At 46.7% G+C, this 72,089-nt stretch overlaps 3 non-coding genes across 3 annotated transcripts; all 3 read right to left on the bottom strand.

The window, feature by feature from the left end:
* Positions 1 to 13,713: 13,713 nt before the first annotated feature.
* trnat-cgu (transfer RNA threonine (anticodon CGU)) lies at positions 13,714 to 13,785 on the bottom strand. The gene has a single exon. It is a non-coding gene; the product is annotated as a tRNA-Thr (tRNA).
* A 33,301-nt stretch (positions 13,786 to 47,086) lies between these two features.
* On the bottom strand, positions 47,087 to 47,169 carry trnal-caa (transfer RNA leucine (anticodon CAA)). Its single transcript has one exon. It is a non-coding gene; the product is annotated as a tRNA-Leu (tRNA).
* A 3,743-nt stretch (positions 47,170 to 50,912) lies between these two features.
* trnal-uaa (transfer RNA leucine (anticodon UAA)) lies at positions 50,913 to 50,995 on the bottom strand. The gene has a single exon. It is a non-coding gene; the product is annotated as a tRNA-Leu (tRNA).
* Positions 50,996 to 72,089: the final 21,094 nt, after the last annotated feature.

Raw genomic sequence — 72,089 nt, 5'->3', positions numbered from 1 at the left:
CTGACTTCCGGAGCTGGAGCTGGAGTGCGCAGGACACTTCGCTGCTCTCGGTCTCCCGGAGCTGGGGTGCACTGAGCATCTCCTTGGGTTCCATGCTTTTGGTTTGGGGTGCGCTGGGCGTGTCACAGCTTCCAGTGCCCCGGAGCTGGGGGGCTTTATCTTCCAGCTCCTTTGAGTTCTGCTGCTTCTTTTGGAGGTGCCATCATTCCGGCCCTTCCTCGTCCAGTGAGGAGGAGCTGCTGTAGTCTGTCTCAGACGGTAGCCTCCTCTTGCCACTGGTTTGGGTGGTGACCTGTTCTTTTTTTGGAGGTTTTTTCTTTGTGGTCTTCCTTTGTACCACCTGCCACTGACCTGTTTGTCCATCTGCTGCCTCCTCCTCCATTAATTCTGTCTGTAGAGGAGGAGTTTCCAGGCACGGAGTATGTGATGGGTCTCCGGTTGCAGCTGCTTCCCCTTTCTTCTCTTTCTCAGATAGACTTTCATCGCTGTGGGGAGGATTGCTTGTTTCCCTCCCAGCACCAGACGTGTTCACCGTTCCTTAACCCGGTCTTTCCTTGGTCCTTGCTGCCTGTGCATAACTGAGGCAGCGTTTGGGGCAGGTTTTGTAGAGGTGGCCTGCCCCACCTCACAGGTTGCAGTACTTACAATGATTACAGTCCTTGGTCTGATGGCCTTCCTTCTTGCAGTTCTTGCAGACGACTGTGCTGCAGTTAGCTTCCACGTGACCAGATTTGCCGCAGGTACGACAAACTCTGGGCTTCTCCGCGTAGACCATGAAGCCTCGACTTCCCCCGAAAGTGAAGCTGGAGGGAGGATGGATGATGGCTCCGTTGGCATTGACATTCAAGGTCACCTTGACCTGACGCTTGCTGGTCCAAATCCAAATGGGTCCTTGACATCAGTGCTGCCGCCGGCCACCTCGACGTACCTGGTGAGGAAGGTGAGTACATCCACGACAGGAACATGGAGGTTGTAGAGGTGGATTCTCACCACCCGGTCACGTTGCGATGGCAGTGTGAAGAGCGGCTCCACAGTGAGGATCGACAACGGCGCCTGGTTTCCCTTCTCCTTAAACACCTTCAGGAACTTGATGCATCCGCCACGTTCTTGAACATCACGTCAAAATATCCACAGCTGGGGAAGTCCTGCAGGCAGAAGATGTTTACAGCTTGGAATCCACAGCAATCAATAAGGATTTTCTTAATGAAGAAGGTACTATCAACCGGTGCATCTCCATCATTATCCTTCACTACCACCCGAACGGTGTTACACACTCCCTGCCCTGAAGTTGCAGAACTGGTTACAGCCATTTTACTCAAAAACCTACCTGAGACAGGATCATGGTCTCTCCCCTGCTCCTCTTCCAGACATTTCCACAATCTCACAAATACTTTCACAAAGAGTAAGGAATTCCTCCCGCACTTCCCTGCTTTTCCTTCTGGAGGAATGCAGTCCGGCGAATTCTGATTGGTTACTGTCTGCTGAATCTCATTGGCTGGTTCATGTCACCAATCAGGTAGCTGCTATTTTGCCGATCATCAAAGGGCAATGAGAAAATAGGGCGGAGATTGGCAGCGGCAAATTGTCAGAGCTGAAACCCATTCACAAATTTGAAAAGCCCGCAAAAATATTTGTGAAACAAGGAACAGCTGAAATATAATAAATAATATCGTCTAAAGAGTAAAATGTATTTCACTCTCTCCTCATATTGTGTTTCTCCTCATTGTCCGTCACAGATACCAGACTTACTTTCCTTCCGGGAGCGGAGCAGAGAGGAGTGGACCTGTGGGGAGAACGCCGAGAGCAGAACCAATAAATTGAGCCCAAGGATCGCGGCCCAGTCACTCACCTTCCGGGAGAGGTCTGGACCTGTGGGGATAACACCGACAGTGGAGCCGATACATTGAGCCTGAGGATCGCGGCCCAGTCATTCACCTTCCGGGAGAAGAGCGGACCTGTGGGGAGAACATCGAGAGTGGAGCCGATAAATTGAGCCTGAGGATCGCGGCCTAGTCACTCACCTTCCGGGAGAGGAGCGGAGAGCAGTCCAGGCACGCCGGAGTTTGAAATCAAAGTGAGCAGTGATGTCACAGGAAGGCGGCAAGATGATTGGTTGGTGAGTATCTGCTGTTAGGGAGTTACTCTAAATAGCTGGGTAAGTAACTAAAAGTAAAGGGAAAGGTCTACAGTTTTTTCAATAAAGGAGGTCGTGTTTTTTGGGGGAGAATCAAGGTCCCACGTGAAAATAATTTAATTTTTGGGTAATTTAAGGGGATAAATTAAGGGTAAGTCATGGCAGGGCAGCTCAGCAATGTGGAGTGATCCTCCTGTGCAATGTGGGAAGTCAGGGACACTTCCAGTGACCAGTGCGAACACGTGTGCAGGAAGTATCTCCAGCTGCAGCTACTCGAAATCCACGTTTCGGATCTGGAGCGGGTGCTGGAGATACTGTGGAGCATCCGCGAGGCTGAGATCATCGTGGATAGCACGTATAGGGAGGTGGTCACACCGCAGGTAAAGACTGCTCTGGTAGAAAGGGAATGGGTGACCACCAGGCAGAGTAGAAGAACTAGGCAGGTAGTGAAGGAGTCCCCTGGATCCATCTCGCTTTCTAACAGATTTTCCACTTTGAATACTGTTGGGGGAAATAGCTTCTCAGGGGAATGCAGCAAGAACCAAGTCTGTGGCACCACAGGTGGATCAGCTGCACAAGATGGGAGGAAAAGGAGTAGAAGAGCTATAGTGATAGGGGATTCTATCGTAAGAGGTACAGATGGGCATTTCTGTGGCTGCAAACGTGACTCCAGGATGGTATGTTGCCTCCCTGGTGCTAGGGTCAAGGATGTCACAGAGTGGCTGCAGGACAAGGGGGAGGGTGAACAGTCAGAGGTCATGGTACACATTGGCACCAATGACATAGGTAGAAAGAGGGATGAGGTCCTGCAACCAGAATTTAGGGAGCTAGATAGCAGATTAAAAAGCAGGACCTCAAAGGTTGTAATCTCTGGATTACTCCCAATGCCACATGCTAATGAGTATAGGAGTAAGAGGGGAGAGCAGATGAATGCTTGGCTTAGGATATGGTGCAGGAGGGAGGGCCTTAGTTTCCTCGACCACTGGGTCTGTTTCTGGCAAAGGTGGGACCTACCTGTCCAAGTTGGACGGGTTGCACCTGAACTGGAACGGGACCAACATACTTGCTGAGAGGTTTGCCAGTGCTGTTTTGGGGGGGAGGGGGGTTTTAAATTAATTTGGCAGGGGGGTCGGATACAGAGTGGAGGTACAGTAGGGGGTTAAACACAGTCAAATTTAAAAGAGAAACTGAGTCAGTCTGGAAGGCAGAGCAAATATAGACCTGTTCTGGCACAAGTGAAAAATGCAAGGCTGGATAGCATCTATTTTAATGCAAGGAGTCTTACTAATAAGGCAGATGAATTGAGGGCGATGATTAGCACATGGGATTATGATCTTATTCCTATCACAGAGACATGGTTGAGGGAGGGGCTGGACTGGCAGCTCAGTATTCCAGGGTACAGAATCTACAGGCAAGACAGGTGAGGGAGTAAAAGAGGAGGTGGCATTGCACTGTTGATCAAGGAGTCAATTACTGCAGTAAGGAAGGATGATATCTTAGAAATTCCTCAAATCAGGCCATATGGGAAGAACTTAAAAACAAAAAGGGGACAATCACTTGGCTGGGAGTGTACTACAGGCCTCTAAACAGACAGGAAGGGATAGAGGAGAAAATATGTAGGCAAATCTCAGAGAGGCGTAAGAATCTTCTTTGGCCTCCTTGTCTCGAGAGACAATGGGTAAGCACCTGGAGGTGGTCAGTGGTTTGTGAAGCAGCGCCTGGAGTGGCTATAAAGGCCAATTCTAGAGTGATAGACTCTTCCACAGGTGCTGCAGATAAAATTGGTTGTCAGGGCTGTTACACAGTTGGCTCTCCCCTTGCGCTTCTGTCTTTTTTCCTGCCAACTGCGAAGTCTCTTCGACTCGCCACACTTTAGCCCCACCTTTATGGCTGCCCGCCAGCTCTGGCGATCACTGGCAACTGACTCCCACGACTTGTGATCAATGTCGCAGGACTTCATATCGCGTTTGCAGACATCTTTTAAGCGGAGACATGGACGGCTGGTGGGTCTGATACCAGTGATGAGCTCGCTGTACAATGTGTCCTTGGGGATCCTGCCATCTTCCATGTGGCTCACATGGCCAAGCCATCTCAAGTGCCACTGGCTCACTAGGGTGTATATGCTGGGGATGTGTTGGAGATACGGTCCTGCCACCTGATGCCAAGGATTCTCCGGAGGCTGCGAAGATGGAATGAATTGAGACGTCGCTCTTGGCTGACATACGTTGTCCAGGCCTCGCAGCCGTAGAGCAAGGTACTGAGGACACAGGCTTGATACATTTGGACTTTTGTGTTCCGTGTCAGTGCGCCATTTTCCCACACTCTCTTGGCCAGTCTGGACATAGCAGTGGAAGCCTTTCCCATGCACTTGTTGATTTCTGCATCGAGAGACAGGTTACTGGTGATCGTTGAGCCTAGGTAGGTGAACTCTTGAACCACTTCCAGAGCGTGGTCGCCGATATTGATGGATGGAGCATTTCTGACGTCCTGTCCCATGATGTTCTTTTTCTTGAGGCTGATGGTTAGACCATATTCGTTGCAGGCAGCCGCAAACCTGTCGATGAGACTCTGCAGCCACTCTTCAGTGTGAGATATTAATGCAGCATCGTCAGCAAAGAGGAGTTCCCTGATGAGGACTTTCCGTACTTTGGTCTTCGCTCTTGGACGGGCAACCTGCCACCTGATCTTGTGTGGAGGAAAATTCCTTCTTTTGAAGGGTTGAACGTATGTGAGAGCAGCAGGGAGAAGAAGATCCCAAACAATGTAGGTGCGAGAACACAGCCCTGTTTCATGCCACTCAGGATAGGAAAGGGGTCTGATGAGGTGCCGTTATGCTAAATTGTGCCTTTCATATTGTCATGGAATGAGGTGATGATACTTAGTAGCTTTGGTGGACATCCAATCTTTTCTAGTAGTCTGAAGAGATCACGTCTGCTGACGAGGTCAAAGGCTTTGGTGAGATCTATGAAAGCAACGTTGAGGGGCATCTGTTGTTCACGGCATTTCTCCTGTAGCTGGTAAAGGGAGAACAGCATGTCAATGTTGGATCTCTCTGCTCGAAAGCTACACTGTGCCTCAGGGTAGACACGCTCAGCCAGCTTCTGTGAGCCCGTTCAAAGCGACTCGAGTGAAGACTTTCCCCACTATCCTGAACAGGGAGATTCCACGGTAATTGTTGCAGTCACCACGGTCACCCTTGTTCTTATAGAGGGTGATGATATTGCCATCGCGCATGTCCTGTGGTACTGCTCCCTCGTCCCAGCACAGGCAAAGCAGTTCGTAGAGTGCTGGAAGTATAGCAGGCTTGGTACTCTTGATTATTTCAGGGTAATGCTGTGCTTCCCAGGTGCTTTTCTGCTGGCTAGAGAATGAATGGCATCACTGAGTTCCGATTTTGTTGGCTGTACGTCCAGCTCATCCATGACTGGCAGAGACTGGGCTGCATTGAGGGCGGTCTCAGTGACAACATTTTCCCTGGAGTACAGTTCTAGGTAGTGCTCCACCCAGCAGTCCATTTACTTCCGTTGGTCAGTGATTGTGTCCCCTGATTTAGATTTGAGGGGCGCGATCTTCTTGATGTTTGGCCCAAAAGCTCTCTTAATGCCATCATACATTCCTCGGATGTTTCCGGTGTCAGAGGCCAGCTGAATATGACTGTATAGGTGTTGCCAGTAGTCATTTGCACAGTGCCTGGCTGTTCTTTGTGCAGCGCTTCTGGCTGCTTTAAGAGCTACGGATGTTAACTCACTGGGGGCTTTCTTGTAGTTCAACAGTGCAATGTGCTTAGCGGCTATGACAGGTTCCAGCTCTTCAAAGTGTGATTGAAACCAGTCTGCATTCTGCTTCACACGTTTGCCATAGGTGATCATAGCTGAGTCATAGATGGCAACTCTGATGTGGGCCCACTTGGTCTCTGCATCCCCTGTCGGAGTGTTTTGAAGGACTTTATCAAGTGAATTTAGAAACGTACGTAACAGCTGTGGATAAGAAATTCTGCTCGTGTTGATGCCCTTCCGCTGGGAGTGATGCAGCTTCTTTGGTTTGAGTCTAACCTTGCTGCATACCACACACTGCACACCACACACATCCTTGTCCACTCAACACAGTATTAGACTGGCAGGAAAGTAAGCTTGTCTGCAGCTTGCTGTGAAATGGCATGAGACTGCCATCTCTTGGTGTGAAATAGAACTGCAAGAGGGAAATTGATTGATAATAAAAAGCTCGGTGGGAATGTAAGCTGTGAGGGGGATACAAAGGGCCGGATTTTATTTGGTTCACTCCCCCCGAGATTCCGGCCCTGCTCCAATTCTGGTCTTTTGAGCATCGCTGATTTTTAGCGCTCCACCGCTGGCAGCTGTGCCATCAGCTGTCCAGGCCCGAAGCCTGAGATTTCCCTCCCTGAACTCTCCGCCTCTCGACCTCTCTTCCCTCCTTTAAAACACTCATGGAAGCCTACTTCTGTGACCATGCTTTTGGCCATCTGCTCTAATACGGTCTTGTGTGGCTTGGGGTCCAATTTTGCTTTCCGACACTCCTGTGAAGTGCCATGGGACGCTGTATTACGTTAAAGGTGCTCTATAAATTTACACACATGTTGTTGTTGTTTTTGGTCTGGAATGTATTGCCTGAGAGAATGGTGGAAGGAGACTCATTCGTGAGGTTGAAAAGGGAATTTCGATAAATAGTTGAAAGGAAATGAAAGAGCTGCCACAGGCACGATGGGCCGCCCTGGTTGTGGATGTCGTCGTCATCCTTCCTTCTACGTGAGATGATGGACGTGCAGCAAATCCATTGATGATGGGATTGTTTCCCATGGTGCACTTTGTCCGATAGCTGAAGAGGTCAATCTGTGAGAGGCAGGTTCTTCCACAAGTGACACATATGAGGTGGGATTATCAGGTGTCGCTGTTTTCCATGTTGGCACCTGCTGTCAAGCTGCTATAGTCACTGATTGTCATGGTGACGCACACACCAGTCCAGGGGTAATATCACCATTTCCCTCTGTTGTTGGCCAGTGTCTCCCATGTGTGAAAATCGATGTTTCGGGCCTTCATGTCCTGCTTGCAGGCATCCTTGAAGTGAGGCTTTGGGCATCCAACTGGTCTTCTGTCTCCGGCGACCTCCGCATACAGAATACCCTTGGGAATGTGTCATCTTCCATCCTGCGAACGTGCCTGAGCCAGCAAAGTCACCTCTGCTTGACGAGTGTGAGCATACTCGGGAGATTTGCTTTTGAAAGCATTGTTACATTTGTGATGTTGTCCAGTGTTTATTTGCGCAGTGTCTCACTGTCTTTTGAACAACTGCCTTGGCTAATTTCAAGTCATATAATGTTCTGGCTGCTGGTTTCATGTTGTGCATCAGGTCGGTTCTGCTTTTTGCTTCAATAACAGATGTCATCTCTGCTGAGTAGGTGGGGAAGAGACAGTTGCCCACCTCCTTCTGGAATGTGTCTTTGCAAAGCAGGTGTGGAAAGAGATGCAGCGGTTTTTGTTGAGGTTCATCCCAAGCAGCTCTGTAACACAGGAGTCTGTGCTCGACGGGCTGTTCCCAGGGATGCACACCGAGATAAACATCAACTGCTGCTGGAGGACCATCAATTCGGTGAAAGACACTCTTTGGTCTGCCCTAAACTTGCTGGTCTTCCAGCGCAAAAAAGTTGTCCACGACCGAGTGTTGCAGACTGGCACATTCCAAGGTCCAGGACTACGTGCTGAGGGACACACTAAAGCTTGGGGTAGCCGCTGCAAAGGCTCAATGGGGAAAGACCATTGTGTAAGTTCCTCCCGCCATAGAGAACTAAGGAACTGGACCCATGGGAAACCCCTCAGGCTGTATACACCAAATATGGTTTTGCTGCAAAATGTACATGGCAGGTAAAATGGAATGGATGGGTTGTGAGGCAACTCACTCCTCTATGAAAGAAAACTGATTTCTTTCACACTTTTTGAAATGTCATAGAGTCATGGAGAGAAACAGCACTAAAACAGGCCCTTTGGCCCACCGAGTCTGTGCTGACCACCAACCACCCATTCACACTAATCCTACATTAATCCCATATTCCCTGCCACATCCCCACCTTCCCTCAATTCTGCAACCACCTACCTACACTCGGGGCAATGTACAATGGCCAATTTACCTATCAACCTGCAAGTCTTTGGCTGTGGGAGGAAACCAGAGCACCCGGCGGAAACCCACGAGGTCACAGGGAGAACTTGCAAACTCCACACAGGCAGTACCCAGAACTGAACCCAGGTCGCTGGAGCTGTGAGGCTGCAGTGTTTTTTTCCAGATTTTTATGAATAAAGTATATTTTGGAAAAACAAAATTCTTAATGAAGTCGGTGCAGTCGATGGGTGCACCTCCTTCACTATCTTTCACCGCCACCCTAACGGTGTTACGCACCCCCTGGCCTGGATCTCTGGTGTTGGTTGCAGCCATTTTTACTTGACGTTTTCCTGGGACAAGTACTAAATCCTCAACTGACAGGGAAACCACCACCACGGTAGATCTCCAATCCCAAAGGGCGAAATGCCCTAAATACGGTGCTGACACCACCTCCCACCCCCCAAAAAACACAAAAACAGCACCTGCATTATCAAACGCCACTGATCACGGTCTCTCCCCTGCCAGCTAAGTCCAAGCATTGAGGTGGAGAAGTGCATACTTGGAGCTGCGAAGAAACGAGCACGAGTGTTTATAGCAAAAAATAATTGGGAGCTGAAACACTGTCCAGCAACAGCTAGTAAATTCTATTTTTGATTCATATAATCAGTGGTGAGCGCAAAAGCTGACCCCCAACTATCAGAAATTCGGCAGTTGAGTATCCCACATTTGAAGACATCACAGGCATCAGCAAACCCACAGGACAATAGGTTAGCCTCATCCTGGGAGAACTTTTTTCTTTATTTCCAAAATATACTTTATTCATACAAATCTGTAAAAATTACATTCCCAAACAGTTTAAAACAGCATCAAGTCAAAAAATACAAACAGTGCAAATGTGATCAGTTTCCTTCTATACAATCATGAGTTGCCTCACAACTCTTCCATTTCATTGTCATTTTACATTTACAGCACACAGAATTTTCCCGATACAGTTCGAGGGATTTCCCATGGATCCAGCCCCTCAGTTCAGCTTGGTGGGGGGACCTTACACTGTGGCCTTTCCCCATTGAGCCTTTGCTGCGGCTGCCCCAAGCTTAACTGCGCCCCTCAGCATGTAGTCCTGGACCTTGAAACGTGCCAGTCTGCAACATTCCGTCACAGACAACTCTTTGGACTGGAAGAGCAGCAAGTTTCTGGCAAACCAAAAGGCATCTCCCGCTGAATTGATAGTCCTCCAAGCAGTTGATATTTGTATCAGTGTGCATCCCTGGGAACAGTCTATAGAGCACAGACTCCTGTGTTACCAAGCTGCTTGGAATAAACCATGACAAAAACCACTGTATTGCTTTGAACTTTTTTTTTTATTTCCAAAATATACTTTATTCATAAAAATCTGCAAAAATTACATTGCCAAACAGTTTCAAACAGCACCAAAAAATACAAACATTGCAAGGGAGATCAGTTTCCTTCTATACTCTCATGAGTTTCTTCACAACCCTTCCATTTCACTATTGTTATGCCAATTACAGTTTCACATTTACAGCAAAAGAAAATATCAACAAAACAGTTCGAGGAGTTTCCCATGGATCCAGCCCCTCAGTTCAGCTTGCTGGGAGGAAACTTACTTTTTTTTTTATTTCCAAAATATACTTTATTCATAAAAATCTGTACAAATTACATTGCCAAACAGTTTCCAAACAGCACCAAAAAATACAAACATTGCAAGGGAGATCAGTTTCCTTCAATACTGTCATGAGTTTCTTCCCAACCCTTCCGTTTCACAATTATCATGTCAATTACAGTTTTACATTTACAGCAATTGAGAATATTAACGATACATTTCGAGGGGTGTCCCATGGATCCAGCCCCTCAGTCCAGCTTGGTGGGGGAACCTTACACTGTGGTCTTTACCCATTGAGCCTTTGCTGCGGCTGCCCCAAGCTTTAATGCGTCCCTCAGCACGTAGTCCTGGACCTTGGAATGTGCCAGTATGCAACATTCGGTGGTGGACAACTCTTTGCGCTGGAAGACCAGCAGGTTTCGGGCAGACCAAAGGGCGTCTTTCACCGAATTGATAGTCCTCCAGCAGCAGTTGATGTTTGTCTCGGTGTGCGTCCCTGGGAACAGCCCAGAGAGCACAGACTCCTGTGTTACAGAGCTGCTTGGGATGAACCTTGACAAAAACCACTGCATTTCTTTCCACACCTGCTTTGCAAAGGCACATTCCAGGAGGAGGTGGGCGACCGTCTCTTCCCCACCACAGCCAACGCGGGGGCACTGTGCAGAAGGGGCGAGACTTCGGGTGTGCATGAAGGATCTGACGGGGAGGGCCCTTCTCACCACCAGCCAAGCTACGTCTTGGTGCTTGTTTGAAAGTTCTGGTGATGAAGCATTCCGCCAAATGACTTTGACGGTCTGCTCGGGGAACCATCCGACAGGATCCACCGTTTCCTTTTCCCGTAGGGCCTTGAGGACATTCCGTGCAGACCACTGCCTGATGGACCGGTGGTCAAAGGTGTGAATAAAGCATATTTTTAGGAATAAAAACCTGGGGATTCATATGCATAGTTCTTTGAAGGTGGCAGGACACATTGAGAAAGTAGTTAGCAAAGCATATGGGATCTTGGGCTTCATAAATAGAGGTACTGAGTACAAAAGTAGGGAAGTTATGCTGAACCTGTATCAATTTCCAGTTGGGCCACAACCAGAGAATTGCATCCAGTTCTCGTCAACACACTTTTGGAGGGATGTGAGTGTCCTTGAGAGGGTGGAGGAGATTTACCAGAATGGTTCCAGACATGAGGGATTTTAGCTGTAAGGTTGGTTTGGAGAAGCTGGGGTTGTTCTCCTTGCAGCAAAGGAGATTGAGGGGAGATTTGATAGACATGTACAAGATTATAATAAATATGACAGGTTTAGATAACTTACAGGGCGATGGGGATCGAGCGGGGGAATGGGACTGAATGGATTGATTTACATGGGCTTAATGGGCAAAATGACTTCCTGTACTGTAGTGACTCCATGACTCAATGACTCTCTCTCCTTCTCTCTCTCTCTCTCTCTGTCTATCGCTTTACCTCTCTCTGCCTCTCTCTCTCTATCTGTCTTTAGCTGGTCCTCTAACTTTCTATCGCACTCTCTCTCTCTCTTTTTTTCACACTCTCTCTCTCCATTACACACATATTTGTCAATCACATGTCAAAGAAGGAAGCGTAATAAAGGAATGTCTGTGCCCTTGAAAATGTTTCCAGCAGAATAGTTAAATGTTTAAAGTTTCTGTTGGGAGTTTGACCTGAGATGGTGAGACACAAGGATGTGAGGTTATTAAAGTCTTCACCAAATGTAATAGGGAATAAGTTTCTTCACTGGTGAACCCAAAGGAACAAATATGGCACAGAATGAGAAAAGTCAGAGGATTGAGAAACATCCAATGGTTCTTCACATATACAAGTCAGCAGACCCACAGAAAAACAGTAGGTTGAGAGTTCAGATCCAGTGATAGACTTGACAAATATCGAGCCAGTGCTTTATTCTTTATAAACCCGACATCTGTCCACTTGGCTATTGCTCCTCGTCTCGATGTATCTGATAATACTGATACTATTTGTATTCCACAGTTGCTTTGAAATCACAGGCAATATAAATGGATTGGGAATGTCAATGGTCAGGAACCATCAATGGATTGGGAAAGTCAATGGACTGGAAAATATCAGTGGATTGGGAAATTCTATAGACTGAGTTAGATCAATGGATTGGGACAGTTCAGTACATTGTGAAACATCAATGGATTAGGAAACAGGAATTAAAGGGACAGATGGAGTTCAACCTGGAAAAGTGTGAAGTGATTCATTTTGGAAGGTCGAATTTGAATGCAGAATACAGGCTAAAAGACAGGATTCTTGGTAGTGTGCAGGAACAGAGGGATCTTGGGGTCCATGTCCATAGATCGCTCAAAGTTGACACCCAAGTTGATAGGGTTGTTAAGAAGGCGTATGGTGTGTTGGCTTTCATTAACAGGGGGATTGAGTTTAAGAGCCGCGAGGTTATGCTGCAGCTCTATTAAGCCCTGGTTAGACCACACTTGGAATATTGTGTTCAGTTCTGGTCGCCTCATTATAGGAAGGATGTGGAAGCTTTAGAGAGGGTGCAGAGGAGATTTACCAGGATGCTGCCTGGACTGGAGGGTATGTTTTACGAAGAAAGGTTGAGGGTGCTAGGGCTTTTCTCATTGGAACGAAGAAGGATGAGAGGTGACTTGATAGAGGGGTACAAGATGATGAGAGGCATAGATAGAGTGGATAGCCAGAGACTTTTTCCCAGGGCGGAAAGGGCTATCACCAGGGGGCATAATTTTAAGGTGATGGAGGAAGGTTTCGGGGAGATGTCAGAGGTAGGCTCTTTACACAGAGAGTGGTGGGTGCGTGGAATGCACTGCCAGCGGTGGTAGTAGAAGCAGATACATTAGGGACATTTAAGCGACTCTTGGATAGGTACATGGATGATAGTAGAATGAAGGGTATGTAGGTAGTTTGATCTTAGAGTAGGTTAAAGGTTCGGCACAACATCATGGGCCGATGGGCCTGTACTGTGCTGTACTGTTCTATGTTCTATGTTCCAGATGAAAGGATTGCATTAATTAATGGATTAGAATGTGGAGAGGCAGGAGAAAATGATGCCATTTTAGGGGGCCGGGGGTTAGTAGAAACAGACCAGGGCTATTTTACTCTCTATCTCATTCCTTTCTTCTATCTGGCTCATTATCACATCCTCTCTCTCTCAGAGCGGTGGGAATCACTGGAACCCACACTTGTTGCTCAGGTTGTTTGGTTCCGGGAAAATACAAGGTCCACATCAGATTGACAGGAAAGATAAATGTGATTCAGAGCCAATCATATTCCTTTTGGTGATGTGTGCTCAGCCTTGTTCTATCAGCAAAGGCAGCAGGAAATGCAAATCCTGAAGAGTTTTGATAGAGTGAAGAAGGAGAAAGTGTTGCCAGTGACAGAAGGGTCAGTAACCAGAGGAAACACATTTAAAGTAATTGACAAAATAATTAGAGTTGTGATGAGGAGATTGTTTTTTCAGCAGTGTGTTGCTCTGGTCTGGAATGCAATCCTGAAAGGTCAGTGGAAGCAGATTCAATGTTAACTCAAAATGGAATTGGATATATACCTGACATGGAAGATATAACAGGGCAATGGGGGAAAGGACAGGAGTGTGGGATGTGGGATTAATAGAATAGCTCTGTTAAATATCCAGCAAATGCACAGTAATAAGGTTCAGTGCTTGGACCCCAGTTATTTTCACTCTATCAATGGCAGAGAAGGCTCGAGGGACCATGTGGCTGCTCCTCATGTTCTTCCCAGTGTCCAGGATAAAGTGCAACTTCACACTGATTTCCAGATGGCCAAAACAAAAGCAACGGACATCTTTTCTGGAAGCATCACATTTAAAGTGAGAAACTAACAATAAGGCACAGACGGGGATTGAACCCGTGATCGTCAGTTTACGAAACTGACGCCTTACCACTTGGGCACCATGCCTTTTGTTAATGGACACCTGAGGCTCCAGAGGAGGATTTGTGATTCTTTTTCAGTTTGGTTGAAACAGCATCGAGAAACATGCACAGAAATAAAGAGGGATTGTGGAATGGGAAACAGATCAGCCTCATTTACATCGTCAGCATCATGAAATCTTCATTCAGACGTTCCATTCTCATCCTCAGCTTTTCTCACATCTGTGCAATAATATAAGAGTGGACATTGGGTTGTTACCGGGCTGATTATATAAATAGACTATGTGCATCATCACAGGAAGTGATGTCATATAATCTGTACGGCACCTCATGGAGAGTTGTCGATGAAACCTTCAATGCAAGATGTGTAGAGTAAACTCAGGTTATTTTAACCGTCAGATTCTTATAAATTGTGTACTGAGCCTTGACCGATATCAGAATATTGTATGGGGGCCACAGTGAACCAAAGCAATGATGGAGAAATCTTTGCCTGTACCTTTGAAAAGGTCACTGGACTGAACCAAGCCGAGGAGTGGCCGAGATGGTTCCAGAGGTTTGCAAGGTATCGTACTGCATCGGGTCTCGTGCAGAAGCCAGACATGGAGCAGGTCAGTACACTATTGTCTGCCATGGAGGGAGTGTGTAGGCTACGTGTGAAGAAGTTATTCAGGCACTCAAGACCTATTTTAATTGAGGAAATAAATGTCATCGTGGAGCCAAAGTTAAAACGCTGCATTTGCTGACAATGCAACCACCAGGTGACGCTGTACTAGCACATGCGCAAATGCAGCCTCTTCCACTGAAACGTCACTGTCTGTGACATTCAGGCAGCTGCCAGGATTAAAGATGGAGCTACTCAATTTATCACAGAAAACAACTTAGACCCAAAAATCCCCTCAAAGGTTGCCATCGCCGCCTCCGTCCCACCCCCAATAGTCCCCCGCTACCTCTTGCGCATTCGCCAGTTATATAGTACCAAGTCATCTTAATTCACCTAAAGTGAATTACTTTCGGAGCAGTGACTGTCACTTCATAAGCAAATATGGCACATATCTACACAATGGACATGTTTTGGTTGATACTCGGAGAACGTTGCGCTGTTTGAAGTCTCATCAGAAGGACAGCACCTCTGACAGTGCTGCACACCCTCTGTAATTCAGTGAGGTTTCATAGAGTCAGAGAGTTATACAGCACAGAAACAGGCCCTTCGGCCATCGTGTCCGTGCCGGCCATCAAGTACCTGTCTATTCTAATCCCATTTTCCAGCACGTGGCCGTAGCCTTGTATTCTGTGGCGTTTTGAGTGCTCATCTAGATACTTCTTAAATGTTGTGAGGGTTCCTGCCTCTACCACTCCTTCAGGCAATGTGTTCCAGATTCCAACCACCCTCGAGGTGAAACATTTTTTCCTCAAATCCCCTCTAAACAATGCCATCCCATTCTCCGGACGATCATTCCCCGCTTCCCCCCATCCCACTCTCTGACTGCTCACTCCCCGCTTCCCCCACCACCACCCCCATCCTGCTCTCTGGCCGCTCACACACCAGGCCATGGGCTCTGCCGCTTCCCTCCTCTCGGCCACTTGCTCCAACATTGCCCCATCTCCCCTCGAGGCTCGCCTTGCTTTATCAGGTGGTGCGGTGAAGAATGATCGAATGTTGGAGCGAGAGGCCGAGAGGAGGGAAGCAGCATGGCTTAGAGCTAGTGTCTGGAGGGACTTGGGGGGGAAGCGGGGCGTGACTGGACGGAGAGAGGGCAGTGCGGGGGTGGGGGGGGGTAGCAAGCGGCCGGAGGGCGGGGGAGCAGGGTAGCGAGGAGCGGGCAGCGAGCGGCCTGGAGTGAGTGGCTGAGAGGGGGTAGAGAGTTTTCCTGCACATGCGCCACTTAGTCCTGGAAGACGTAGGCTGAGCATGCGCAGCATCTCAGAGCGCAGGAGACTGTTTGTGCATGTGCGCAGCTTGGAGCGCTCTGATGACGTCGGCTGGCCGCTGCATTGTCAGGAATCACTTTGAATTTAATAAGCGTACCAAACAGAAAGGGGAGAGTATTCATTCATTTATCAATGACTTGAACAAACTCACGGAGGTTTGTGAATACGGCAACTGAAGAGAAGAGCTGAATGGAGACAGGATTGTGTTCGGGGTATTAGACAACACCCTTTCAGATCATCTACAGTCCAGGGCTGATCTCACATTAACGAAAGAGTTTCAATTGAGCAGACAAACAGAGGTTAGAAAGTTTAACCAATCCGTTGTTCGAGGGGACAGGGAGAGTCTGATCTCCAGAGTTGCAGACTCAATTGAATTTGTTCAGAAAACAAAAGGAAAAATTAGTGGTAAAAGACAAGAAAGACGGGAAGAGCATCTAGTGGTAGCTGCAACCAATTGCAGTCGGTGTGGCTGAGAGAGACACAAGTGGGAAAACTGCCTCGCCAAAGAAGCTGAGTGTTTTTCCTGCAGAAAGATGGGACACTTTCAGTCAGTGTGTGGCAGTAAAATACCAGCACTGAATATAATTAAAGGGAAATCCCCAGATAGCAAAAACATTAATGAAGTACAGGATATCCAAAGTGTGGAAATACATTTTTTAGGTGAAATCCAGGAAATAAAGTGAGAGTTGCTGGACGACAGAAATTCTGAAATATTTTAAGATAGATGTCGATAGATTCTTGATAAACAAGGGGGTGAAAGGTTATCGGGGGCCGGTGGGAATGTGGAGTTGAGGTTACAATCAGATCAGCCATGATCTTATTCAATGGTGGAGCAGACTCGAGGGGCCGAGTGGTCTACTCCTGCTCCTAATTGGTATGTTTGTATGTAAGAAAACATGTTCTAGATACAATGAGAACTATCATTTGTTTGGAAATGGATTTGAAACCCCCTTTTATCAAAAGGTGATGGAGCTTTAATTTTTCTGCAATTAACAGACAAATCCTTGTGGAGTTGAGATTGACAGAAATAATGGGCTGGATTCTATAGAGCCCTCAACGTCGAGATCTGTGGTGGAGGTGGGGTGGGAGCCGCCTGAAGATGGCCCCGGATGAGGCCCGCCATGGACCTCAACGCCGGCAGGGCCTGGCTCGATATTGCCTGCGACGGCGAGGCGTTGTGGGGGAACCCCCACCGCTCGGCAACGGGACCACAAACCTGCATTAATTATTATCCCATCACTTCCTGATATCCAGCTGCGATCTTCAGCCTGGTGACTGGCACTGCCGTGCCTTCGGAGCCCCATCCGGGGAAATGAGGTGCAACACTGGTGGGGAGGGGGGAGAAGGTAAGTTTCTCAGTGTGGGGGATGGGGGACGGAGTCAAATTAATGTCATGGGTGTAGGGGATGGTGGGAAGGGTTATAGTTTACAGGTTGTGCAGTTTTGGGCGGAAGGTCAGATGGTAAAGGTAGGTTTTGGGAGGGAAGGGCAAATAATTAATTTAACTGTTATTGGGGGGATGGGAGAGAGGCAAAAGCAATGTATTTATTTCATTTCATTTAATCTTCCTTTAAATATTTTCCAGTAGGACTAACAGCCCTTTAAAAATGGCTGACACTCCAGTACAGTACTAAGGCAGTGCTGCACTATCAGAAATGCTGTTTTTCAGGTGAAACAGAAAACTGAGGATCCCTCTGCCCTCTCAGGTGGATGTTAAAGGTACCATGGCACTATTTCAGAGAATAGAAGGGGAATTATTTCTGGGGTGCTGGTCATTGTTTAACCCTGAATCAACATCACTTAAAAACAGATTATCTCGTTTTTATCACATTGTTGTTTCTGGGAGCTTGCTGTGCGCACATTGGCCACCATGTTTCCTACATGACTACAGTGACTACACTTGGAAAGTCCTTCATTGGCTGTAAAAGGCTTTGCAACGTCCTGTGGTCGTGAAATGCAAGTCTTGCTTTTTCCATTGTTATCAGTGTCATTGTGATCAAAAGATCGGATGCGTGAACACAAAGTTTAAATCAATTTTGATTAAAATAATGTAAAAGCATCTATATTCTTGAACTGTACTTAATAATCTCCATCTTCCTATCCTTACAGAGTGCAATGTCATCGACCCTGAAATTGATTCCAGAATCTCATAGGATCTTAGACTCATAGAAAGTTTAAGGCACAGAAAGAGGTCACTTGGCCCTCAGACAATTTCAGCCCAGTTCTGATGAAAGGTCACAGATCTGAAACGTTAACTCTGTTTCTCTCTCCACAGATGCTGTCAGACCAGCTGAGTATTTCCAGCATTTTCTGTTTTTATTTCAGATTTCCAGTATCTGCAGTATTTTGCTTCTGTGTTACTTTGAAAGTTAAAACTGAACCACCTGTTTACAATTCACACTGGGGTCTCCCATGAAATGATTCTGTATAATATTGATATAATGAATACAGATTCCGACACAGAGCTTCCTGTGGGGAATTGGGGATATGAAAACCAGCAGACTCTGCAGGAATTTCCACTGGGAGCACAAATTCACAAAATCTACCTTTTATATATCGATTCATTTTGATTGTCCTTCTGGAAAATTATTTTGCAACAATTTAAACATCAACCCACAGCTCCAGGACTGGGCCAATTATGAGGTCATCCTCTGACAGGTCATGTGACAGCTGGAGCCACAAGACATCAGAACTAGATTTGTGACTGGATTAAAACCCGGAATCCTGTCCCAATGGCTTTTCAAATAAAGCTGTTGCTGTTTAAAAACACAGCAGTTAAACTTTCTGCCTGACCATGAGGGGAGCTAGGGAGAAATTTACAAAACTCAATCCGTCAACAAAATAGTTCAAAAACCATTCACTGAAAAATCATGTCAGGATTCATATGCAGTAGAGAAACAAGCAAATACAGAAAGTACAGAGGAGAGCTGAAAAAGGAAATGAGATCAGCAAGAGAATGTATGAGAAAAGATTAGCAGGTCACATAACTGGGAACACTGAAGTCTTTTACCAACATATGGACAGTCAATGAAAGGGTGGGTCAATTAGGAGATCCTGTGGAGGCAGAGGGTGTGGCTGAGGCACTAATTAAGTATCACAAAATAAGCGGATGCTGCAAATGTCACAGTAAAGGAGGAGGAAGTGAAGAAATTGGACATGATGAAAATAGATAAAGAGGAGACAATTACAAGGTTGGCAGCTCTCACAGTAGAAAAGTCACCCAGTTTGAATGGGTTGCATCCTGGGTTGCTGAGGGAAGTAAGGGTGGAAATATCAGAGACTCGAACCACAATCTTTCAATCCTCCTTAAATATGGGAATGTTGCCAGAGGACTGGAGGATGCAGGTAAGCTTGGGTAGTTCGATCTTAGTTTAACTTGACCATTTTTATAATGTATCCATTGTAATAACTAACAAGGTCAAGAAAGCCATTTTATAATTAACACATGACCAAAGGAGCCATTTTGTGTTCAGTGCTAATGTGCCGTGAAGAGGACACTATTTGTGCTTAAACATTAGCACAACACGGGAAGAAACGGTTACCGATTATAAGCTCTCACTCAATTGGTGCAGAGTATGAGCACCAGGGGTTACTTCTGACAGTTGAAGAGATCATCGCATCTCATTGGATAGCTACCACCCACTCCAAGCTGGGTAGCCCCCAATCAGTTAGGTGCTGTCCTGCCACAACCTGCTTGCTTCAATGGGTGCTTGGAGCTTAGAGAGTCATCTCTCAACAGGCGGATCGATAATCAATGCACCAAGAAAAACAAGCTCAACAAAGAAGACACCAGTCCTTCGCATCACAAGCTGGAATGTGAGGACCATGTGTCCTGGCCTTACTGACACCCTTCTGCAGGTTGATGACACACACAAGACAGCTTTGATGGACAAAGAACTCACAAGGCTCAATGTGGACATTGCTGTGCTGCAAGAAATTGGACTCGTCCAAAGTGGATCCCTCAAAGAGAAACACTACACCTTCTTCTGGCAGGGGAAAGCCCAAGAGACAACTCGTGAGCATGGAGTGGTTTTCACAGTAAAAAACACGCCACTTGAGATGAGTGAACCAGCCACAGTAGGCTCAGAGAGACTTCTTACTCTTCACTTGTCAACAAGCGTGGGCCCAGTTAATCTCATGTGCATCTATGTCCCGACACTCACCTCCACCCCAGATGTCAAGGATCAATTCTATGTGACACTTGATACTGCCATCAGTAGAATTCCCAGCACTGAGGGACTGTACCTTCTAGGAGACTTCAACACAAGCTTGGGTACTGACTACACAGCTTTGCCAATGTGCATAGAGCACCAGGGGATTGGCAAGATGAATGAAAATGGACAGAGGTTGCTGGAGCTATGCTGTCACCATGGATTCTGTGTGATGAACAGCTACTTCCAGGTCAAGCTGTGCCACAGGGTGTCCTGGAGACATCTGAGATCACGCCACTGGCACCAGCTAGACCTTATCATCACCAGACATACCACCCTCAGCAGTGTCCTCATCATTCACAGCTATCACAGCGCTGACTGTGACACTGACCACTCCCTGGTGTGTAACAAGGTCAGGCTTCAGCCAAGGAAGCTTCATCCATCCAAGAAGAACGTCGTCCTCAGATCAACACTTGACGAACCACTGCTCCAGAAAGGACCCAGGAGTTCCTCAACATCCTCGATCAGGCTCTTTCAGACAACAATGCTCAAGGTCTCAGTGCGGTGTCAAAGTGGAATCATCTGTTAACAAGCAGATGGAAAGGTGAGTGGAGCATTACCTTAAATTCTACATAACGGATAATATTGTCATTGAAGTGGCTCTCAGTGCCATTCCAGACTTCCCTGTCATGGAGGAGCTGGACAGTGACCCCACCACAGTGGAGCTCAGCAAAGCCATTGACCATCTTGCCAGTAGTAAAGCCCCGGGAAATGATGGTATTCCACCTGGAATCATCAAGAGTGGAAAAGCGGTTCTACTGCAGCATCTCCATGAACTTCTGTGTCTCTGTTGGAAGGAAAGATCTGCACCTCAAAACATGCGTGATGCAAACATTGTCACCTTGTACAACAATAAGGGGGAATCGCAGTGACTGCAGCAATTAGCGAGGCATCTCCTTGCTAAGTATTGTGGGGAAGGTCTTTGCTCGCATTGCTCTGACCAGATTGCAGACCCTGGCATCACACATCTATCCTGAGTCTCAGTGCAGCTTCAGAGCTGGTAGATCGACAGTCGACATGATTGTCTCACTTCGGCAGTTACAGGAGAAGTACTGTGAACAGTACAGACCACTCTACATTGTCTTTACATATGAACATACGAATTAGGAGCAGGAGTGGGCCACTTGTCCCTTCGAGCCTGCTTCACCATTCAATAAGCTCATGGCTGAACTGATTACTCCACATTTCCATCTACCTCCGATAACCTTTCACCCCCTTGCAGATAAAGAATCTATCCATCTCTCCCTTAAAAATATTCAAAGACTCTGCTTCCACCACCTTTTGAGGAAGAAAATTCCAAAGACTCACGACCCTCTGAGGGGGAAAATTGCTCCTCATCTCTGTCTTAAATGGGTGACCCCTTATTTTTAAACAGTGACCCCTAGCTCTAGATTCTCCCACAAGGGAAAAATCCTTTCCACATCCACTTTGTCAAAACCCCTCAGGATCTTGTATGTTTCAATCATGTCGCCTCTTTCTCTTCTAAACTCTAGTGGATACGAACCCAGCCTGTCCAATCTTTCCTCGTAAGACAGCCCACCCATTCCATGTATTAGTCTAGTAAACCTTCTCTGTACTACCTCCAATGCATTTACATCCTTCCATAAATAAGGAGACCAGTACTGTACTCAGTGTTGCAGAAGAGGTCTCACCAATGCCCTGTATAGCTGAAGCATAACCTCCCTACTATTGTATTCAATGCCCCTGGCGATAAATGATAACATTCTATTAGCTTTCCTAATTACGTGCTGTACCTGCAGACTAACCTTTTGCGATTCGTGCACTAGGACACCCAGATCCCTCTGCATCTCAGATCTCTGCAATCTCTCACCATTTAGATAATATGCTTTTTTATTCTTCCTGCCAAAGTGGACAATTTCCCACTTTCCCACATTATACTCCATTTGCCAGGTCTTTGCCCAGTCACTTAACCTATCTATATCCCTTTGTAGTCCCCTTATGTCCTCTTCACAACCTACTTTCCTACCTATCTTTGTCATCAGCAAATTTAGCAACCATACTTTTGGTCCCTTCATCAAAGTCATTTCGAAAATTGTAGAAGGTTGAGGCCCCAGCACAGATCCCTGTGGAACACTCGTTACTTCTTGCCAACCAGAAAATGACCCATTTATGCTGACTCTCTGTTTCCTGTCAGCTAGCCAATCCTCTATCCATGCCAATATGTTACCCCTGACACCATGAGCTTTTATTTTCTGCAATAACCTTTGATATGTCTGCTTATCCTTCTGGAAATCGAAGTACAATACATCCACCGGTTCCCCTTTATCCACAGCACATGTAACTCCCTCAAAGAACTCCAATAAATTGGTTAAACATGTTTTCCCTTTCACAAAACCGTGTTGACTCTGCCTGATTACCTTTAGTTTTTCTAAGTGCCCTGCTATAACATCTTCAGTAATCGCTCCTAACATTTTCCCTAAGACAGATGTTAAGCTAACTGGCCTGTCGTTTCCTGCTTTCTGTCTCCCTCCCTTTTTGAATAAATGAATTACATTCGCTACTTTCCAATCTAACAGAACCTTCCCGAAGCGAGGGAATTTTGGAAAATTAAAACCAGCGCATCAGCTATCTCACTAGCCAATTCAGGACCTGGCGACTTGTCAGCCCGCAGCTCCAACAATTTGTTTAGTACCACTTCCCTGGTGATTGTAATTTTCTTGAGTTCCTCCCTCCCTTCCATTTCCTGACTTACAGCTAATACTGGGATGTTATTTGTATCCTCAATAGTGAAGACCGATGCAAAGTATCTGTTCAATTCATCTGCCATCTCTTAATTATCCATTATTAATTCCCCAGATACACTTTCCATAGGACCAACACTCACTTTGTTAACTCTTTTCTTTTTAAAATATTTATCGAAACTCTTACTAGTTGTCTTTATATTTCTTGCTAGCTTTCTCTCGTACTCTAATTTTACCTTCCTTATCAATCTTTTAGTCATTCTTTGCTGTTTTTTATATTCTGTCCAATCTTCTGACCTGACTCCCATCTTTGCACAATTATAGGCTTTTTCTTTAAGTTTGATAGTATCTTTAACTGTTTTCATTAAACATGGATGGTGAGTCCCACCTTTGGAATTTTTCTTTCTGGTTGAAATGTATCTATTCTGTGTATTCTGAAATTTTCCTTAAATGTCTGCCACTGCATCTCTATTGATCTTAACCTAATTTGCCAGTTCACTTTAGCTAGCTCTGCTTTCATGCCCTGATAATTGCCCTTATTTAAGTTTAAAATACTCGTTTGGGACCCACTCTCCTCTCCCTCAAACTGAATGTAAAATTCAATCATATTATGATCGCTACTACCTAGGGGCACCTTAACTATGAGGTCATTAATTAATCCTATCTCGTTGCACAATGCCAGGTCTAGTATAGCCTGCTCTCAGGTTGGCTCCAGAACCTATTATTCCAAGAAATTATCCCAAAAACATTCTAAGTACTCCTCGTCTAGGCTACCTCTGCCCATCAGAATTTCCAGTCTATATGGAGATCAAAATCCCCCATAATTATTGCTGTACCTTTCTGACAAGCTGCCATTATTTCTTTTTTTATACCCCATCCTACAGTGTGGTTAATGTTAGGTGCACCACTCCTACAAGTGACTTCTTGCCTGTATTATTTCTCATCTCAACTCAAACTGCTTCTTCATCGTGATCTCCTGAACTTAGGTCATCCCTCTCTATTGCGCTAATACCATCATTACTTAACAGAGATACCCCACCACCTTTTCCAAGCTTCCTGTCCTTCCTAAATGCCATGTCACCTCCAATATTCACATCCAAATCTATGTCGCCCTGCAGCCATGTCTCTGTAATGACTATCAGATCGTACTTATTTATTCTATTTGTGCTCTCTGTTCATCGGTTTTGTTTCGAAAGCTCCATGCATTCAGATACAGAGCACTTAGTTTTGTCCTTTTATTAATGTTGTAACCTCTAGCCTTATCTGTTGATTTACTCTTAGATTTGTCTGCTCTGTCCCTTCCTGTCACAGTCTCTTTATCATTTCCCATATTTATACCTTTCTCTCTTGCCTTGCCTCTCCTCCTTGATTCACCATATCTTCCCAAATTTGATCCCTTGCCCCCACTATTCAGTTTAAAGCCATCTCTACGTCCCTCGTTATGTGGCTCGCTAGAACACCGGCACCAGCACGGTTCAGGTGTAGACCGTCCCAACGGTACAGCCACCTCTTTCCCCAGTACTGGTGCCAATGCCCCACGAACCAGAACCCACTACAACCACACCAGTCTTTCAGCCGCACATTACTTTCTCTAATCTTATTTGTCCTATGCCAATTTGCACATGGCTCAGGTAATAATCCAGAGATGATTAACTTTGAGGTTCGCCTACTTAATTTGGTGCCTAGTTCCTCATACTGACTATGCAGAACCTCTATCCTTGTCCTGCCTATGTCGTTGGTACCGACATGGACCACGACAACTGGATCCTCCCCCTACCATTGTATGTTTCACTCCAGCCCTGAGCAGACGTCCTGAATCCTGGCACCGGTAGGCAACACAGCCATCTGGACTCTTGCTCTTTGCTGCAGAGAACAGAGTCAATCCACCTTACTATACTGTCCCCTCCTACCACTACGTTCCTTTTTTCTCCCTCTTTGAACCGCAAACACTTACTGCAGACGTGTTTGCCCTGGATCACACTGGCATCCAGGAGCTCCCACATGCTGCAGCTGTGACACATCACCTGTCCTGTCATCCTTAACGTGTTTCAATTAACTACTTTATTATTTTATTCAATTGTTTATTTTGTTGTATATTTTATTAAGCTTCCCACTAGTTTGTTTACTATTTTAAACATTAGGACTAAAATGGACCTTAATCACTTTCCAGATACTCATCAAACATGCAGCTTTTTCCAAACCAATCAACGACCTGCTTGCCTGTGATGTCACAGCTCAACAGATCCTCACCAAACAGCTCCTTCCAATGCACCGAAGCAAGAACCAAATCCTGTAAACTCACCCCAGCGGCTCTCTGTTTCCCTGCTCTCACTCTCCATTGTGATGTCACTCCTTGATTTTTTCCCCCCAGCTCTGCTCCTGCTGTGCTCCTCTCTCTCTCTGTCTCTGAGTCAGTGCTTTTGACACACTTGTTAACTCTCTGTTCCGTCGTGCTCTTCTGTCTCTGGTCCAAAATGTGACTCTGGTGGGATTGGAACCCACAACATTTGAACGACTTCTTTATCATTATTTAGAAGTTCAACACGCTATCCATTGCGCCACAGAGTCACACATATTTTGATAAACATCACCAAGGCCTTTGATATTGTCAGCAGAGACGGACTCTTCAAACTGCGATGGAAACTCGGCTGCCCTCCTGACCTCTTGGGCATCATCTCTTCTTTCCACGAGAACATGCACAGTTCCATCAATTACAATGGAGCAACATCAGACACTTTCAAGATCATCAGTGGGGTAAAGCAAGGCTGCGTGCTGGCGCCAACTCTCTTAGGAACAGAGGAACATAGGAGTAGGCCATTCAGCCCGTCGAGCCTTTTCTGCCATTCAATTCGATCATGGCTGATCATCTACCTCAACACCCCTTTCCCGTGCTCTCCCCATATCCCTTGATGTCATGAGTATCAAGATTTCTAACAATTTCTGTCTTGAACATGCTCAATGATTGAACTGCCACAGCTCTCTGGGGTAGAGAATTCCAATGATTCACCACCGTCTGAGTGAAGAAATTCAACTCGATCTCAGTTTTAAATGGCCTACTCCTTATTCTGAGACTTGGTCCCCTGATTTTAGACTCACCAACCAGGGCAAACATCCTATCTACATCCACACTGTCACGCCCTATAAGAATTTTATCAGTTTCAATGAGATCACCTCTCATTCTTCGAAACTTTAAGGAATACAGGCCCGGTTTCCTCATAAGACAATCCCACCATCCCAGGGATTAGTCTGGTGACCCTCTGTTTCACTCCCTCTATGGCAAGTATATCCTTCCTTAGATGAGGAGACCAAACTATACACAATACTCCAGCGCGGTTTCACCAAGGCTCTATACAATTGCAACAAGACATCTTTACTCCTGTACTCATGACCCCTCGTGTGAAGGCCAACATACCATTTGCCTTCCTAATTGATTGCTGCACCTGCACAAGAGCTTTTAGTGTCTCATGAACAAGGACACCCTGGTCCCTTTGGACATCAACACTTCCCAACCTCTCACCATTTAAGAAATACTCTGTCTTTCTGTTTATTCCACCAAAGTGGAGAACTTCACACTTACTCACATTATATTCCATCTGCCATGTTTTTTCCCATTCACTTAGCCTCTCCAGGTTCCCTGGAAGCCTCTCTGCATCCTTCTCACAGCTCACACTTCACCTAGCTTTGTGTCATCTGCAAACTTGGAAATATTACATTTAATCCCGACATCCAAATCATTTATTTCGGTTGTTAACAGCTGTGGCTCCAACACTGATCCTTGCAGTTCCCCAATAGTAACAGCCTGCCATCCTGAGGAGGACCTGTTATTCCTGCTCTCAGTTTTCGGTCTGTTAACCAACTCTCAATCCATATCAGTATATTATCCCCAATTCTATGTGCTCTAATTTTGTTTACTCACCTCCTGTGTGGGACATTACCAAAGCATCCACTGGTTCTCCTTTATCTGTTCTACAGGTAACATCCTCAAAAAACTCAACGGGTTTTTTCAAACCTGTTTTCCTTTTCATATATCTATGTTGACTCTGCCCAATCATATCATTATTTTCTAACTGTCCAGTTATCACATCCTTTATAATTGGTGTATTCGTCTCCATGCTGCTATTGTACACTTTCAGTGACTCAGATGGGGGTGATCACCTGTATATCAGAGCTGACGACAAGCTGCTCATCTTGGCAAGACTCCACTTGGACGTAGAGACTTGGACGTAGAGACTCCACTTTCCATCAAAACATTGACAACATCACTTTGGAGGTTGTCAACAGCTTCACATCCCTTGGATCAACAATCACCAGCAATCTGGCCCTTGATGCTGAAATCAGCACCAGGATTGCCAATGCTGCAGCTGTCATGTCAACATTGAGAAGACGGGTGTGAACCGACAGCAGACTGACCGTAAATACAAAGCTCCACGTGTACCAGGCTTGTGTTCTCAGCACCCTCCTTTATAGTAGAGAATCATCAACAACTTATACAAGCCAAGAAAAGCAGCTGAACAGCTTCCACCTCCAGTGCCTCAGATGGATATTGGACATCTCCTGGCAGGACAGAGTGCCGAATGAGGAAGTACACCAGCGTGCACGGATCCACAGCATGTTTGCCCTCTTGAGTCAGAGGCGGCTCTGTTGACTGGGCCAAATGAATGACAGTCACATTGCCAAATACATGCTCTGTGGTGAGCTTGCTATAAGCACAAGACCAACAGGTCAGGGAAAAAATCAAGTTATTTGGAGAGGTTTGAGTTAATTAAGGAGAGTGGGCATGGATTTATAAATGGAAGTTCATGCTTGATGAATCTAACTGCATTTTTTGATAAACTATCTGAGAAAGTTGATGAAGGGAATGCAGTGGATGTTGTTTATATGGATTTTACAAAAGCATTTTATAAAGTACCACATAAAAGGGTGGTTAACAAAATTGAAGTTCATGGATTAGGAGGGTCAGTGTCCGTTTGGATAGGAAATTGGTTTAAGGACAGAAAACAGCGAGTCATATGAAATGGTTCTTGTTCAGACCGGAGGATAGTCGACAGTGGTGTTCCCCAAGAGTCAGTGCTAGAACCATTGCTTTTTTTTGCTACAGATTAATGACTTGGATCTTGGAATATCGAGTAGAATCTCAAAATATGCCGATGACACCAAACTTGGAGGAGTGGCAATCAGTGAGGATGATATGAACTGCCTGATACAGGATAGTTATCGGCTAGTAGGATGGGCAGACAGGTGGCAGATGGAATTTAATAGTGACAAGTGTGAGGTGATGCATTTTAGCAGAAGGAATAGGGAGAGGCAATATATACTCAATGCTACAGTTCTGAAGAGTGTGCTGGAATAGAGGGACCTGGAGTACATGTCCATCATTCTTTGAAGTTGGCAAGACATATTGCGAGAGTGGTTAGCAAAGCATGTGGGATCTTGGGCTTTATAAATAGAGACATTGAGTACAAAAGCAGGGTTGTTATGCTGAACTCTGGTTAGGCCCCAATTGGAGTGTTGCATCCAGATCTGCTCACCAATCTTTAGAAAGGATGTGCGGATTCTTGAGAGGATGCAGAGGATATTTACCAGAATAGTTCCAGGGATGGAGGGTTTTAGTTTCAAGGTTAGGTTAGAAAAACAGGGTTTTTTCTGCCTGTATCAAAGAAGATTGAGGGGAGAATTGATAGAGGTGTCGAAGGCGATGACAGTTTTAGATAAGTTGGCAAAGAAAAATTGTTCCCATTAATATTGGTACAAGGACTAGGGGATTCAGATTGAAGGTTTTGGACAAGAGAGGCAGGGGGAATGTGCAGAAGAACTTTTTTACACAGTGATTGGTAATGATCTGTAACTCGCTGCCCCCGAGGGCGGAGGAAGTGGAGACAATCGTTGGTTACAAAAGGAATTTCGATGGGCATTTGAAGGAAATAAATTTACAGGTCTAGGGGGATCGAGCAGACGAGTGGGACTGACTGGATCGCTCCATGGAGAGCTGGCCTGTACTCGATGGGGCAAATGGCCTCCTTCTATACCACAAATGACCCAATGACTCGATGAGTCTATGTTACTCTCAGAATCAAGACAACAGAGTGACAGATTTAACACAACATTATAACATATGTTTGGTTTGACAAATTCAATAATAACTCGTCTCCACTCCTAGTATTTCTAAATCCCACACATTCACTATAATGTGAACAATTATTTCCTGTTGTGTCTCTCTCAGATTTGTAAACTTCACGATATTGGAGTGAGGTGACATCTACTGGCAGGAAGCAAGAACTGCAATCAAGCAGCAGAAACTCCACAGTCTGTGAGGGTCAAAGAAACATTGCAATCTGAGGAAATAGTGAAGGGGTTTGATCGGGTTGATGGAAACATGATTCCACTTGTAGTATCGTATGAAGCAAGGGCCGGAAATATAAAATTGTCGTTAACAAAAGAAATGAGGAATTCATGAAAAATGCATTTGCTTAGAGAATGGTTATAGAGATATACAGCACTGATATAGGCCCTTTGGCCCACTGAGTCTGCACTGACCATCAACCACCCATTTATACTAATCCTATGTTGAGCCAGAATTCCATACCACATCCCCACATTTCTCCTATCACCTACCCTGGGGCCAATTTACAACAGTCAATTTATCTATCAACCCACAAGTCTTTCGTTGTGGGAGGAAACCAGAGTACCTTGTGGAAGCCCACATAAACAACTTGCAAACTCCACACAGGCAGTATACAGAACTGAATCGGGGTCATTGAAGTTGTGAAGCTGCAGTGCTCACCACTGCACCACCCTTAGAATGTGGATAGAGTAAAAAGTGAGATTGGATGGACAGAAGCAATCTGAAAAGATGGCTCAAACAAAAGGTGAAAACCCTGAAATGTTAACTCTGTTTCTCTCTCCACAGATGCTGTCAGAGGTGCTGAGTATTTCCAGCACTTTCTGTTTTTATTTCAGCTTTGTAGGATATTGTTTTGATCTGAAAAAAATGCATGATCGGCTGTGGGTGCCAGTGAAATTCCACAGGAGCGAATAAAAGCCTTGCCAACGGTGGCTCGTTGGTCTCGGGGTATGATTCTCGCTTTGGGTGGATAAGTGATTTGTATGTCAGAGGTCCTGGGTTCAAATCCCAGACGAGCCTTTCTCTGTTGCCATTTTTAGTTTAAGGTCATCGATTGCTTTCAGCCTTCCAGAAAGCGGAATCGATTTCCAAACTGAGCCTGCTTGAGGACCGGGGAACTGGATTCAAAGAGCTTGTCGACAAAATTGAAATGAACAAAATATACAGATTGTCAAGTGGTAATATGAGGTTGCAACAGTAATTAAAGGCCTGCTCGGGTCAGCAAATGAAACCCGACCCAAGCCGGACAGCACCACATCCGACCTGGTCCGAGTCCTTTCATTTTTTTCCCGTGCCCGAACTGACCACCAGAATGTTCAGTTAAACTTGCTTCCGTTTTTCACTTTTTAAGCTTGTGCAGGTAAGGCAACAAAAACTGTAACTGGACTTGAAAGGTTGTTTAAATGTACATTAAGATTAGAGCTACGTACCGGAGGTGATGAGCTGAAGATTGTGACCATAGAAGTTAGTGATTGTGAGGTCACTAGTTAATGAGAAAGTCATGGAGTTGTGCCCAGACAGGTTGTCCCACACTGTATTGATTAAAATATTGCCCGAAGGCTAGAAAATATCATTATACATTCCCTAGACTCCTGCTTTACAGGTTGAAATACTTTCTGCAAGTTTATCCAGAGAGCAGCTGAGATGCAGAGACCAGGAAGGTCTTGAGTGGTTAGTTATTATAAAATGTACATGGCCCAGTGGTTAGCACCGCAGCCTCAGAGCTGCAGGGACCCGGGTTCGATTCCGGGTACTGCCTGTGTGGAGTTTGCAAGTTCTCCCGGTGTCTGCGTGGGTTTTCTCCGGGTGCTCCGGTTTCCTCCCACATGCCAAAGACTTGCAGGTTGATAGGTAAATTGGCCATTAGACATTGCCCCTAGTATCGGGAGGTGGTCGGGAAAATATAGGGACAGGTGGTGATGTGGTAGGAATATGGGATTAGTATAAATGGGTGGTTGATGTTCAGCGCAGACTCGGTGGGCCGAAGGGCCTGTTTCAGTGCTGCATCTCTAATCTTATATTAAAGAGATTGTGCTCTGCCTTCGATGGAAACGCTCACTGCAGACCAGTGCAGAGTGTTTCCCACCTTGACGTCCTGGCTGTCACTGGATCTTGAGTCCAGGCCTCTGGATTACTGGTCCAGTAATCTTTGAAATTTCTCCCTTGATCTCATATTTTAATCTGGTAAGTCAGATTTTACAAAAAAAAAATTAAATGATTTAAGACTGCTTCATGTTCAGCAGTGCCAAATGAATAAAGAAATTCAAATATATTCAAAATTATATATCAACTATTAAATACTAATGCCCAGCTTTGAATACAAAAAAATGCCTCTAATTGTGTTCTGGTCTGGAATGGAATTCTTCAGTGTTTCTGTTTAGCTTGGATTGACTCATCAATTTTCTTGTTTTTGACTTTGTCGATGCCTTTGAATAATTGTGGATCCTTCTTCAGGGTGTCTTCTTTCACCAGGTAGTTCTGACCTCTGATGATGTTGATCGTAATCAGCTTCAATTTGCTGATAGTTTTGGAAGTGAGCAGATTTCCTTTGCTTGCGTTTACAACATGGAACTTAGTCTGACGTGTGGACCCATGGGAGGATTTGAAAGCTGCCCTTGCATTGGAGCATACAGTTGCATCCATCCAAACAGAGGTACAGTAGAAGTGACATATTCAGTTCAGTCTGTCGATCATGGGACTTTTAATCTTAGGGTTGTGAGTTTGAGCGCATTTAGTTTTTCCATTTTTTAGGCTTCATTAGCAGAGAGTACAAGGAGTGTTTGAAATGAAATTCAACAACAGTATGAGAAACGCTCTCTTTCATTCGGGACTCTCGCGAGCGAGGAGTGAACAGCTGGCAAGTCAATTTCATCGGGAGTTTCGGTGGAGCAGGGACTGCTGGGTAAGTAGAAACCTATATATTTGGGCTGTGTAAATTCTTTTACCTTTTCATTGTGCAGCTTTTCCAGGAGCACAGGCATTGCGAACGAGGAGTGAACAGCTGGGAAGTCAATTTCATCGGGAGTTTCGGTGGAGCAGGGACTGCTGGGTAAGTAGAAACCTATATATTTGAGCTGTTTCTGAACCCGAGACACTACTCTTGTAGTGTCTCCCACCCGCCCTCCTCCTCTTACCAAAAAAAAAGGACTCGGTTGTGTGTAGGTAAGGTAAGGCTTTTTCTATTTCTCTTCTTGTTTTATCGTGTGATTGGTTAAAAACTTGGGTATTTAGAATAGTGGGAATGGAGGTTAAGGCAGTTGAATGTTCCTCCTTCAGAATGTGGGAGGTAAGGGTCGCCAAGGGTGTCCCTGCTGACTGCATCTGCAGGAAGTGCACCCAGCTCCAGCTCCTCGAGGACCGCGTTAGGGAACTGGAGCTGGAGCTGGAGGAACTTCGGATCATTCGGGAGGCGGAGGGGATTATTGAGAGGAGTTATCGGGAGGCAGTCACACCTCAGGTAAAAGAAGAAGGTAGATGGGTTACTGTCAGGGGAAGGAGAGGGAACCAGCAGGCAGTGCAGGGATCCCCTGCGGCCGTTTCCCTCAACAACAGGTATACCGTTTTGGATACTGTTGGGGGAGACGACTTACCAGGGGTAGGCAATGGGATACAGGTCTCTGGCGCAGAGTCTGTCCCTGTTTCTCAGAAGGGAAGGGGTAAGAGGAGCAGAGCATTAGTCATTGGGGACTCCATAGTTAGGGGAACAGACAGGAGGTTTTGTGGGAACGAGAGAGACTCACGGTTGGTGTGTTGCCTCCCAGGTGCCAGGGTACGTGATGTCTCTGATCGTGTTTTTGGGATCCTCAAGGGGGAGGGGAAGCAGCCCCAAGTCGTGGTACACATAGGCACCAACGACATAGGTAGGAAGACAGATGGGGATTTAAGGCAGAAATTCAGGGAGCTAGGGTGGAAGCTTAGAGCGAGAACAAACAGAGTTGTTATCTCTGGGTTGTTGCCCGTGCCACGTGCTAGCGAAGTGAGGAATAGGGAGAGAGAGGAGTTGAACACGTGGCTGCAGGGATGGTGTAGGAGGGAGGGTTTTGGTTTCCTGGATAATTGGGGCTCATTCTGGGGTAGGTGGGACATCTACAAACAGGATGGTCTTCACCTGAATCAGAGGGGTACCAATATCCTCGGGGGGAGATTTGCTAGTGCTCTTCGGGGGAGTTTAAACGAATTCAGCAGGGGGATGGGACCCTAAATTGTAGTTCCAGTGTGCAGGATGTTGAGAGTAGTGAGGGCAGAGATAAGGTTATAAGGACACAAGAGGGCACTGGCAAGCAAGAGCTTGGTTTAAAATGTGTCTACTTCAACGCCAGGAGCATCCGGAATAAGGTGGGTGAGTTTGCAGCATGGGTTGGTACCTGGGATCTCGATGTTGTGGCCATTTCAGAGACATGGGGAGAGCAGGGACAGGAATGGATGTTGCGGGTTCCGGGATTGAGATGCTTCACTAAGAACAGAGAAGAGGGTAAAAGAGGGGGGGGGGGGTGTGGCATTGTTAATCAAGGAAAGTATTACAGCGGCAGAAAGGACGTTTGAGGACTCGTCTACAGAGGTAGTCTGGGCCGAGGTTAGAAACAGGAGAGGTGAGGTCACCCTGTTGGGAGTTTTCTATCGACCTCCAAATAGTTCCAGAGATGTAGAGGAAAGGATAGCAAAGATGATTCTTGACAGGAGCGAGAGTAACAGGGTAGTGGTTATGGGGGACTTTAACTTTCCAAATATTGACTGGAAATACTATAGTTCGAGTACTTTAGATGGGTCTGTTTTTGTCCAGTGTGCGCAGGAGGGTTTTCTGACACAGTATGTAGACAGGCCAACCAGGGGCGATGCCACATTGGATTTGGTACTGGGTAATGAACCCGGCCAGGTGTTAGATTTAGATGTTGGTGAGCACTTTGGTGATAGTGATCACAATTCGGTTAGGTTTACCTTAGCGATGGGCAGGGACAGGCATATACAGCAGGGCAAGAATTATAGCTGGGGGAAAGGAAATTATGATGCGATTAGCCAAGATTTAGGATGCGTAGGATGGGGAAGGAAACTGCAGGGGATGGGAACAATCGAAATGTGGAGCTTATTCAAGGAGCAGCTACTGCGTGTCCTTGATAAGTATGTACCTGTCAGGCAGGGAGGTAGTTGTCGAGCGAGGGAGCCGTGGTGTACTAAAGAAGTTGAAGAGCTTGTCAAGAGGAAGAAGAAGGCTTATGTTAGGATGAGACGTGAAGGCTCAGTTAGGGCGCTTGAGAGTTACAAGCTAGCCAGGAAGGATCTAAAGGGAGATATAAGAAGAGCAAGGAGAGGACACGAGAAGTCATTGGCGGATAGGATCAAAGAAAAGCCTAAGGCTTTCTATAGGTATATCAGGAATAAAAGAATGACTAGAGATAGGTTAGGGCCAAACAAGGATAGTAGTGGGAAGTTGTGTGTGGAATCGGAGGAGATAGGGGAAGTGTTAAATGAATATTTTTCGTCAGTATTTACAGTGGAGAAAGAAAATGTTGTCGAGGAGAATACTGAGATACAGACTACTAGGCTAGATGGGATTGAGGTTCACAAGGAGGAGGTGTTAGCAATTTTGGAAAGTGTGAAAATAGATAAGTCCCCTGGGCCAGATGGGATTTATCCTAGGATTCTCTGGGAAGCCAGGGAGGAGATTGCAGAGCCTTTGTCCTTGATTTTTATGTCGTCATTGTCGACAGGAATAGTGCCGGAAGACTGGAGGATAGCAAATGTTGTCCCCTTGTTCAAGAAGGGGAGTAGAGACAGCCCTGGTAATTATAGACCTGTGAGCCTTACTTCGGTTGTGGGTAAAATGTTGGAAAAGGTTATAAGAGATAGGATTTATAATCATCTTGAAAAGAATAAGTTCATTAGAGATAGTCAGCACGGTTTTGTGAAGGGTAGGTCGTGCCTCACAAACCTTATTGAGTTTTTTGACAAGGTGACCAAACAGGTGGATGAGGATAAAGCCGTGTATGTGGTCTATATGGATTTCAGTAAGGCGTTTGATAAAGTTGCCCACGGTAGGCTATTGCAGAAATTACGGAAGTATGGGATTGAAGGTGAATGAGTGCTTTGGATCAGAAATTGGCTAGCTGAAAGAAGACAGAGGGTGGTGGTTGATGGGAAATGTTCATGCTGGAGTATAGTTTCTAGTGGTGTCCCGCAAGGATCTGTTTTGGGGCCACTGCTGTTTGTCATTTTTATAAATGACCTGTATGAGGGTGTAGAAGGGTGGGTTAGTAAATTTGCGGATGACACGAAGGTCGGTGGAGTTGTGGATAGTGCCGAAGGATGTTGTAGGGTACAGAGGGACATAGATAGGCTGCAGAGCTGGGCTGAGAGATGGCAAATGGAGCTTAATGCGGAAAAGTGTGAGGTGATTCACTTCGGAAGGAGTAACAGGATTGCAGAATACTGGGCTAATGGGAAGATTCTTGGTAGTGTAGATGAGCAGAGAGATCTTGGTGTCCAGGTACATAAATCCCTGAAAGTTGCCACCCAGGTTAATAGAGCTGTGAAGAAGGCATATGGTGTGTTAGCTTTTATTAGTCGGGGGATCGAGTTTAGGAGCCACGAGGTCATGCTGCAGCTGTACAGAACTCTGGTGTGGCCGCACCTGGAGTATTGCGTGCAGTTCTGGTCACCGCATTATAGGAAGGATGTGGAAGCTTTGGAAAAGGTGCAGCGGAGATTTACTAGGATGTTGCCTGACATGGAGGGAAGGTCTTACGAGGAAAGGCTGAGGGACTTGAGGTTGTTTTCGTTAGAGAGAAGGAGGAGAAGAGGTGACTTAATAGAGACATATAAGATAATCAGAGGGCTGGACAGGGTGAATAGTGAGAGCCTTTTTCCTCGGCTGGTGATGGCAAACACGAGGGGACGTAGCTTTAAGTTGAGGGGTGATAGATATAGGACAGATGTCAGAGGTAGTTTCTTTACACAGAGAGTAGTAGGGGCGTGGAACGCCCTGCCTGCAACAGTAGTCGACTCGCCAACTTTAAGGGCATTTAAGTGGTCATTGGATAGACATATGGATGAAAATGGAATAGTGTCGGTCAGATGGTTTCACAGGTCGGCGCAACATCGAGGGCTGAAGGGCCTGTACTGCGTTGTAATGTTCTATGTTCTATAACTCTCTGCAGCATCACGCTGTGAAAGATTGAACTTTATCTCATTTCTTTTTCAGCTGGGAGTCAGTGCGGCTCAGTGGGACTTCTGGCTGTCTCCCACCTCACAATCCATCAGTGCTGAGAAAGCAATGGGAAATATTACTCATGGCTGAGCAAGCAGAGGACACCGATTTAAGGTGAATGGGAAAAGAACCAAAGGCAACATGAGGAAAAACCTTTTTTATGCAGCAAATGGTTAAGATCTGATATGTACTGCCTGAGAGTGTGACGGAGGAAGATTCAACCATAGCTTTCAAAAGGATATATGATAATTATCTGAAGGGAAAAAAATTAGGTTTTCATGGAATACATGAGGATGTGGCATGAGCTGAGTTGCTTGTGCAGAGAGGCAGCACAAGCACGATGAGCTGAATCCCTCCTTTTGTGCTGTAAGTATTCTGTGATCTATGATTCTATACAAAGTGAAACCAACACTCACAGATGAGAAACTGACAGGTACAGTGTAAACCCCACACTAACAAACCAGCAAATGCCAGGGACAGAGTAAAACCAACAGTCCCAGACAAGAAACTGACAGATACTGTGTGAAACCCAAAAATCACTTATCAGGATTTGGCAGTTAATGTGTAAAAACCTCTCTTCAATATCCATCCTGCAAGGTACAAAGAAAATTAGGTACAAACCCAGGCTCATACTTCGAAGACTGAGAGATAAAGAGCAAAACACAGACTCACCTACCAGAGGCTGACAAGTACAGAGAATAAAACAGAGGGGGTGCAGATTAAAAACACATGCATGTAACGGATACTGATAGGGATAGAATCAAACCCTTTCTCACACATGACACGAAAATTGGTGGTGTCGTAAATAGTGAGGAGGAAAGCCTTAGATTACAGGCCAATATAGATCGTCCGAGGCAGAGAATATAAGAGCAGGGAGGTTATGACGGAGCTGTATAAAATGCTAGTTAGGCCACAGCTGGAGTACTGTGTACTGTTCTGGGAACCACACTATAGGAAGGATGTGATTGCACTGGAGAGGGTGCAGAAGAGAGTCACCAGGATGTTGCCTGGGCTGGAGCATTTCAGCTATGAAGAGAGACTGAAAAGGCTAGCATTGTTTTCCTTAGAGCAGAGAAGGTTGATGGGAGATAAGATTGAGGTTTACAAAATTATGAGGGGCATTGATGGGTTAGATAGGAAGAAACATTTTACCTTAGTGGAGGGGTCAATAACCAGGTGGCATAGATTTAAGGTAAGGGGCAGGAGGTTTAGATGGGATTTGAGGAAAAAAATTTTACCCAGAGGGTGGTTGGAATCTGGAACGCACTCCCTGAAGAGGTGGTAGAGGCCGGAACCCTCACAACATTTAAGAAGTATTTAGATGAGCACTTGAAATGCTATAGCATACAAGGCTACGGGCCAAATACTGGAAAATGGGATTAGAATAGTTAGGTGCTTGATGGCCAGCACAGACACAATGGGCCGAAGGGCCTGTTTCTGTGCTGTATAACTCTATGATTCTACATCAGAAACTGATAGATCTGGACAAAAGCTGATGTTCACATACAAGTTGTTGAAAGATATGTGGTGAAACTCACATTTTTTTAATTTCCAAAATATACTTTATTCACAAAAATCTGTAAAAATTGCATTCCCAAACAGTTTAAAACAGCATCAAGTCAAAAAATACAAACAGTGCAAAGGTGATCAGTTACCTTCTGTACAATCATGAGTTGCCTCACAACCCTTCCATTTCATTGTCATGCCATATACATTTTTACATTTACAGCACACAAAATTTCTCCGATACAGTTCGAGGGATTTCCCATGGATCCAGCCCCTCAGTTCAGCTTGGTGGGGGGACCTTACACTGTGGTCTTTCCCCATTGAGCCTTTGCTGCGGCTGCCCCAAGCTTTAGTGCGTCCCTCAGCACGTAGTCCTGGACCTTGGAGTGTGCCAGTCTGCAACATTTGGTGGTGGACAACTCTTTTCGCTGGAAGACCAGCAAGTTTCGGGCAGACCAAAGGGCGTCTTTCACCGAATTGATAGTCCTCCAGCAGCAGTTGATGTTTGTCTCCGTGTGCGTCCCTGGGAATAGCCCGTAGAGCACAGACTCCTGTGTTACAAAGCTGCTTGGGATGAACATCGACAAAAACCACTGCATCTCTTTCCACAAAGTTAACTCACATGGCAATAGCAGAAACAGTCACAAACCAAAAACTGAAACATACAGAGTAAAAACCCACATTCTCACACCAGAAATTCACGGCTACAAAGTGAAGCTGACTCTCTCCTCCCAGGCACTGACAGGTACAAAAGAAAACACACACGAACATACCAGGAAATGAAATGTAGGAAATAAAACCTGATTATCATGTCAGAGATTGGCATGAATGACAGTTGTGGTACCAAGAATGCTCTGCGCTCTAGAATTTGCCTTGTCTCTGATAAGGAGCAGGCGCGGTAGTGGCTGAGCTCCATTGGCAGCTGGAGCGGAATATTCACAAAGTGCAGGGAGACCGTGCCCGTAGCGGGTGCACACAGCTGGAGCAGGGCGTCAAGGCCACAATAGGATGGAACAATCACGTTTGTGTCCCTGCGGGTGGCGGTGAAGCTTTTCCCTGTGAGGCTTCCCGAAACTGCCCGCCAGCAAGGTCAACTGGTCAGAGAGCGTCTGTAAATGGATAGGAATTGGGGATTGGGCAGGGCGCGTCTCTAAATGGATAAGATTTGGGGATTGGGCAAGGAGCGTCTGTAAATGGATAAGAATTGGGGATTTGGCAGGGAGCGTTTTTTTATCCGTTCCTGGGATGTGGGCGTCGCTGGCTCGATCTCAGCTGCAGTAATGTGTCCAGTTCTGGGCACCAGGTTTCAGAAAGGACATCAAAGCTTTTGAGACAGTTCGGAGGAGATTTACGAGAATGATACCAGAGATGAGGGGTTTCAGTTCTCTGGACAGGGTGGTGAAGCTGGGATTGTTGGCCAAAAATGTCAAGGGGAGGTGAGGAGAGATCTTTTTACCCAGTAACTGATTCGGATTTGGAATGAATTGTCTGACAGGGTGGTGAAAACAGATTCAAATTATAACTTTCATGAAGGAATTGGACAAATATTTCAAAGTGAATTTCTCCAGGATTATGGGGAAATCGGCAGGGGGTTGGACTAATTGCATCATTTTTTTCACAGATTCAGCACAGGCACAAAAGACCGATTGGCCTCCTTCTGTGCTGTATGATTCTCTGAAATAGTGATAGTCAGGGCAAGTCTGTAGAACAAGGAGAAATGGAGACAGGTCAGGGAGAGCACATCACCAAAACTGGGAGATACTACATTGGACAGGGAGGGTCGGAGGGGGAGAGAGCACGGACATACAGTCAGAATCAGCACCTTCAGGGGAAGAGAGAGAGAGGAACCAGTGAGTGTAGAACTGAACCCAGCCAGAGTCAACCTGCTGAAACACCAGTGAGTTCACACTGGGGAGAGATCATTCACCTGCTCCGTGTGTCGGAAGGGGTTCATTCAGTCATCCAACCTCACTGAACATCAACTTGTTCACACTGAACAGAGACCTTTTAATGTCCTGACTGTGAGAAGAGCTTGAAAAGCAGCAATGATCTGCTGAAACACCAACACACTCACTCTGGGGAGAGGCCGTTCCCCTGCCATGTGTGTGGGAAGGGATTCACTCAGTCATTCAATCTGCTGCAACATCAGCAAGTTCACATGTAACTGCAGGGGTTGGATTCTGCTGTTGTTGCTGCTATTCATCACTTTCAGAGACAAAGTTGGGTCTTACTTTATAACCAGTGTAGTCCAGAGCAAAAGCGTCTTCTTAATGTTGAGATAAACGGGAGAAGAAACCGGGAAGTGGCGGCGAGGATGGGGGAGGTGCTGCACCATCACTTTAATGGTGCACCCTCCCTCCCCCGGGTCCTTGCTGCACGTCCGCCAGGCCTGGCGGCTCTGATTGGGGTCGTGAGAGCCCCTGAGACTCGGTGCAGCTGAGGCTGCGCTCACCCCCGCTCAGCTCTGTTGTGATATTTAAAATACGAAAGGCCTTTTGGACTGAGAGCTGATCTGGAATTTAGAAAGCAGCATTACTGGAGGCTCATTGCTGCTCAGCACAATCTCACCCCCAATCCTGGGAATTGTTGATTCTGACACCCTGTAGCTCAGTTCTGCAATTAACTAGAGGGGGAGATGTGTGAGCAGAAAAACAGAGCGAAATGAAAACACAGCTGGACAGATGTGCAACAGGTCAATCCACTGTTACAATAACTCCATCACTGACTCCCTCCTGACAGTAATCAGCCCTTTCACAGAGACTGTGGGTGGCTCTGAAAAGAGCCTTTGGTTTATTAGATGTCATTTCGGCCGCTTTACTTTTTCTGGGAGCTCTGAGCGCTGGTTTTCTTGGGCAGCAGCAAGGCCTGGATATTAGGCAGCACCCCGCCCTGAGCGATGGTCACGTCTCCCAGCAGCATGATGAGCTCCTCGTTGTTGCGGACGGCCAGTTGCAGGTGTCTGGGGATGATGCGGGTCTTCCTGTTGTCCCGGGCCACCTGACCGGCCAGCTCGAGGATTTCAGCGGTCAGATGCATTTTGCAGCGCCAACGTCATCACATTTCCGCAACAAATCCATCTTCGTGCATGCGTGAGAAAGTGTCATTGGGTATCTAGCCACCCCATCCCCCCACCACTTGGCTGGAGGAAGTGGCTGAATGGGAGATTTTGAAGCTGTCGCTCTCCCCCCTCGGCAACTCACTCCAGGCCTCGACGATTCCCCCCCTCAGCCGCTCGCTCCAGACCTCGCTGCTCCCCCCCCCCCCCCACTCCCCTGGCCAGTTGTTCCTCGCTTCGCACCACCCCACTCTCTGGCCACTCGCTCCAGGCCATGCCACTTCCCTCCTCTCAGCCACTCACTCCTACGTCGCCCCGTCACCCCTTGCGGCCCTCCTGCTTCTACAGGTGGCGCCTGGTGAAGAAATGTGGGAGCGAGTGTCACGGCCAGAGCTAGCAGCTGTGGGCTGGGCTGGGACAGGGTGGGGGTGGTGGGGGTGCAGAGAGCGAACAGCCAGAGTGCGGAATTTCGCCAGTAGGGAGGAGGGGGAGAAAGCGAGTTGCAGAGGGGGGAGAGCGGTCAGTGGGGTGGCAGCTAGTAGCTGCGTTCGGGTGAAGTCAATCCTGGTCAGTTATATAAACAAATCACAATAACGAATTGGCAGCACATTTTATCCTCTGCCCGATTTTCCTTTCCATCGATCGGGGTGCTAATTCACTATCTTCCAATGGAAATTCAATCATAAAATTCCTTTTGTATTTAATAGGATTACTGAAATGTTAAATGGATCTGAGGATTACAGTTAGTATTAGCAAACGCACCCGAGTGAATTAGCACCCCAATCGATGGAAAGGAAAATCGGGGAAAGTATAAAATGTGCTGCCAATTCGTTATTGAGATTCGTTGAGTAATTCGATTCTGCCCAACACTGAAATTGGCGGCTTTTTTGAATTCAAACTTTCTACCAGGACGACAATTTAAGCCAATGATTTGCTGTATTTTCTAATTCGAAGCTCGGCAATTGGTTAAGACATGCGAATGGGAAGAGGGTGACCAATCAGAAGTGGGCTCTGGATAGCGCGGGCTCAAACTGCGGGAATTCCAGGTCCCTGAATGAATGAGCTGAAACTGATCAGTTTCACAAACCCTGTCAGTTTCAGTGCAGGAAACACCGTCTCGGGAGAAATAACATCACAAGTGGGTCTGGTTCCAGTGACGGCTGCTGCAAAACTCCCGGATTCTCTCATTGCAGCGAAATCATTTTGAAATTCTATGAAAACAATGAGTGATTCTGGAGGAGTGATGGCTTTTCACTGAGGGCATGTGTCGACTGGAGAAATAATTAACTGTAGAGCCTCAGGCACTGTTTACACAGCCCGTTCAGAAAATCAAATCCACTGCACATCCTTGCTACAAATGAAATGTCAAATTTGGGGATTCTAGTTTTGTATCTCGAACACAGCACAGATTTATTCCAGACAGTTCTAAACAGCCTATCCCAGCTCCCGTTTCCAGGTCACTGCTCTCTCTGTGAAACGGTGGGTGGCTCTCAGAAGAGCCTTTGTTGTGTTTGCTGGAAAGGGTCGAGTTGTTCAGCCGCTGAATTCGTAGAGAGTGCGGCCCTGCCGTTTCAGAGCGTACACCACATCCATGGCAGTGACCGTCTTGCGCTTGGCGTGTTCAGTGTAGGTGACCGCATCCCTGATCACATTCTCCAGGAAAACCTTCAACACCCCGCGAGACTCCTCATCGATCAAACCCGAGATCCGCTTGACCCCGCCACGGCGAGCCAGGCGGCGGATTGCTGGTTTGGTGATGCCCTGGATATTATCACGATGCACTTTGCGGTGCCGCTTTGCTCCGTCTTTGCCCAGTCCTTTCCCTCCTTTACCTTTGCCAGACTTTCTTTTATTAATTTCCAAAATATACTTTATTCATAAAAATCTGTAAAAAAAAAATACATTACAAAACAGTTCCAAAAAGCACCATGTCAGACAATACAAAGAGTGCAAAGGAGAACAGTTTCCTTCAATACAGGAGTGAGTTACCTCACAACCCTTCCATTTCATTGTCATGCCATGTACATTTTACAGCAAACAAATATTTTCTGGCTACAGTTCGAGTGGTTTCCCATGGATCCAGCTCCTCAGTTCAGCTTGGTGAGGGGACCTTACACTGTGGTCTTTCCACATTGAGCCTTTGCTGCGGCTGCCCCAAGTTTTAGTGCGTCCCTCAGCACGTAGTCCTGGACCTTGGAATGTGTCAGTCTGCAACATTCGGTCATGGACAACTCTTTGCACTGGAAGACCAGCAAGTTTCGGGCAGACCAAAGAGCATCTTTCAACGAATTGATAGTCTTCCAGCAACAGTTGATGTTTATCTCGGTGTGCGTCCCTGGGAAGAGCCCATAGAGCACAGACTCCTGTGCTACAGAGCTGCTTGGGATGAACCTCGACAAAAAACACTGCATCTCTTCCACACCTGCTTTGCAAAGACACATTCCAGAAAGAGGTGGGCAACGTCTCTTTTCCACCACAGCCACCTCGAGGGCCGCGTGTGGATGGGGTGAGACTTCGGGTGTGCAGGAAGGATCTGACAGGGAGGGCTCTTCTCACCATCAGCCAGGCAACATCTTGGTGCTTGTTTGAAAGTTCTGGTGATGAGGCATTCTGCCAAATGACTTTGGACTTCTGCTCAGGGGACCATCCGACAGGATCCACCATCTCCTTTTCCCGTAGGGCCTTGAGGATATTCCGTGCAGACCACTATCTGATGGATTGGTGGTCAAAGGTGTTTTTCCACAGAAACTTTTCCATGAAGGATAGGCAGTACGGCACAGTCCAACTGGATGGAGCAGTCAGCGGCAATATGACCAGGCCCATCCTTTGCAACACCGGGGACAGATAGAACCACAGCACGTAGTGACACTTGAAGTTTGCAAACTGGGGATCTACACACAGCTTGATGCAGCCGCACACAAAGGTAGCCATAAGGATGAAGGCGACGTTGGGTACATTTTTCCCGCCCTTATCCAGAGGTTTGAACATCGTGTCCCTCCGGACTCGGATCATTTTGGATCCCCAGATGAAGCGGAAAATGGCTCAGGTGATCGCCACAGCGCAGGAATGCGGTATGGGCCATACCTGCACCACGCACAGCAATGTGAGCGCCTCGCACCTGATGACCAGGTTCTTACCCATAATGGAGAGAGATCGCTGCTCCCACATGCTCAGCTTATGTTGTACCCTGGCTACTCGCTCCTTCCAGGTTTTGGTGCACGTCTCAGCCCTTCCAAACCATATCCCCAGCACCTTCTGGTAATCTGACCTAACGGTGAAGGGGACAAAGGATCGGTCAGCCGAGTTCCCAAAGAACATGGCCTCGCTCTTGCCGTGTTTAACATTGGCTCCCAAGGCCAGTTCGAGCTGGTCGCAGATGCTCATCACTCTGCGCACAGACAGTGGATCCGAGCATAAAACGGCGACGTCATCCATGTACAGGGAGGTTTTAACCTGAGTGCCTCCGCTGCCTGGGATTGTCACCCCTCTGATGCTCGCATTCTTCCTAATAGACTCAGCAAAGGGTTCAATACTGCAAACAAACAAGACAGGGGAGAGAGGACAGCCCTGTCTGACTCCAGATTGGATTGGGAAACTTTCTGATTCCCACCCATTGATTGAGACTGCACTACTGATGTTTGTGTAGAGTAGTTTGACCCCATTGCAGATTCCCTCCCCAAACCCCATTTTGGAATGCACATCCATCATGTAAGTGTGCGATATCCTGTCAAAAGCCTTCTCCTGGTCCAGGCTGATGAGGCAGGTGTCCACCCTCCTGTCCCGTACATAGGTGATCATATCCCTGAGTAGCGCAATGCTATCAGAGATTGTCCTGCCTGGTATAGTATAGGTCTGATCAGGGTGAATCACCAACTCCAGAGCAGACTTGAATCGACTGGCTATGACTTTTGACAGAATCTTGTTGTCAGCATTAAGCAGTAAAATGGGCCACCAATTTCTTATTTCTGTCCTCTCCCCCTTCCGCTTGTCGATGAGGGTGATGATGCCTTTCCTCATGGATTCTAACATACTGCCAGCCTGGAGCATACTCTTGTTTACTGCCAGACAAGTTGATTCTTGCCTCAAATCAGTGCACAATAAAAGAGACTGATTCCGTCAGGCTCCTTTTTATACAGGCCACCCGGACCTGGCTGAGAATGGCAGAGAGAGAGCAGGAAGGGGAGGAAACAGAGTGAAGATTGAACAGAGAGCAGATGGGGAGGAGACACCCAGAGTGACAGACGGAGAGAGAACGGCCCCTCATCTTTCAGCTCCACCTCCAGTTTCCTCCGGGCTGCCAATTTCAAACCCTTTATTAACAGTGGAACCGAAACCCAGCTCTCCACACAAAGCCTTCCAGACTCGGTCTTCATAGTCAAGGGTTTCCAGAAAGCCGGAGCTTTTAAATATGGTCCCGATGCAATTAACACTCAGTAATATTCCCACCTAAACACAGTCCATTCTATACAAAGAAACCTCCTCAGTCACATCACCATTTCCACACACATCCGCTTCCAGCAGTTTACAGCACCTTACTGCAGCTGCTTGGGGAATCTCCTGTGTTAAGATTGGAGTTGGAAAGCGGCCTTTACCCGGCAGTGTTATTGTCTCACACTGAATCTGCTAGACATCCTGTTCTCTTTAATGCGAGAGAGAAAGCACGGATTTAGGAAATGTTCATTTGAAATGATCTCTATTGAGAACGAGCCCGGCCGTGGGACAGGTATTCCAGTGCAAAGAGCTGTCCATGACCCAGTGTTGCAGACTGGCACATTGCAACGTCCAAGACTATGTGCTGTGGGACGGCATTAAAGCTTGGGGAAGCCACCATGGAGACTCAATGGGGAAAGGCTGCAGTCTAAGGCCCTAGTAGGCCATAGTACAGTGAGGGGCTGGAACCCGTGTAAAACCCCTCGGGCTGTTTGCACCAGAGAATGTTTGATGTGTAATGTAAATACTGTAAATATAACCTGTGCAGGCAGGGATAGTGAGATACATCATGTACATTATTGAAGGAAACTGATCTGTATTGTACCTTATGTAATATTAAATTTGAACTGCTTTGCAATGTAATTGCACAAATTATACGAATAAAATACATATTGTGCAAAAGAAAGCAGGTTTCCTGTCAACACACACCTTGTCTCAGGGCACAACTTTCCTGTGATCTTGTCATACCCAACTTCGCTCTATATCTACTGACACACACACTTTACAGTCTGTCATTTCCAAAAACAAGCATTCTAAAATCAAAAGACCTTTTGTTTATTTCTCCTTTCTTTTCATTTCTCCTCTATTCTTCTCAATCACTCCCTTCAACAGTCCTATTCAGATCAAGGTGGAATGTGAATAGTGTCACAACTCACCTGACACTATTATTACCCTTCTTTTCTTTTGTCTCATTCAATGGGAAAGTTTTATTCACCAGTCTGTTGCTGTTTTACACTCTTGCCATACCATCTGGTATTGCATCCATCTGAATTCTGTGCTTTCATGGCCTTACATATCTTTTCCTCTTCTGGATGATTTGTTTGCTTCTGTTCCATTCAACCAGGCTGGACCACAGGGAAGCTTAGAACCTTTGCCTTGGATGGGTCCACGTTGATCCATTACATTCAGAATCACCTCCTTGAAATAACTCCAGAGTACAACTACAGTAACCACACAGAATCTGCTTCAAACACTCCTCCTCATTTTATCTGTTCTGACTGTCAACACCTCCAGCTCTTTTGTTTAAGTGGAACCCCTCAGGTTTGTATAGGCTCCTTCTATTCTGAAAGCTGTAGCACTGGTTCAGGGAATTCAGCCCTGTTTCTCCACTCGAAAGGATCAGCCATGCTTGATCTGCCTCGTATTTTGCTTTTATTGCAACGTTACAAGACCTCCAATCCTCTGGCACCACAGCTGTATCCAGTGAGGGATTGGAAAATGATGGTCAGACCTTCCACTATTTCTTAAAAGCAAAATACTGCGGATGCTTGAAATCTGAAACAAAAACAAGAAATGCCGGATTCACTCAGCAGGTCTGGCAGCATCTGTGGAAAGAGAAGCAGAGTTAACGTTTCGGGTCAGTGACCCTTCTTCGGAACTTCGGAGCTCCGAAGAAGGGTCACTGACCCGAAACGTTAACTCTGCTTCTCTTTCCACAGATGCTGCCAGACCTGCTGAGTGAATCCGGCATTTCTTGTTTTTGTTCCACTATTTCTTCCCTGGCTTCTTTCAACAGCCTGGGGTACATTTCATCTGGTCCTGATGATTTATCCACATTCAAGGATGCTCATCCCATTAAGACTTCCTCTCTCCTTAAGTTATCACGTCCAATACTTCACACTCCTCCTCCTTTAAACAATATCTGCATCACCCTCTCATTCGGGAAAACAGTAAAGTATTCATTAAGGATATTGGCAACATCTTCCACCCCGATACAAAGGTTACATTTTTGATCTTTTATGTGCCCTGCTGTTTGTTTAGTTGCCTCTTGCTCTAATGTTTTAATGCAACATCTTTGGGTCCATTGTTATTTTGTTTGTCCATGTTCTTTCATGCTTTTTCTTTGCTTTTTGCCGCTGCTCCCAAACGCCTCCAGTTCAGTCAAAACACAACATGTCCGAAGTGGGACTCGAACCCACGCCTCCAGTGGAGACTGCGACTTGAACGCATCGCTTTAGACCGCTCAGCCATCCTGACTGCCTGCGATATATTCTCAATGCTAAGGAAATTATTCATTCTTTGTGAAAGTATTTGTGAGATTGTGGAAATGTCTGGAAGAGGAAAGACCGGCGGGAAAGCTCGGGCCAAGGCCAAGTCTCACTCCTCCCGGGCTGGACTGCAGTTCCCGGTGGGCCGTGTTCACAGGCTCCTGAGAAAGGGTAACTATGCTGAGCGTGTGGGTGCCGGAGCCCCGGTCGATCTGGCTGCTGTGCTCGAGTATCTGACCGCTGAAATCCTCGAGCTGGCCGGTAACGCGGCCCGGGACAACAAGAAGACCCGCATCATCCCCAGACAACTGCAGCTGGCCGTCCGCAATGACGAGGAGCTCAACAATCTGCTGGGAGGGGAGACCATCGCTCAGGGCGGGGTGCTGCCTAATATCCAGGCCGTGCTGCTGCCTAAGAAAACCAGCACTCAAGAGCTCCCAGAAAAAAGTAAAGCGGCCAAAATGTCATCTAATAAACCAAAGGCTCTTTTCAGAGCCACTCACAGTCTCTGTGAAAGGGCTGGTTACTGTCAGGAGGGAGTCAGAGATGGAGTTATTGGAACAGTGGATTGACCTGTTTCACATCTGTCCAGGTGTGTTTTCAGTTCCCTCTCTGCATTTCGCTCTGTTTCTCTGCTCACACATGTCCCCCTCTAGTTAAGTGAAGAACTGAACTACAGGGTGTCAGAATCAACAATTTAATAAATCCCGCTGCCTTCGATTTGATAAATCCCGAGATTATCCCGGTACATTAACGGGAACTGGTTCGGAGCTGATGAATTAATTTAATAATGGAAGTGTCCGGGTTAATTCTCTGTTTTTCATTTGGACAGTTTGAATTGTGTTTTTTTTTTCTCTCTGGTGATCTGAGCGCCGCTTCTCAATGAGAATCTGCTCCCGGAACAGAGTAAATGCAGGAAGGAAGAGGCCATTCTCGGGCTGTGTGTTTCTCTCCTAACCTGATCTGTTTAGACCGCACTGTTCCCAGAGGACGGAAGCAGTGAGAGTTGTGCACACACAGGAGCTGAGTCCATTGCAGCGCTTTAATATGTGCCTTCCTCCCGGCCCTCCCTATTCTCCGGACACAGAGCTGTCTGTTTCCCCCGGCGGCGGGATAGAGTCGGGGATTCTCTCCCCGCAGTGTCAGGGTCTGCAACCCCGGGGAACTGGCGGTTTCAGTCAGAGTGACCGAGCTGCCTTACATATCCTGTGTACTAATCTCCAATGGATTCAAATATTAGTGAACTCATTGGGTAATGTTAGTAAATAACCCTCATGTGAACGGACCCGGCTCCATTAATGCCTTCCAAATAAAACTGGGATCCATTTCTTTTCCCCAAATGCCAGCTAACGGATCCCAGGAGCGGGGTTGAGATTATGCTGAGCAGCAATGAGTCTCCGGTAATGCTGCTTTTTAAATTCCAGATCAGCTCTCAGTCCGACAGGCCTTTCGGGAAAGTGATGTGACAAAACAGAAACCATGTGGCCTCCCCTCCAATCTAATGGGTTTGATGATGAACAGAGATGGCAGCTCTTTCCTTTGCTGATTTGGTGGCTCTGAAAAGAGCCCTTGTTACACTTGTTACTGAAGCTGGGTTTTAGGTGCGTTCCCCGCAGATGCGGCGTGCCTGCTGGATGTCTTTGGCCATGATGGACCTGGATCATTCTGGTGAATCTGCTCATTTTCCGGCAGAAGCATCAGTCGCTGTTTGAACTGTTTAAAGTCAGGGGTGTATTAGCAGCCAGAAAGTGAAGGGCAGTTCATTGCTCCCTGCAGCATTATCCGCCTCTTTCAGGAGAAAAGATCAGAAACCGCTCGTTTCTGTCAGTCCCCGAGAAGCCTGTGAGAGGCGGTTAGTCGCTAATTTGTTCCTTTTACAGAGAGGAAGCTGATATTTGTCCCGTTTTAAATTGCTGAACCGGACCTTCCTCCCGCCGCTTACAGTTAACAGATTGACAAATGAAAACGATTCCTAAAATCGCGTCAGGATTTTGTGACGGTACATACAGTAAAACAGAACATAAAATGAGAGGTTTTAAAATTGTTGCCTGAAAATTGAAATTTTCCATCACTTCAATTCCTTCCTGCTCTGGAATTGCCAGGCTTTTTCCAATTGGAAAATCTAAGCCAATGAGAACTTCTATTTACTTATATGTGATTCTCCTATTGGTTAAGAATTGGATTGAGAAGCGGTGACCAATCAGAGACAGAGTCAAACTGCGGGGATTCCTGGCCCCCAGTAACTGAGCGGAAACTGTTCAGATTGACAAACCCTGGCAGTAGCTTCACACATTGGACACTTCACACTGAGTCATTCAAGGGCTGGTGTGAGAGAAGCTTCAGATCCTGTCATTACTCTCTGACTCATTATTCATCTCGAACCAAACAATTAATAAATGTGAAGCAGTGAAGAGACTTTTCATTCTCACTGCAGAATGTGTCATCTGGGGAAATAAGGAACTATTATTTTCGGAGATTCCAGGTACATTCCTCCCTGAACAAATCCATTCCTAACATTCCCGATCACAGCCTATCCCAGCTCCTGTTGTCACCCGACTCCAGCTGAATTGGAGAAACTCATGTGCTGGGATTTGCGTTGTGAGGTGGGGTTTCTCCGCCAGTGTTACTTTCTTACAAACTCTCCCCCTGAATTTGTGAACTGAGACTGCACCGAACACATCCCCAGTTAGAGTGAGGGCCGGACATCCCTCTGTTTTATGACAGAGAGTGCGGAAAGGGCTGGGTGGAGGGGAGTCACCAGGGATCCTGGATTTACTCCAAATCATTTCCATGTGGAATCTGCAGGCGGGGCCTGGACAGGGATCATTTGATCAGGGGATCAGCTCTTTCCTTTGAGATGTGGGTGGCTCTGAGAAGAGCCTTTGTGTTCAGATGTTTACAGGTTTCCCGCACTTTCACTTCTTTCCAGACCCTGCTTTCTGAGACGCTGCTTTCGGCTTGACCTTGTTCTTCCATGTCTGCACTTTCTTCAGCGCCTTTCCGCCCGCCGCACTCTTGCCTTTTTTGACCTTCTTCGCAGGAGACTTTTTCTGAAGCGCTGCTTTCTTCACCGCCTTATTTGGCGTTGCCGCCGCCTTGCTGCTCGTTTTCTTGGCTGTTACTTTCTTTGTTGTCACTTTCTTGTCTTCTGGTTTCTTCACTAAAGATTTCTTGTCTGCTGGTTTCTTCACTGAAGATTTCTTGTCTGCTGGTTTCTTCACTAAAGATTTCTTGGCTGCTGGTTTCTTCACCTTCTTTCCCACTTTTCCCTGGGTTTTCCTTCTTGCTGATTTTCAAGGAGCCGGAGGCGCCCTGTCCCTTGCTCTTCACCAGGGAGCCTTTGCTCACATTCCTCTTGATACTTTGCTTGATCTGGGTCTTGAGCTTCTCCTGAGCGGTGGCAGACCTGCAAGGAATCAACTACCAGCTAGCGTATAAAGCGAGACCAAGGCTCAGGGCCTTCAGTTACCTGGAGGGGAGTCGGAGAGGCAGCGGATCCTGTGAGGAACCACAATCCAGGAAGGATGAGAAGGTCATTGTCAGGGTACAGAGGAGGTTAAGTTAAAGATTTACCAGTTTATAAGCAAGCGCAGAGCCAAGGAACGGTGCTGGGGCAGATCAAATAATAGGAAGCTGTGATCAGTTGGAAGGCAAGAGTGATTAAATGACAGAAGAGATGATGATGCAAGGCAAAAGTCAGGGAAAGAATAAATAACATTTTATAAGCACAGATACCAGGAGTGGGGTTTGAACCCACGCAGACACATGTCTATTGGATCTTAAGTCCAATGCCTTAACCACTCGGCCATCCTGGTATGTTAGCCCACCACTGAAAATGAAATTTAATGTGATCCGGGTGCCATCTGGCCTTTTCCAATATAAAGTTATGACTCCTCTCCCATGCTAAATTGGACCCTTCATTATTTATGAACCTCAATCGGATCACCCCTCAGTCTAGGTTTCTCTAAGGTGTAGGGTCCCAACTCTTTTAGTCTAACTTGATAACCAAGATGTCTTATACTGGGAATTCGTCGAATGTCTCTCCTCTGTAACCTTTCCAAAGCCTCAATATCAGCCATCATGTGAGGAGACCAAGACTGGATACAATATTCCAAGTGAGTCCTGACCAAGGTTTCATAAAAGGACAAATTCAGGACATCTCAGATACTGAAGGAGTCCGTGTCCAGAAGCAGCAAGACCTGGACAACATTCAGACTTGGGCTGCTAAGTGGCAAGTAACATTCACACCACATAAGTACCAGGCAATGACCATCTCCAACAAGAGAGAATGTAACCATCTCCCTTTGACGATCAACAGCATTGCCATCGCTGAATCCCCCCACCATCAACATCCTGGGGGTTACCATTGACAAAAGCTGAACTGGACCATTCATATACATACTCTGGCAACAAGAGTAAATCAGATAGTGGGAATTCTGTGATGAGTAACTCAGCTCAAGGCACGTGGTGAAATGCTCATTAGGAGAGCTGGAGAAATGGACTGGTCAGGTGGGCAGAAAAGTGGCAAATGGAACTCAACTTGGAGAAGTGTGAGGTGATGCCTTTGGTGAGGTCAAACACAGCAAAGGAATACACAATTAATGGGTGAATGCTGAGAGGTGTAGAGGAAGTGAGGGACCTTGAAGTGAATGTCCACAAATCCCTGAAAGTAGCAGGACAGGTTGATAAGTTGGTTGAGAAGGCTTATGGAATCCTTTCCTTTATTAGCCGATGTATAGAATATAAGAGCAGGGAGGTTATGCTGGAACAGTGTCAATCATTAGTTAGGCCACAACTTGAGTTCTGTGTGCAGTTCTGGTCACCTCATTCCAGAAAGGATGTAATTGCACTAGAGAGGTTACAGAGGAGATTTACGAGGATGTTGCCAGCTCTGGAAAAATGCAGCGATGAGGAAAGATTGGATCAGCTGGGGTTGAATAGAGGAGGCTGAGGGGAGATTTGATTGAAATGTACAAAATTGTGAGGGGTCTGGATAGAATGGATGGGAAGGGTCTATTTACCTTGGTAGGGAGGTCAGTGACTAGGGGGCATAGATTTAAAGTGATGTGTTGAACAATTAGAGGGGAGATGAGGAAACGTTTTTTCACCCAGAGGGCTGTGGGAGTCTGGAACTCACTGCCTGTAAGGGTAGCTGAGGCAGAAACCCTCAACTCATTTAAAAGGTGTCTGGATGTGCACCTCAAGTACCTGAACCTGCAGGGCTACGGTCCAAATGCTGGGCAATGGGATTCAGCTGGGTGGCTCGTTTTTTTGGCCTGCCTGTGCTGTAAACTTTCTATGTTCTATGATTCTATGCAGACACAATTGGCCGAATGGCCTCCTTCTGCACTGCAATAATTTTGTGATTTTTGACTCTCCAAAACTTGTCAACCATCTACAAGGCACAAACCAGGATGAGTGCAGCACCAACAATACTCTAGAAACTCGACACTGTCCAGGACAAAGCAGCCGCCTTGATTGTCACCCCATTCACCACCTGAAACATTCACTCCCTTCATCACTGACGCACAGTGGCAGTAGTGTGTACCATCTGCCAGATGCACTGCTGCAACTCACCAAGGCTCCGCAGACAGCACCTTCCAAACCGAAGACCTCCACCACTTTGAAGGACAAGGACTGCAGATGCATGGAAACACCACCATGTGCAAGCTCCCCTCCAAGTCACACACCATCTGATCTGCAAATATATCGCTGTTCATGCACTGATGCTGGGTCAAATTCCTGGATCTCCCTTCCTAACAGAACTGTGGGTGTACCTACACCACATGGAGTGCAGCAACTCAAGAAGGGAGCTCACTGCCACCTTGTCAAGGACAATTAGGGATGGGTAACAAATTCTGGCCTTGCCAGTGTCGCTCACATCCCATGAAAGAATATGCCTCATTTTATACTCAATTGTCCTCTGAATGCAGCCCAACCCTCTATTTGCTCCAACTATCACTTCACAGCATTGCTGCTGTACCTTTAGAGATCTGTGCACTAGAACATCCAGATCTCTGCTCAAAATTATTTTCTTTTTTCCACCTACTTTAATGTTTTTCCCTGAAGGGTGTATGAATGTTGAGCATTCGCCCTGTCCACATGAATAACACTGCACTTACCCAAATTAAACATAATTTACCAGTCATGAACCCAATCTTCCAACACATTAAGATCAGCCTGAAATAGTCGAGTATCGTCTACAGTCCAAACACTCGCACAGATCTTCAAATCATCTGTAAATTTACAGATGGTGCCCCCTACACCTACATCCAGATCATTAATAAAAATAGTAAAGAGCAACAGTCCCAACACCGATCCCTGTGGGACACCACTGGTAACTGGTCTCCAAACAGATCCAGATCCATCTGTAACTACTTTCTGCCTACGTCTGCCAGTCAGTTCCCAATCCAGATCAATATATTACCACTGATACCAGGGACTTTAATCTTATAGAGAAGCCTCTTGTGTGGAACCTTATCAAAATCTTTTGACTGAGATCTGCTAATTGAACACAGGCCGGGGATGAGGCCTAGGCCTGTCCTGCTTTGTGTGTGGGTCTCAGGACCACACAAGGTGAGATCAGCTGACTGAGCACAGGCCCATCCTGCTCTATATGGTGCTCAGTACCTCACCAAATGAGAATAACTAACACACCACAGGCCATGGAGCCTCGGCCCATCCTTCCCTGATTGCGGTTCAGTGCCAACCAGGTCAGATCAGCTAATTCAGCACAGGCCGGAGATGGAAGCTGGATCTTTCCTGCTCTGGGGACTCCGTACCATACCAGGTGCGATGAAGTAAAATACCACAGGCCGGGGATGGAGCCTGAGATTTCCCTGTTCTGTGTGGGGCTCTGGACAACAACGTGTGAGAAGAACTATCATCCCTCAGGCTGAGGAAGGAGCCTGGGCCCATTCTGTTCTGTGTGGCTCCTACCACACTGAGTGGGATCAGTTAACACAACACAGGCCATGAATACAACCAGGACCTTTCCTGCTCCGTGTGGCTCAGTATCACACCAGGTGGCATCAGCTAACACAGCACAGGCTGGGGCTGGAGCCTGGGCCCGCCCTGCTCTGTGGGCTCAGTAACAACCCGTAAGATGAACTTTTTTCAAAGGACCTCAGTGTATTTATCTCTGTCCAACACTCTGAGGCAGCTTTCTGTGTTTATAAAGAGTGTAATTTATTGACTGGTCTCTTGGATCAAACAGGGTAACAGACAGAGGTCTGTGTGCAGAGGGTTTGGGGGTGAGCTCTGATTCCTAACCCTTTCTGGATTGTGAGGAATAAAGAATGAATGAGAGAGAGAATGTGGGAGAAGGGATGATGGAAGAATTTGTCCGTGAACCTGATTAAAAGTGGCTCAAACGCAAGATAATATTAAGATATCAAGAGCAGAACATTAACATAATCTGAGTTCCGCGATCTGGTCGGGTCCCATTCCCCTGAAGTGAGGAATGAACGGGTGGGGAAATTCCACCTGGAGTTATATTTGTCTCCAATGAAGATGAGTTCACAGTGAGGCTGGAATAGCTCATTTGGGAGAACACTAGATTGAAGAACCAGGATACAATCCCTGGATTCATCAGTTTTAATTTGGTGTCTCCTTCATTTTAAGTAGAGAGAATCGGAGGGGAGATTTTCCACTCTTGACCCCATGGGCTGAATTTTAAACTAACGGTGCGGCTCTCGGCAGAGGCACCGGAAGTGGGTGCCGTCACCACACGAGTGAAATGTGGCCGACCGACCCCGATCACGGAGCAGCCGACCAATTAATGAAGGGGAGGCGTGGGGCCCATGTAAACAAGGACCAGAGGTAGGGAACGAGGCACCGATGGCACCGACATCTGACACAACGGCAGGTGCTGGCACCATATTGAAAGGGCTGCCAGACCTGCATTCACTGCTGCCTGGTTTAAAGGAGTGTCTTCCTGAGAGCCCTCTGCTGCCCCAGAACCCGTTCTGCTGCCTCTGCTGCCCCAGGACCCATTCTGCTGCCTCTGCTGTCCCAGAACCCGTTCTGCTGCATCTGCTGCCCCAGGATCCGTTCTGCTGCCCCAAGACCCGTTCTGCTGCCTCTGATGCCCCAGGACCCGTTCTGCTGCCCCAGGACCCGTTCTGCTGCCTCTGCTGCTCCAGGACCCGTTCTGCTGCCCCAGGACCCGTTCTGCTGCCTGTGATGCCCCAGGACCCGTTCTGCTGCCCCAGGACCCGTTCTGCTGCCTCTGCTGCTCCAGGACCCGTTCTGCTGCCCCAGGACCCGTTCTGCTGCCTCTGCTGCCCCAGGACCCGTTCTGCTGCACCAGGACCCGTTCTGCTGCCTCTGCTGCTCCAGGACCCGTTCTGCTGCCCCAGGACCCATTCTGCTGCCTCTGCTGCCCCAGGACCCGTTCTGCTGCCTCTGCTGCTCCAGGACCCGTTCTGCTGCATCTGCTGCCCCAGGACCTGTTCTGCTGCCTCTGCTGCCCCAGGACCTGTTCTGTTGCCTCCGCTGCCCCAGGACCAGTTCTGCTGCATCTGCTGCCCCAGGACCTGTTCTGCTGCCTCTGCTGCCCCAGGACCAGTTCGCTGCATCTGCTGCCCCAGGACCTGTTCTGCTGCATCTGCTGCCCCAGGACCAGTTCTGCTGCCTCCGCTGCCCCAGGACCTGTTCTGCTGCCTCTGCTGCCCCAGGACCAGTTCTGCTGCATCTGCTGCCCCAGGACCTGTTCTGCTGCATCTGCTGCCCCAGGACCTGTTCTGCTGCCTCCGCTGCCCCAGGACCTGTTCTGCTGCCTCTGCTGCCCCAGGACCTGTTCTGCTGCCTCTGCTGCCCCAGGACCTGTTCTGCTGCCTCTGCTGCCCAGGATCCGTTCTGCTGTCACTGATGCCCCAGGACCCGTTCTGCTGTCTCTGCTGCCTGATAGGTAAGGAGCTGAATGCGAGCCTGCAGTGACCATGGTCCAATGGTTTGGCGATGCCTTCCTGCAGGTTCGCCTCCAGGTGACAACAGATAGGTGGAAGATTCTCTTCCCCAGGGATGGGAGGTGGAGACCTGTCCACCTGACCAAGCAAAGCTGCTTTGAGATAGTAGGTGAAGTCAGCAGCCGTGGGGTCACCCCCAAGACATGGATCCAGTGCACGAAGTGGGTCAATGACCGGATCCGGGCTGCTCAGGCGCAAACTCAAAACACTTTGGACCCTTTGGACATTGCGCATGGCAGAGTGAGAGGGAGTGTTTGGTGGAAAGGGAGTGACCACCCAGTCATGTGTATTGGGGAAGGGCAGCAGGACATGCTGCCTGAGGTTTGGCTGCATCTCGGTGGGAGGTGCACATCAGTCATTGAATAAACTCACACAGTCCCTCGAGAGGGGCCACATGCAGGAGGAATATGTGTGTCCACATCATGGACTGCTGGACTATCACCATCAGAGATATTGGGCTTGTCCCCGCTGGGAGACTAACTTTGTTGATCATAGTGGCTGCAGGAGAAGACAGCCCACAATCGGAAAGAGCATGTCAAGACTGGCAGTGGATGCCTTATCTCCATGTCCTCATTCCGATGGAGGAGGAGGCCATGGAACAGGCAGGGCAGCAAAGCAGCTGCTCCATAGCTGATGGAGAGACAGGGACACCTACCTAAGAGAGTGAGTGAACATCTCCTGGGGCACAAGGGAGCATCCGCTGCAAAGGAGCCATACTGCTCATCTGTTCACCACTGCATCAATGGAGCTGCACAGTAGGGGTGGTTGGAATGTCACGATGGGCAGACCCTAACCCTTCAATGTCCCTGTTTTCACATGCAGGCTGGGCTGAACGACAAGAGCGAAGAACTGGAGAGACTGGGGGACAGCCAGCCACCTCTGAGGAGGAGGAGGGAGCCTCAGATGGTGCACCATCACCTCATTCCCCTGCACCCTCCACCAGCACAGAAACCCTCACTCGGTGGGTATCCACTTGCTGTTAGATTTGGGCACACAAGCTGGTGAGCACGTCACAGACAGGCCCGGGCAGCTGACGGAGGCTGTGATAGCCGAGGCCACTGGCAGTTGGAAGTCTGTGGGAGGCCAGGCCCATGCTGAGTCCCAGGCTGATGACGTGCCTCTGGTGTCACCAGCAACACGGGAAATACTGCAGCTGCAGCAAGAGGTCAGGCAACATCTGGCAGAGTTGCCAGAGGTTATGTGTACCCAAGTTCGGATGATGGAGGAGTCCATCCAGGCCTTGCATGCTGTACTGTCTCTGATGGGGGTGTGTCTGGCTTCCTTCCTTGAGAGATTGGTGACTCTGATGGAGAGCCAGATCCAGCCGACCAATCAGTGGCTGCCGGAGATGTGCGCAGACTTGCACTCCATCGCTTTGTCCATGAGCTCCATCCAGCGGTGACAAGGTGAGAGGGGGGACGTGGCACCTGAACTCTTCACCAGGTCCACGTCCCTCTCAGGTCAGCAGCGAGGTACAAGTGTGTCTTATAAGGGGGAGGAGCAGCTGGCTGCTACATCTGGGGTCTCCTCTCAGGGTGTTCCTGGTGTGGACAGTAGCTCCAAAGCCCCTCTGCGAGTGACACAAGTGATGCCAGTGCCTGCCTCCATCATCCTCGATGACAGAGTGGGGTCCCTGTACCTGTGCAGGAGGCCCTCAGTGTGCCGGGGCCCTCCAGGCCTCAGGCAGCAAGAGGACGGCCACCAATGTCATCCCAAGCCATGGGGCAGCAAGGTCAGCAGCCTGTCTCCATCTCAGTTGACAGAGCAGGGGGAGCACCACGTAGGAGCACCCGGAAAAGATTTAAGAAGAGCACCTAGATTCACTGAGGGGTTCACGGGTGAATGTACATTCCAGATGGATAGGGTTGTGTTTGGTGTCACACGGAATATAGAAATGATGTTCTCTCACTATGTCTCCTTCTTATTGTTGATACACTTTGGGACTTCATTTAAACCCTTCCTCCCAAGGGGCTGGAAGTGAGGGACCAAGCCCTGAGTTTACAAAGCTTCGGCCTTGTCACTGTGCGATGTGTACCTGGACGCTGCAGAACAGAAGGAAGGAGGTGACAACAGGGCTGCTTAAAGCTAAGACTTTATTGCTGTGGTTCCAGAAGGTGGTTAGGCTCAAAGGAAACTTGAATGTATAAGGGTGTCTCATGTCTCCCTTGTGTGTATCTCATGGCCCCTTTCCTGCTGTGCCTGAGGTTCTTCATCTGGCACTGCTTGGGCAGCATCCTCCTCCACATCCTCATCATCAGAGGAGACACTACACTCCACGATATCCTCAATAGTCAACACCTCACCCCTCTGTAATGCCAGATTGTGCTGTGCACAGCAAACCACCACGATATGCGAGACCCTCGCCGGGACATACTGAAGAGCTCCACTGGATCGATCTAGGCACCTGAATCTCATCTTCAGGAGACCAATGGCCTCCTTGATGGTCGCTCGGGTTGACCCGCAGCAGGTGTTGTACCTCTCCTCTGCATCCGTGCGTGGGTTCCTCACAGACGTCAGTAGTCATGTCCTCAGTGGGTAGCCCTTGTCTCCAAGGATCCATCTCTGAAAGCGGATGGGGCCGCGGAAAGTTTCTGGCACCTGGGAGTGCCTTGGTATGCAGGCGTTGTGTCTGCTTCCCGGGATTTGTGCAAACACCTATGGGATCCATTTGCAGTGGTCGCAGACCAATTGCACACTGAGCAAGTGGAAGCCCTTCCTGTTGAAGGCTGCTGGCTGGTCTGCAGGAGCCTTGATGGTCACATGGGTGCAGTCAATGACACCCTACACCTGGTGGAATCCAGCGATGGCCCCGAATCCTCTCGCTCTCTCAGCTTGACTGTTTGGATCAATGTGCACATAGTCACCGGCCCTCCTGAACAGGACATTGGTGACCTCCTTGATGCACTGATTCACTACAGACTGTGAGATTCCACATATATCTCCAGTGGATCCCCGCAATGATCTGGTGGTGAAGAAGTTCAGTGGCACGGTGACCTTCAGTGACACTGGCATCAGGTGCCCACCAAGTCGCATGGGGCACAGCTGCATCATGGCAGAGAGATCAGTGACGACCTCCGTGGAGAGGTGCAGTCTGCGGAGACACTGTCACTCGGACATCTGCAGGTAGTTGAACCTCGGCTGACGTGTTCCTCTGCCTCCTTCTCCAGCCTCATGTTTGAGGCTGGTCTTCCTGTGGGCCCCCAAGCTGCTGTGGTGCCCCTGCTGGTGCCTGCGCCTCCCTCCCTTCCTCTCTACTCCTCCTCCTCCTCCTCAATGGGAGCCTCGAATCTAATGAGAGCCTCGAATGAGGCCCATGACAGGTTGCCCCTCCCTGAGTGCAAGGCCTTCACAGTAAACAACACCCAGCCACATTTACCTCACTTGTCATCCTCAATGAGGTGGCACTGCCCCAATGACACCCTGGTGTGGCTCACCCTGCAGAGCTGGCACATTGGCCCCCACTCCTGACAGTGTTTCCCGATGCCCTTTCCCCCTCCACCCTTGCTGCCAAGTTTTGCTGCCTCACCCGATAGCTTCCCAGTGAAGACAACACTCAGCTCCCACCTCCCAGTCACCTCCTTTAACCAGGCGAGTCTCTGAAACCCCGTGGTTCCCGTGTGCTATTAGTTCAATTGGATCCAGTGAATAAAATTGCTGACAATTGGACTCATAAATACTTTAAATGCCTTCTTGCCGTGTGGATGTGCGAAGTCTGCCCTCCATGTCAGCCGCCGACAGAAAAATCCTGTCCAACGTCTTCCATCCCTATTTTATACACCCCCCCTCCCCCTCCCCGGCCTCCATTCCCGTCTCCAACGGTCCCTTAAAATTCTGGCCCATGTCTCTAAGACTAATGGGAGTGAAACTACAGCTGCTCCTTAGACTGAACAGGGAGAGCTGCTCTCTCTGTGTTTAAAGTGAATGAATCTGATCTTTACCTTGTCTTACTGGAACGTTCACTGTCTGGAGATGTCTGTTTGAAAATGTTTTCCTGTTATATTAATGGAGCAGAGGAGCAGATGTGAGGTACTGTTGAACAGAGAGGTTTGGAAGTGGGTGAAGGGGTGGAGTGACGGTGTGAGTGAGAGGTGCAGTGAGTTGGCCATTCTCAATAGAGTGTCAGGAATGAAGGTCAGAGGAACAGACCAGGCTGGAAACACAGAAAGAGCGAGGAGAAGCTGGTGTGAAAAACAGAGATTAAACAACGGGCTTGTTCATTTGGTTTGGGTCTGGTGTTTAGAATACCCGGAATATGGGTTCACTTACCTTCCAACTCAGCGAATTGTTTCAACATTATGTTCATAAAACCATAGAATGATACCCAAAGAAGGAGACCATTTGCTCCATTGTGTCAGTGCTGTCTCCTGTAATCTGTACATTTTTCCTTCCAGTATTTATCCCTATCGCTTTTCAAAGTTACGACTGAATCTGCTTTCAAGTCCTGATCAGACAGTGCATTCCAGATCACAACACATCACTGTATAAAAAATCATTCCTCATTTCGCCTCTGGTTCTTTTCTCAATCACCTGATAAATACATCCTCTGGTTACTGACCCTTTTGCCACTGGAAACAATTTCTCCTTATTTAACTTATTGAAAACCTTCTTGATGATGTCACATACTAGACTGCCAGTAAAACTGAAGCCCATGGAATAAAACGGACAATGACAGCATGCATATGAAGTTTGCAGACTGATAGGAACATAGGAGCAGGAGTAGGCCATTCAGCCCGTCGAGCCCACCCTGCCATTCAATATGATGATGACTGATCGTCCACTTCAATGCCTTTTTCCCACACTATCTCCATATCCCCTCTGTCATTTGTATTTAGAAATCTGTCAATCTCTGCTTTAAACATACTCAATGACTGAGCTTCCACAGCCCTCTGAGGTAGAGAATTCCAAAGATTCACAACCCACTGAGTAAAGAAATTTCTCCTCATCTCTGTCCTAAGTGGCTTTCCCCTTACGTTGAAATTGTGTCCCCTGGTTCTAGACTCCTCAACCGGGGGAAACATCTTAGCTTCATCTACCTGTCTATCCCTTTAAATATTTTGTAAGTTTCAGTGAGATCACCTCTCATTCTTCAAAACTCTAGAGAATACAGGCCCAGTTTCCCCAATCTCTCTTCATTTGACAGTCCCGCCATCCCGGGAACAAGTCTGGTGAACCTTCGTTGCACTCCCTCTATGGCAATGATATCCTTCCGAAGGTAAGGGGAACAAAACTTCAGACAGTATTCCAAAGTGCAATCCAACCAAGGTTATATACAAATGAAGCAAGACTTCACTACTCCTGTACTCAAATCCTCTTGCGATAGAGGCTAACATATCATTAGCCTTCCTAATTGCTTGCTGCACCTGCATGTTAGCTTTCAGTCACTTATTGACAAGGACACCCAGGCCCCTTTGTACATTCACACTCTTACCATTTAACAAATAATCTGCACATCTGTTTCTCCTACCAAAGTGGATAACCTCACATTTTTACACATTATATTTCATGTGCCACTTCCTTGTCCACTCACTAAGTCTGTCCAAATTCCCTTGAAGCCACTTTGCAACTTCCTCACAACACACATTCCCACCTCGTTTTGTGTCATCTGCAAACTTGGAAATACTACATTTGGTCCCCGCATCCAAATCATGTGAACAGCTGGGTCACAGTGTGGTGGTGAACAGTTGTATTTCTGTCTGGAGGAAGGTTTACAGTGGGTTCCCCATGGTTCCTCATAACTTCAGTTATGTGCAGAGACTGGAAAAGCTGGGGTTGTTCTCCTTGGAGCAGAGCAAGTTCAGAACAACTTTGACAGAGTTAGAATCAAGGAATCAAATGGTTACAGTACAGAAGGAGAACATTCAGTCCATCATGTCCATGACAGCTCTTTGCAAGAGCAGATCAGCTAATTCCACTCCTCTGCCCTTTCATTGTAGCCCTGCAAATTTTCTCTATTCAGGTGTTTATCCAATTCCCTTTTGAAAGCCACGATTGAATCTGCCTCCAGCACACTCTCAGGCAGTGTATTCCAGATCCGAACCACTCACTCTGTCCCACACCCCGGTACCATTGCAGAAAATCTTTTCTGTTCATTTCATCCATCATAAATAATTGAAATGAAATGTTTATTAGGAAATGCACAACATAAAAAGGAGAGAGAAATAAATGCTGAGTAAAATAGAAGTCAATGTTTGGAAGGTCAAAGAGCAAAAGATGTAACTTTTATTCTGGATGAGTGAGAGGAATATATCACACTTTGGGGCTTTTGTAAGAGGATTTACTGATAAACCTGGGATTTGAGAGGAAGCTGGTTCACGATTGCTAAATGGTCTCATTCTGTGCCATAAATTTTCTCCATTTTCTATGTTCTATGAAGTGAGGTGTGATTGGGAGGGGCAATTCCACCAGGGTTATATTTTCTACCAAAAGAATGACACAAGGGATACTACACATTTTTATTCATTCATTCATGCGATGTGGGCATCGCTGGCTAGGCCAGCATTTATTGCCCATCCCTAATTGCCCATGAGAAGGTGGTGGTGAACTGCCTTCTTGAACCGCTGCAGTCCATGTGGGGTAGGTACACCCACAGTGCTGTGAGAAAGGGAGTTCCAGGATTTTGACCCAGCGACAGTGAAGGAACGGCGATATAGTTCCAAGTCAGGATGGTGTGTGGCTTGGAGGGGAACTTGCAGGTGGTGGTATCCCGTGCATTTGCTGCCCTTGCCCTTCTCGGTGGTAAAGGTCGCTGGTTTGGAAGGTGCTGTCGAAGGAGTCTTGGTGCATTGCTGCAGTGCATCTTGTAGACGGTACACACTGCTGCCACTGTGTGCCGATGGTGGAGGGAGTGAATGTTTGTAGATGGGGTGCCAATCAAGTGGGCTGCTTTGTCCTGGACGGTGTTGAGATTCTTGAGTTGGAATTGCACCCATCCAGGCAAGTGGAGAGTATTCCATCACACTCTTGACTTGTGAATTGCAGATGGTGGACAGGCTTTGGGGAGTCAGGAGTCATGGATGAGTGAGAGGAATATATCACACTTTGGGGCTTTTGTAGGAGGATTTATTGATACACCTGGGATTTGAGAGGAAGCTGCTTCATGGTTTACAGAACAAATTCAGCCCCTGGGGTGGAGCCAACAGCTGCACTGTAATTACTCATCTCAGGATTCCAAGCCTCTGACCTGCTCGTCTAGTCAAGTTATTTGTATGGCTCCCCATGGTAACCTCCATGATGTTGATGGTGGGGGATTCAGTGATTGTAATGCCATTGAATGTCAAGGGGAGATAGTTAGATTCTCTCTTGTTGGAGATGGTCATTGCCTGGCACTTGTGTGGTGCGAATGTTACTTGCCACTTATCATCCCAAGCCTGTGAGACTGAAATAGCTCAGTTGGGAGTGTGTTGGACTGAAGATCCCTGGTTCAATCTGGGGTTTTGGCAGTTCTCCTTTATTCTGCATCGCCCTTTGGTTTTGACTCTTGAGCTGCACAATTTACACTGAAATTATTTACCCAACTCTGAAGGTTGGATTGGAATAGAGAGATATCAAGGATGGGAAATATTGACATTGTCTGCTTTTGCTTATTCTCTATCTCCTTGTGTCCTTTTCCCCAGTTTTTGAATCTTTCGGGGCCGGGTGAACATTTGATTTGCTGCACATGTCCCAAACTGAAGCCTTTTCCACATCTCTGGGCGGTCAGACTTGCTCTGTCTGTTTTTGCTGCTCGTGACCATTAACGAGAACAGGCCACGAGTTCAATGTTTATCAGCAAACGGAAGATAATTGGAAAGAATTCTGTGTTACTCCAGACCAGTGACAAAGATGCAATGGATGTTATTCAAAATAAATTCCCTCTGACATTTTATGTAAACTTGTTTGCATCTAAAAGTTGGATTTTAAGTGTTACAAAAATGTGTCAAATTAATGACTGACCATGTGACAGCGCACATGGGGATCAAATCCACAGCCTTGTTGTTATCAACACTGCGTCCTAACCAACTGAACTAAGCGGCCTATAGACAGAGCCAGGTATGGGTTTGAGCCGCACGCTGTGCGGGTTGTGTTTTATTTCTCACACTGGGTGACAGAGCAATTGTACAAACAATGGACACATCACATCCCTGAAACATTGTTCTGATATAAAACAGTGTGAAATAAGAATTGAGCATGGAAATGGAACGGAACCAGAAATCAGGACTTTAATCTATTAAAGTTGATCTTGAAATTCTCCCATGCACGAACATTCCAAGAGAACGAACTCTCTTCTGATATAAAATCCAGGAACTTGAGCTGCTGTAAAATATAAGTGAGCCTGACATGATTTGAACACACAACCTTCTGATCTGGTGTCAGACGCGCTATTGTTGCGCCACAAGCTCGCAGATAGAGCAAAGTGTTCCATTCCTGGCAGATTTACTTCTTGTTTAGATTCAGTGATTGAAATTAATTCAATCCTCATCTGACCTCCGCTCTGAAAAGGCCTGCCACCCGACCTGAACCCAGCGGGACCCGACGACCTGTGTCGGGTCCGGGTCGTGTTGGGTCGCTCTTCCGGGTCTGGCTTTCGGGCTCGGGTCAGTGTCGGACACACACAGGAAGTATTACATTTAACTCTGCTGGGAAGTTGAGTTTAATAAGTGTCAAAAGTTGAAAAGCCAACCAAAGCTGGGAGTCCGGGTCATCAAGGAGGGAAACTCTGAGTCTGCTCAGTGAGCAAGTGAGCATCTCTATGACGTCATTGCGCTCATGCTGCAGCTTCCTGTAGATTCGGAATCGGGAGGGAGGGAAAGTGAACATTCCGGTGGTCGGGTAAGGCTCGGGTCGGTTAGGGCGCGGGAATAAATGGAGATACTCGGGCCGGGTCGGGCTCGGGTCCAATGTGGTTCTGTCGGGTTCGTGTCGGGTTTTTTTTCCTGACAGTTCAGTGCCTTATTTAAACTATTACTTGGAGTTCTGTTTTGCAGGGTCTCGGCTGTTTAAGTGTTTCCCAGACCCACTACTCTGATTAATCAGACATTTTGCTGCTAACTGCTGCTGCTACAATTGAAATGTAAAAAAGAATTTCCAGTGACCGGCAACCAATGGACAAATACATTTCAGAAAGATAAAGCTCATTCACCAATCCACAAATGTGTCTTTCTGCTTCTATTTATAAACAACTCCTTCTCTCCACGATGAGAACTATACAATCACTACAGTTATTTGAAAGTTAGTATAAGATGTTCCAGTTCATCAATTTTAAAACTGCAGCAGGTATTTTCCAGAAAACTTCTCTGTTGGAACCTCAGTCCCATTTGGATTGAAAGTGGACAATTAATGTATTCACTTGTTCATTGTGGACAGGTGTCTGACTTAGAATAAATCTCATTAACTTTCAATGAGGTGGCAGTATTTCTGTGCTCCCATTTTACACAGTCTGTCCTGTTCATGCACCATGTTTTTGTTCTCCTCTCCCATTCTCCTCAGGATACAGATTGCAAGCATCATCAATCTAGCTGTTGAAAAGCATTGGAAGAATCTGGTCACACAGGTATTGAAACATTCATTTTCTGCCATTTTACAAGTTGGTTGCTTTAAACACAGTACGATGTGCAATCATCTTGAAAAGAGATTCTCTTCAATATCCAATACAAACTGAATTACAAACCTGACAGACAAACACAGGAGAACAAGTGACTAGTGAACACAAACCTCATGGTGCTCATTTTCAGATTTATTGCAGTCATCCGAGAAACAAGTGAAAGAATATTCCAATGAAATGATTTGGAAAGTAGGTGTGACTTTTGTTGGTGTTTTCTTTGCTCTGTTGGTGAAACTTTCTTGCACCTGACTCCTGTTCATGTCTCTGTTTCCTCGATTGAATGAGGAAGGAGGTATTTGATCAGAAATCAACTGGATTGTGTACCTTTGAGAGGGGATTTCTGTACCATCAGGGCTGGAAACAGGAGTGAGTGAAAGACAATGTGTGGAGTTTGATTTTGTACAGAGGGAGAGCAAATCTAACAGGACTGTGAGATATTGGCCTGGATTTTACAGCCCCAATAGCGGTGAATTCTGAGACTTTCACTGCTATTGAGGGTCTGAACAGCACTGCAACTGCTGGTACATGCACACACTAACACCAGCATCTGGAAGATGTGGTGGTGAGAAATGTGCTTAGAAGGAGCCTCTGATCATAATCGCACCAGCCCACTCTTTAAAGTGACAGGGACCTGTAGTTCAGCAATTTGGGCTCATTGACCACAATGTACCCTGATTTTTACCTGGGTTGGATTAAAGCCGGTACCAACAGGCTGCTCGGGAAAGACTTTTCTGTTGACACAACAGCTCCACTATTCCAGGAAGACACCGGCAGCAGCAGTGGTCAACTTTCAGAGGGAATTCAGACATTTTAAATGTTGTATTTTATTTCTTAATTGTATGTAACTTTTTAGCATGGCCTGATCAGAGTTCTTAAATTTACATCTGACTTTTTATTAACAAGATTGAAGTGCTTTTAAAAGATCTCTAAATGTATATGACTTTTTATCAAGATTTACTTGGCTTCTTTGTCAAGACTCTTGAGCAAGATTGAAGTGACTTTTAAAAACTACATCTTATCCTTTAAAATCCTGCTTCCATGTAGATGACATTGGAAGATGATTTCAGAATAGCTTAGACTATCTTTCTAACAGGTACTGCAACAGCTTAAGACCTACTTTTCTGCAAAAGCTGGTGAATTACCTTCCGGGAGCGGAGAGGAGCGGAGCGGAGGAGACCTATATGGACCGACATGAGGAGAACGTTGAGAGAGGAGCCTATAAATCCAATCCGAGGATCGAGGCCCAGTCTCTTCCCTTCCAGGAGTGGAGTGGAGCTCTTCCAGTGTGCTGGAGTTTTGAAAAAAAAGAAGCCAACTGTGATGTCAGAGGAGAGCTGCAAGGTGATTGGTTGGTGAGTCACTGCTGTTAGTGTATTTAAATATCTTAAAGAAAAGGGCAAAGTTTTTTTACTTGAAAAAAAACCTCTGCTGATAAGATGAGTACTACTAAAGTGTTTTTTTAATTCAGTGTCGCTTATGAAGGACTTGAGATTGTAGTGGGTAGAACAAGGCCCCTAGTGTCATTAGTATTTTTTAATTAAGGGTGCAACTAATTAATCTAAGGGTAAGTCATGGCAGGAGAGCTCAGCCCCGTGACATGCTCCTCCTGCAATATGTGGGGATTCAGGAAAGCTCCCAGTCTCCATGACGACCATGTGTGCAGGAAGTGTATCCAGCTGCAGCTACTGGCTACTCGCATTATGGAGCTGGACCTGCGGGTGGTTTCACTGTGGAGCGTCCACGAAGCTGAGGGCATCATGGATAGCATGTTTAGTGAGGTGGTCGCACCGCAGGTAATGGATGCACAGGCAGAAAATGGATGGGTGACCACCAGATGGAATAGTAGGAGCAGGCAGGTAGTGCAGGAGTCCCCTGTGGCCATCCCCCTCTCAAACAGAGATACTGCTTTGGTTACTGTTGGGGGGATGACCTCCCAGGGGAAAAGAGCAACAGCGCGGTCTGTGCCACCACGGAGGGCTCTGCTGCACAGCAGGGGAGGAAAAGGGGTGGAAGAGCTATTGTGATAGGGGATTCTATCATAAGGGGTGCAGATAGGCGTTTCTGTGGCCGCAAACGAGACTCCAGGATGGTATGTTGCCTCCCTAATACTAGGGTCAAGGATGTTTCGGAGCAGCTGCCGGAAATTTTGAAAGGGGAGGGTGTGCAGCCAGAGATCGTGGTCCATATTGGTACGAACGACATAGGCAGGAAGAGAGAAGAGGTTCTGCAAAGTGAATATAGGGAGTTAGGCAGAAGGTTAAAGAGCAGGACCTCTAGGGTTGTAATCTCAGGATTACTCCCTGTGACACGTGCTAGTGCGGGTAGGAATAGGAGGATTAGTCAAATGAATGCTTTGCTGAAGACTGGCGAAGGCGGGAGGGCTTCAGGTACTTGGATCATTGGGATCTCTTCTGGTGCAGAGGTGACCTGTACAAGAGGGACGGGTTGCATCTGAACTGGAAGGGGACCAATATCCTTGTAGGGAGATTTTATAGTAATACACTGGAGGGTTTAAACTAGTCTTGCAGCGGGGGTGGGACCCAAAGTAGTAGTCTCTCCGATGAGATAGTTGAGGCAAATGGAGAGGTTAAAGCAAGCAAGTCCAGTAGGCATGCCAGGAAGGGGCAGGACAGGGAGCGTGGAAGGTCTGGTGGGCTAAACTGCATTTACTTTAATGCAAGTCTCCTTACAGGTAAGGCAGATGAACTCAGAGCATGGATCGGTACATGGGATTGTGGTATTGTAGCTATTACGGAAACGTGGTTGAGGGATGGGCAGGACTGGCAGCTCAATGTTCCGCGGTACCGATCCTTCTGGCGTGACAGAGGTGGAGGTAAGAGAGGAGGGGGAGTTGCACTATTGATTAGGGAGGACATCACGGCAGTACTTAGAGAGGATATCCCGGGGTGAATGTCCAGTGAGGCCATACTGGTAGAACTTAGAAATAATAAAAGGGTGATCCCTTTGATGGGATTATACTATAGGCCCCCCAATAGTCAGAGGGAAGTGGAGAAGCATATATGGAGGGAAATCACAGATAGGTATACGAATTATAGGGTTGTAATAGTAGGTGATTTTAACTTCTCTAATATTGACTGGGACTGCCTTAGTGCTGAGGGATCAGATGGGGAAGAATTTGTTAAGTGAGTCCAGGATAGTTTTCTGAAGCAGTACGTGGATGGCCCGACTAGAGAAGGGGCTACACTCGATCTCCTCTTAGGAAATGAGGATGGGCAGGTAGTTGATATGGCAGTGGGGGAGCACTTTGGGACCAGTGACCATAACTCTATTAGCTTCAAGATAGTTATGAAAAAGAATAGGACTGGTCCTCAGGTTGAAGTCCTAAATTGGGGGAAGGCTAATTTCCATGGCATCAGACAGGAACTCTCAAAAGTTGAATGGGAGAGGCTGTTTACAGGTCAAGGGACGTCTGGCAAGTGGGAGGCTTTTAAAAGTGAGATAGGAAGAGTTCAGGGCCAGCATGTTCCTGTTAGATGGAAGGGCAAGGCTGGCAAGTTTAGGGAACCTTGGTTGACGAGGGATATTGAGGGTCTGGTCAGGAGAAAGAAGGAGGCATACGTCAGGTATAGGCAGCTGGGATCGAGCGAGTCCCTCGAGAAGTATAGGGGATATAGGAGTATACTTAAGAAGAAAATTAGGAGGGCGAAAAGGGGCCATGAGATTTCCCTGGCAGATAAGATAAAGGAGAATCCTAAAAGATTCTATAAGTGTATTAAGAGTAAAAGGGTAGCTAGGGAGAGAGTAGGTCCCCTTAAGGATCAGTGTGGCAATCTATGTGTGAAGCCACGCGAAATGGGCGAGGTCTTAAATGAATATTTCTCGTCTGTATTTACCGTGGAGAAGGTCATGGAAGCTAGTGAGTTCAAGGGAGGGAACAGCGATATCCTGCAGCATATCAACATTACAAAGGAGGAGGTGTTGGAGGTTTTGAAGCGCATTAAGGTGGATAAATCCCCAGGGCCTGATCAGATGTATCCTAGGATGCTATGGGAAGCAAGGGAGGAGATTGCTGGGGCGCTGGCAGAGATTTGTCTATCATCGTTAGCCACGGGTGAGGTACCGGAAGACTGGAGGATAGCTAATTTGTTAATTAATAAATTAAATAACAAATCATGTCGCCTCTTTCTCTTCTAAACTCTGGCGGAGACAAGCCTAGCTTGTCCAATCTTTCCTCGTAAGACAGCCCACCCATTCCATGTATTAGTCTCGTAAACTTTCTCTGTACTACCTCCAATGCATTTACATCCTTCCGCAAATAAGGAGACCAGTACAGTACTCAGTACTGCAGAAGAGGTCTCACCAATGTCCTGTAATGCTGAAGCATAACCTCCCTACTATTGTATTCAATTCCCATGGTGATAAATGATAACATTCTATTAGCTTTCCTAATTACGTGCTGGACCTGCATACTAACCTTTTGCAATTCATGCCCTCGGTCACCCAGATCCCTCTGCATCTCAGAGCTCTGCAATCTCTCACCATTTAGATAATATGATTTTTTATTCTTCCTGCCATAGTGGACAATTTCCGACTTTCCCACATTATACTCCATTTGCCAGGTCTTTGCCCAATCACTTAACCTATCTATATCCCTTTGTAGCCCCCTTATGTCCTCTTCACAACCTACTTTCCTACCTATCTTTGTGATCAGCAAATTTAGCAACAATACCTTCGGTCCCTTCATCTAAGTCATTTATATAAATTGTAAAAAGTTGAGGCCCCAGCACAGATCCCTGTGGCACACCACTCGTTACTTCTTGCCAACCAGAAAATGACCCATTTATGCTTACTCTCTGTTTCCTGTCAGCTAGCCAATCTTCTATCCATGCTAATATGTTACCCCCGACACCATGAGCTTTTATTTTCTGCAATAACCTTTGATATGGCACCTTATCCTTCTGGAAATCGAAATACAATACATCCACTGGTTCCCCTTTATCCACAGCACATGTAACTCCCTCAAAGAACTCCAATAAATTGGTTGAACATGATTTCCCTTTCAAAAAACCATGTTGACTGTGCCTGATTACCTTAATTTTTTCTAAATGCCCTGCTATAACATCCTCTGTAATAGCTCCAAACATTTTCCCTAAGACAAATGTTAAGCTAACTGGCCTGTCGTTTCCTGCTTTCTGTCTCCCTCCCTTTTTGAATAAATGAGTTACATTCACTCTTTTCCAATCTAACGGAACCTTCTCGAATCTAGGGAATTTTGGAATATTAAAACCAGCGCATCAACTATCTCACTAGCCAATTCAGGACCTGGCGACTTGTCAACCCGCAGCTCCAACAATTTGTTTAGTACCACTTCCCTGGTGATTGTAATTTTCTTGAGTTCCTCCATCCCTTCAATTTCCTGATCGCCGGCTAAGACTGGGATGTTATTTGTATACTCAATAGTGAAGACCGATGCAAAGTATCTGTTCAATTCATCTACCATCTCTTAATTATCCATTATTAATTCCCCAGACACACTTTCTATTGGACCAACAGTCGCTTTGTTAACTCTTTTCTTTTTAAAATATCTATCGAAACTCTTACTAGTTGTCTTGAAATTCCTTGCGAGCTTTCTCTCATCCTCTAATTTTACCTTCCTTATCAATCTTTTAGTAATTCTTTGCTGTTTTTTTTATATTCTGTCCAATCTTCTGACCTGCCTCCCACCTTTGCACAATTATAGGCTTTTTCTTTAAGTTTGATAGTATCTTTAACTGTTTTCGTGAACCATGGATGGTGAGTCCCACCTTTGGAACTTTTCTTTCTCGTTGAAATGTATCTATTCTGTGTATTCTGTAATATCCCCTTAAATGTCTGCCACTGCATCTCTATTGACTTATCCCTTAACCTAATTTGCCAGTTCACTTTAGCTAGCTCTGCTTTCATGACCTTATAATTGCCCTTATTTAAATTTAAAATACTAGTCTGGGACCCACTCTCCTCTCCCTCAAACTGAATGTAAAATTCAATCATATTATAATCGCTACTACCTCGGGGCACCTTAACTATGAGGTCATTAATTAATCCTATCTCGTTGCACAATGCCAGGTCTAGTATAGCCTGCTCTCTGGTTGGCTCCAGAATGTATTGTTCCAAGACGTTATCCCCAAAACATTCTATGTACTCCTCATCTAGGCTACCTCTGCCCATCTGAATTTTCCAATCTATATGTAGATTAAAATCCCCCATAATTATCACAGTGCCTTTCTGACAAGCTGCCATTATTCTTCCTTTATATCCCATCCGACAGTGTGGTTAATGTTAGGTGGCCTGTACACCACTCCCACAAGTGACTTCTTGCCTTTATGATTTCTCATTTGTACCCAAACTGCTTCTGCATCC

The sequence above is a fragment of the Heterodontus francisci genome, unplaced genomic scaffold (genome assembly GCF_036365525.1).
Source record: "Heterodontus francisci isolate sHetFra1 unplaced genomic scaffold, sHetFra1.hap1 HAP1_SCAFFOLD_121, whole genome shotgun sequence".
Taxonomy (NCBI): Eukaryota; Metazoa; Chordata; class Chondrichthyes; order Heterodontiformes; family Heterodontidae; genus Heterodontus; species Heterodontus francisci.
Note: the sequence above shows the minus strand (reverse complement) of the source record. Positions and strands in the feature narration are given on the sequence as shown.